The sequence below is a fragment of the Ipomoea triloba genome, chromosome 4 (genome assembly GCF_003576645.1).
Source record: "Ipomoea triloba cultivar NCNSP0323 chromosome 4, ASM357664v1".
Lineage (NCBI taxonomy): Eukaryota > Viridiplantae > Streptophyta > Magnoliopsida > Solanales > Convolvulaceae > Ipomoea > Ipomoea triloba.
In genome coordinates this window covers 8,324,053-8,396,141 of record NC_044919.1, presented here as the reverse complement: position 1 = coordinate 8,396,141, position 72,089 = coordinate 8,324,053, and the positions used below count along the sequence as shown (strand labels likewise).

Genomic DNA, 72,089 nt, shown 5'->3' with positions numbered 1-72,089 from the left:
TTGTTATATTAAATACTTTAAAAAAAAATTAGAACAGTCATCAACTAATAGCCATAGGTTGGGAAAAAGGCAAATTGGATACGCTGATCTAGTCATGCTTTAAAAGGTTTTAGGTGAATTTTATGAAATAAAGTTATAAATGTAACATTAGTTAAAACGTGGCTATCTACGTGAATTGTCTACATTTTTAGTTATACAATCATGTCATCATTTGATTGAGAATATGTTATGTTGATATTGTCAATGTGGTTTGGTTATTATTAAGGAAAGGATCATTGGAACTTTTGAATCGATCTCCATTGTTTGGGCAGAATGAGTAAAAGCAATTTCATTTTTTTTTTTTTGGGTCATTTTCCTTTGAGAGTTTACATCTATTGTTCAGTTGTTTAAGTTATCAATACAATTTTTATATCAAAATAGTTTATTGAGAAGTACAAAATATTTTTCATGAGTTTACACTTCACAGTTATAACTCATAAGAAGAACCCTAATAGTAACTTTTTGGTGGTTTTTAGAACAGTAAATATTAATGAGCTGATTTTTAACAAATGAGAGGGGTAATTTTTTTAGTGTTTTTCTCTTGCAAATGTGAGTTTTTTGTAGGTCCATAGGAGAGAAAGAAAAGCAAAACTACTGCAGAAGACTAGCTTGGGGCTCAAATCTCCCGCCTGACTGAGCGCATTAATCTTTTGCTTTTTTTTTTCTTTTTTTTTTTTTTAAATTTTGCTNTTTTTTTTTTTTTTTTTTTTTTTTTTAAATTTTGCTTTTGCTTTTTTTTTTTTTTTCTCTCTTCCCTCTTCTTTCTCTTTCCTAGTTGTCTGGACAAAAACTACCAAAAATTTCCTACTATTAAGGTTGCTCAAGTTGCAACAAATCATTATTGAGTAAATTATTCAAACCTAATAATTAAATAATACAATCAATTGGGGTTTTGGATGATTAGCCCAAGGCCCCAAACACACCTAACATAACGAGTGGTTTAATGATAAATTATGGGGGTGTTAATGAATCAAGCTAAGAGAAACAATTGTGTAAGACTAAGTACCAACCAATTACCTGAGCAATAATTAGGGTGAAGAAAAACATGTCCGAACTCCGAACCACCTAAAGTGGGTTGGGAGCAAAATAGTACTAGGTATTAAGAACTTTGAAACCAACCCTCTGTCAAATGATGGGGAGGTTCTATCTATACAAGACTAATGAGTATGACCAATTCTAAGTAACCAAATAATAAGTTAATAACATATCAAGTTTGTAAATTTGATATTGGAGGTGTTTAGTAAATAACTGTTAGCTGATCGGATATTTAGATTAGTGGCTTTCAAATAAGTCAAAATTGACAAATAAGCTAACTATATTACCAAACAAAATCATTATTTATAGAGAATGAGTCTTAAAAATAGCAGTAACAACCTCACTACTTCTGTAGTAATAATTGTCTATTTTATTTTATCTTGTAATAAGTTTCTTGATTAGAGTATGAGACCTCGTCAATTGGTCAAGTCTTGAGGCATACCCTAATTTAGACCGACCCATGTCTTTTTCTTTAGCATGTATGCCAATCTTACAAAGTCGTATTAGTAACTCCAACACTATCAAAGACTATCAAGCTTAAATAGTGACTTTTCTTTCTTGTTAACTCTGTAATTATTCAAAATTTAAGTTTATAACTGAACCAGGAGCTCAAATCGACCCATAATCCGTGGTCAAACCCAAAAAGAAAAAAAGTGGGAATGTCTTAAATTAGTTTGAAGTGTGAAGTTTATAATGTAAAGTCAATGATATGACGCTTGAATAATAAATACATAGAAGACCTGAACACATCAAAATATGTATAGAAGTACAAGAAAGATATTTAAAAAAATTTATGTCTGGGCCATTTGTAACTATCTCATTTAATAGATGATTAAAAATGAATGTATTTGAGTACTGATTCAAAAGTTTTACTGATTCAGTGACTACTTCCGGAGCTAGGTAATGCAGTAAACTAATTCAAAGGTTTCACCAACGCGTTAACATTATTGTCTTTGACGTTTTAATACAGACTCAGCTCATTATCCTAGTAACTAGTAATTATCATAATTATTTTTTTTTTTTAGGTGACCGAGAAAAATCCGGAATCACTACTCGCACCTGATAAACTCTGCTTATGACCCTAACTGGCAAAGGACAACGAGGTAAACCAGCCTAGGTTGCCATAGGCCCAAAGCTAACCAGCTCAAACCAAGAAGGACAATAGGTCGCTCCCACTGGGATTCAACCTTAGAACCTTATGATTACCAAGTCAAGTGTCCAACCAACCTAACTAGAATTGCCCTAAATAATTAATATTCTTAGTATGTAAGTAGGATGTCATGAATCACTATTTATTTACCCAGTCAATAATGTTTTTAACTATTCATCAATATATTATATCCTTCCATATGTAGTTGGACACAATATTATGCAAACCAAGAGTTACAGATATGGAACAATATACAATTTAGATTGACAAGGGAAGTTTCACTAGGACACCAACTACAACTAATCAAGACTGCAGAGGAAAAAAAAAAAAGAAAAAAAAAAAAAGCTGCATAGATGCATGTTAAACATGGCACATCACATACTACAGTACAATATGGTACAACAGAGTATTTGAATTACCGAAATTTCAAACGCAAGTTGGCTATCTCATGCTCATCATATCTGGATCATCATCATCGTCAATATCCAAGTCATTTGAACCCCTGACTTTCTTTGTATCCCTCGCTCCTGTTCTTCCCTTTTTTGGTTTCCCCCTGCGTCAAGAATGACACTCACATATAAACTATTTCCAAATGAACTATATAGAAGATTGTCATTCAATATTTAGGATTGAAAGATGCACGTACTGTCCATTTATTGTTATGCCTCCAGCCCTGGACCGACCTTGACCCTGATCTGGTTTTCCATCTATATTGGATAATCGGGCAGCAGAAGAATGACAAAATAAATTGTCAAAAGATCAAGTAATGGAGTGATACTTGACACATCAAAGAACTAATATTGTCAAGTTGGTCTAGATACCATACTCAGGCAATTAGTTGAACTTAGTTCTGCCGCCCAGATATGCTTTACATTAAAGAGAATGACAAAAAAGACTAACCTTCTCGTCCAAGTCCAAGCTCTTCAGCCTGACGTGAGGGAATAAAAAAGTAGCATCAGTGCTCGATAAGTAAGCCTAATAACGTGCTCCAAGTCTTAGAATATCTACAGCACATACTATGACACTAAGTGGCAACTGATGCAGATTATGCAAAAAAGAGATTAACCCCACTACAACAGACTTACATAGCATCAGAGCTGCAAGCAAGAGGAGAGATGTTTATAATGCACATAGAAAGTGATCTTTTCAGCATGAATTTGTGGATTTGAAACTAATGCACTCTTTATTAATACAGAGTACTTGATGAAGTCCAGAATTTCTGAACCACAAAAATACAAATGTAACCAAATCTCATGAAACTTTCCCTAATAGATACTTGATAGTGAATAAAGTATTTCTATAGGGTCAAATGCGCAAAAAAAGTTTCAGGAAGTGTAGAAGCAACCGGAACAAGAGGATAATATTATACACAATGGAATCAAATTGTAGGTGACACTTCTACAAGATGGAAACAAGGGAAGCATGGCTATAGAGTTGTTATAATGCACAAATGGGGTTCACTAAGAAGGTTTGAAGTACTAGACGGAAACAGTGATAAAACATCTTCCTAAAACACAATCCTTTCATCCTTGATATTTGTCAAGAAGAACAAAATTTTCATAGGATCTGTATATTAAATCATAATATAAGTTCAGATTATAAGTCAAAATACTAGAGTCTCAACCTCAGCACCCAATATAATACCCCAAAACAAAAAGATTCTAGCTTTTTCCCACTGCATATGAGTTAAAAGTAAAGTGAAGGAAGACATATATCTTGCATTCTTTCAAGTTTCACCATCTAGCAACCATCTTATTCCTTTCCAAATTGAAGTAGCACATTAAAGACAACCATATAACTCCTATAATATTTGTCAAATTGACCAACAAATTGTACACATATATGTTTTGTTCAATCCACTTACGAGTTTTATGAAAACCAGACCTCACCGTGAACCATGTTTAGGTATTTGTTAAATACCGAAAATGCAATCTACCCATTTGAACAGCCTTAAGAAAGCAGTTATTTGGCAACTGCAGATTTACTACTTTGTTGAGTAAAAAAAAAAGTCGAGTTAAAACTCAAGAACCAAAAGAAAAAAAAAAAAGGGGAAATTTGGCTAATTGACTGTGTACTTTGCTTAAATCTGTTTCTGTATCTATCATTTTGACTTTATTTTAGATTATTGATATTAAAGTATGCTCTGTATAATAATGTATTTAGAAAGATCTGTATATATTATTTAAATTATTAAAAACCAGTTGGTTAAATCATTTATCGGATGGTAGAACCCAGTTGAACAAAAAATTCAATGCTCACATGTTGATTTACTCTTTGGCTCTAATAACATTGCTCCTTGCTACACCTGGGAACACCTATAAGTGACAGAAGTTACAACTGAGCAAGACCCTACTTGGCAGAACTTAAATCCAACTAAGAAAGCATTTCATTATTGTTACTTTTTATTTTTCAAATTTGTCTTGGTTCCATTTCATGACAGACATGACTTCGAAAAGCTTCTAGAACAAGCTTTTTCTAAGGCCATATTTTACTCAGGATATGTAAACCAGTTCCTCAAACATCTCAAGAATGATAAAAGCTGATGCATATAGTATGAGTGCCTACCGCTGGTGAAGTGACTGAGGACAGCGAAAATAATCTATCTTCAAGTTGAAATTTTCTTGATCTCTTGAGGCTGTGAAATGGCATTAGAGCAGTATTTTCATGGAAGCACCAAAATAAACAAAAACTCAAAAATAATTGTATATAACATATAAGAACCAAAAATCAAATTACAAACATCTTTTCAGACAGAAAAATAAAAAGATGTTTAGCTATATCCTCTGTGAAATGAAACATCCTTCACTGCTGATGTTAGAATACTCCAAGGTTTTCAGGGATGTTTATATATTTCAAGTCCAAACATCAAAATTCGCACTTCAGAATGGGGATTTTGGAAGAATGAGAACTAAGAACAATATTAAGAAAATCAATAATTTAAGTAGTTTATCAATACTTGAAATTTAACTTGAGGTAAGCAAGGCTTAGTTCGGTACTGTTTTCTAAGTCTTTGATCTCTCAGTATTTGAGGCCCATCACCTAGAACTGTTGACCATGAAGTCATTAGCTTAAAGAACTTAGCAACAACTTCATCTAATCTCCACTCCACAATAAACAAACTGATGCAGGTAAGCAAACATTACAAGACAAAAACAAATTTCTCCATTCAAAGTTACTTTTAGTTATTCCAGAGATCAACAATATTCATGGAATTTTTGAAATATGCATTCTACAGAAATTCTGAAGGAATCTAATCAAGCATGTTCTATTTTGGGAACAACATTGCCTTTGATGATAATACGATATGAACGTTCCCAGTAATGACAGTTTATAGGTGTATAGGCAGTATAAAAGTAGATTTCAGATTTGTTTTTGGCCCGAAAAAGGTTCTTAATAAGCATGAACTCCAACCTTAACAAATGATTAAAATGCTAGAAAACTAAATAAATGGAAGATTAAGCCAAAGTTCCATACTTTGAACTTTTATTTGATGTAGATAAAAATCCTTCAAAGCCTCTTAATGCATTCCCAAATGTCCCAGTTTCTTGCAAATAAGTTGTCTCTAACTCATATACCTGCAAAAACAAATACTCATAAACTCGGCGTCCTGCTTAAAAGTTTAAACAACAAACCAATCATTTTACTGGGAAAAGAAGACGAAGCTCAACTTATCCATATAAACTGCCAACGTTTGAAATTAAACGGATTTCTGCGTAATTAACAACTAAAATAGATACAACACAAATAGTCAAATAGACTAAAAGTAATATTAGAAAAATTATTAGAAAAATTCCTAAATAAAAAAATTATTAAAAGAGGGACATATCAACCTGTTTTTCAACGTTTCGGAGCTCTTCTTGAAGCTTGTGTCTCTTGTTCAAGATAGAAGAAAGCGCGGCTTTAGGGTTAGAGCCTCTGTGCCCTAATTAAGAAAATCGTAATAGAATGAATTATAGAACAATTTAATTCACAGAAAATTGAAAAATGAGTGAGAGAAATTAGGGCTTTAACGGTTATACCCTGTAACTCCATTTTTCGCGGCTGCATAAACCGAAATTTGAAAAATAGCGCCCGAACGGCAGTGCAGTGGAAGTGAAGACTGAAAAATAAAACGGGTTTTCTTGATTGGATTTGACCCGAAATGGCCTTTGCCCCCCTTTTTAACTCCTTTTCAAAAAAAAAAAACTCCTTGTATTTAAATTTAAACTAGTAATTCACATGTGCAATATCTAATATATAAATATTACAAAATTTAAAATAATGTTAAATAATTCAAAATTAGTGAAATTTACAATCACAAAATACAATTTTAAAAATTTATAGTTCAAAAGTTTGGTAATCATTTCAAATAGTGATTTGAATCTTTATTAAAGGTTTAAGTAGTTATTTCAATTTTTGTCCTCACACCATGTTTTCCTTTTTTCTTTTTCTTTTTTTTTTTTTCTCTCTTTCAGTTTCTTTCTTCTTTTTCTCTCCCTCATTTTTCCTAGGCGGCTTGAAAAAACTTAATAAAATCTCTAACTTATGGAGATGCTCTAAGATCAACACCACCTGGGAATTTTGAAAAAAAATAATTTGTGGGGTCAAGATTGAATTATTAGTAGGGAAAGAAATAAGAGAGATTAGAGAAGGGATGAGGTAGTTGCCGTATATATGTTTTTGTGGAACCTGCCATGAGAAGAAAAAATAAATAAATAAAAAAACTACGCTTGGTGCGTGTTTGGCACACCAGGCATGCCCGGAGGGTGCTTTGGTTGCATTTATGGGTATTAGCAAACAGAACTTCCGGTAAACTATTCATGTTCGTGTTCTAGAAGCTTGTTCGTTTATTTAAGTAAACGGACTTAAATTAATAAATTTTAGATGCCCGTTTAATAAACAAATAGAGTCTAAACATTTGTATACTCATTTGTTAAAAGCTCGTGAACACGTTCGTTAGTTTTCGTTTAATAATGTTCATGAACGTGCTTAGTTAGTGTTTATTTCCACGAAGATGCTTATTTAGTTAATTCAAACTCTATATTCATAAGCTCCCTATCTTTCAGAAGTCTATTGCATACCCTTCCTAACTCCTAAGCCTTAATAATTTTACCAAAAGGCTATTAATGGGGTTGATTTTTTTACTTGTACTCATACTCCAACGTCCTAGAGGGTTAAGAACAAGATCGCCCACAATTGCCATGTCCCTTTACTTGGTAAGTGTTTTTTTTTTTTAAATATTTTTGTTTTATAAGTGCATGTAATAGGATCAAATAAATGAGATATGAAGTTAAACCTATTGCTTAAAAAGTAATGTTTATACCATGGACTAAGATTCACATTGCAAGATATATAAACTCCTTATACATGTTCATTTTTAAAAAGTACAATTAAGTCTAATTTGTGTGCTTTAATGCACCAAAATAACATGTTGATGGACTTAATTACATTTTTCAAAAGTTCAGAGACTTAATTGACTTTTCGAATAAAGTTTAACCATATTTGACTCTCTTTTTTTAGTACTATCGACTTTGTTACAATGTAATATCTGTTCATAACTACTTTCTCCATTGGTGCTTGAATCCACCCTCTTCCATATGGGAGTGCAAACGGGTGCCACTAGACCACAAGGTCTTGGCGGCCATATTTGACTCTTTTTTAATTAACTTAAAATGAACTTGCAATACATTAAAAATGAACATGTATCAAAATATAATGAACTTACTAAAAAAATGAAATACTAGCACACTAAAAGTAAACATATTTCAATATTCACATTGCAAGGTAGGCTCTGAAGTGTACGATATAATTTGCCTTTAAAAATATATGGTCATTAAACTCACGTGATCAACTATAATTAAATATAACTTATCACTATGGAATATTATGAACTTTCAATAAATATTTTGCTCCACCCTACTAAAATGCAAACTAAGAATGAAGGGGTGGATCTACTATGGGAGCAGTCGCCCCCTCACCCACCCCTTATATATAGGTGCCCATATATATATATATAGTGTGTGTGTGTGAGAGAGAGTGTGTGTGTGTATTTAGTTATAATTAAGTAATGTAGAAAAATTTACTAAAAGATGGGTTAGTTTAGATTGTTAAATATGTGCCAATGACCTTGTGTTTGTAATACCTTATAAATCATATAAGAGAGATAAATCACATTAGAAAGATCATGTGCAACAAACTTGACTGAAAAATGTTAATAAGAATCGAATTCATAATAATTACATATAAGAATCATGATTCATTCCGGACAAATCTCGGAGCTTGTTGAGGATACCCTTAAGTCCACCGATCATTATACCATGGGGACCATGAGGTGAACCATCCATTAACATAAATCTCATTTTTAATATATTGAATATTGATTTTCAATACTATACACTGAATGTTTATTTTTTGAAAATTTATTTTTTGATGTAATGAATGTTCATTATTTAGTACATTATCTAAAATTAAACTTTCAATATACTAAAAATAAATATTTATCAATAAACTAAAAATAAATATTTATCAATAATTCATATTAAAATATGAATCATGGTCAGCAATCTATTTTGCCTAAGTCTAGTGGGTTTGTTGTGACTTGTGTGGCACGTACTTTTCTAATAGGCTGAAGATTTGGATCCGTTGCTTTGTACGTTTTGAAATGAAATGAAGATAAGATCAGACTGTTGGGGACTTGAGGGAACATGTCGATCAACAATTATCTGTTTGAATTGTTGCATGCACTTCAAATTATTGCCAAAAAATGATTACAATCAACTATGCAGCAACAACTGAAATAAACAAATATATATATATATATATATATAGTTAACATTTTTACTATTTGACATGGTAAAATTTTATCAAATCTTGTGTGTTATACTGATCAATTGCACGAAAGGATACACCGATCATTGTAACGGCCGAATGTATCATATTAATGCAATTGTAAAGTTGGATGTTAGAGTCTTATAAATGATATGTCATGTTTAAGAGTGTTGAGTTACATTTTTATTCAAGTGTAAATCAAACTTTACTGGTAAGACATCAAATAAACTTGAATTAGTCTTACTATAGTGTGGATATTAGATATTGTAACCTTAAAATGTGTGACTCATAAATAGGATTCCATATGTTGCTATTTTATAGCAAACACTATAATTGATCATTCCTTTTGTGCGAGTGACACTAATAAAAGGCTTTGCTACATTATGTTCAAGTTATTCATTTGTTCTATTTCAATTCCTAGCCCCCCATCATCTTTACATATATGAAAAGTATCTTATGATAATATATGAAATATATGAAAAGTATGTTATGATAATTTGTTTCTATGAGAAAATTAAAAATCAATCTCAATTATTCATTTGCTATATCTAACACTTTTAAAGAAAGAAGAAAAAAATCACAGTAACATTTTGACAATTTTCTAACTCTAAAAATGCATTTTACAACACTCTACCGTGTATTTTGGTCAATTTGAAACTGCAATGTACTTAGGGTTCACCTTTTAAAGTTTAATTATGATTTATTTTTTTGGATTGGGTTAGTATTCCGTTTTTTAAGTTTGTTTTATGTGTTTACTTTTACTGCTCAGAGTATAATATTTACCATAGAGGAAGACCAAATGAAAAATGATAGATGATTTAAAAGAATGTGCGAAATTCTTACTCCCCGGTGATATTTGTAAAATGACTTTTATGTAATGACTTTCAACACGTCCCATTTAATTTTCTTTGTTTTCTTGTGAAAACACGTGGAGTATGACTTATGAAAGTAAAAGTGGGAGTCCTTGTAGAATCACTCATCTCAAATACATGAAGATTAAGCTGTAAATCTTTAAAATCAATTGTCATTAACTACTAGTCAATATACATGTTAACCTTCTTATACACAAGGTTCAATTAACAATTATAACCTTTGGAGCAAAATAAAAAATGTATCATTTAGTAAATATATTTTTCTAAATTTGTGTAGTCAATTAAAGGAATAAAATTTCTAAATGGAGGGAATATTAAACTTATAAAGGAGGCAAGTCTTGCATCTTGAAGATTGGGAATTAAAAAAGGTTGGAGGTCAATTTCAAAGCTTGTTTTGGACGGCTTCTTTAGGCCTAATGGTATGGTCTCTTCTTGGTAAAGCAAAAACAACCCTGCAATTCAATGGCTTTGCACTTTGCTCCGTACAACATACAAAAGAAAATATATAGAATAAAGTATTGGGGATGTTTAGTAAACTGATTATTATCGGGTTAAACACGATCAATTATTACTTACCGTTATCAACAATAAACTTTTTTTAAATTGTCGAACATTTTCATTGTATTTCAAAGAAAAATACCATGGAATGACTTCTCTTATGATTAGCAATTTTAAAAACTCCTTTGGCTCTGTTTGGCATAACTTATTTAGGAGTTTATATCTTATTTTAAGCTACTAAGAAGCTATAAGCTCTGTTTGGTAATGTTCTCAAAATAAGTTAATAGCTTAAAATAAGAGCTTATTTTGAAACGCTACTTGGGATAGCTTTTCAAAATAAGCTAGTAGCTTTTTAACTTTTTTTCCATCTTTATCCTTATTATTTTATATAAATGACACCCTTTACCCCTCTCAATTAAAATCCTTTTGACATTTTCTTTTCATTATGTTTGGTTGTAATTTCAGTTTGATATTTATATTTGAACATTAATTTCTGTATGAACTAATCTTATGAATTCTATTTTTTTTTTACTTTATATATTTTCAAATATATGTTCTTACTTTATATTTTATTTAAATATATTGATTTCATTATTTTATAATTTAATATATAAACAAATCTATTTAAATTTAAAATTATTTAAATTGTATGAAGATGTTCTTTTTAGTCTTTTTGCATTTATCAGCTTATCAAAAAGCTAATTTTACCAAACACTTTTAAGCATAACAGCTCTTCAGATTTCAGCTTCGAACTTATAGCTTTTCAGTTTTCAGCTACTTTTCAGCTTTCAGCTACCTTTTCAACTAGGTTTGCCAAACATATCCTTTGTAGTCGGTCTTACTTAGGCTTTTCACGGAAGTGGGTGAGTGTTTTTAGTCCAGATTTATGTAATTTTTACTTTTCTTTAGTCCTCCCTTGAAGAGTTGAAGGTAAAACTACAAAAAAAAAAAAAAATTACTCTTTTTTTCTTCTTCTAAAATTATATTATACAGAATAATATCTTTTTATATATTTATTGGTTACTCGTAAATTAATCGATTACGCCATACATTAATCTATATTTTAAATTAAAGAGTTTATTATATTATTTTCTAACAAAAAAATCGCTTGAAGTGTCACACTATTTTTTATTTTTATTTTTTGAAAAAGGAAATATATTAATAGAATTGTTCAACACAAAACGGAATAAAGGAAAAACAACTACTTGAACCAGAATGAACTGCTTCAAGTGTCACTAGTTAATTGATTATAGTCGAAAAAAATAAAGATATCATATTTTAGATGTATATAATAGCATGACGTCTTTCCAATTGTTATACCATGGACGAACTGTACCTTCAGTTAACACATTATGTACCTACACTTAACAGTTTTTGTACAGGTAAACAAATAGCTTGATAATTGCTGACACATAATATAATAACTACAAGTACAAAATCTGTCAATTGTAGGTACAGAATGTGTCAAATACAGATACATAATCTGAATGTTACGGAGTATTTTTCGATCGGGATCTACCATTCAATGTAGAATCTAGTCCATGGTATAATTTTGTTATAATCTTTTATAAAAATATTTTGCATAATTGGTAAGTTATCTGTTAATAGTAAGAGTAGTTGATATCAGGTGGAATTCATATTAGTTTTATAATATTTCAAATATTAGGTATTATATATTATATATAAAAGAAAAATTGGAAATGTGATAAAAATATAATTCATTTAAAAGAGAAACGGTGGGCATGGCAACTGGATATGGGAATTTTGCCGTTTCTTTACTTTTTTCTCTCCTGAGTGGCTCCTTTTAATTCAGATTATTCTCCTATTTTCTTTCCTTGTATTTCCTGCGTACTCCCCCAAATCTCTCTTCTGTGGTTCTGATTTCAGATAACAAAAAAATGTCTTCCAGAGGGGTAAATCTTCTTGGGCTATTTTCATTTTATTTGTTTGAAGTTGTTTTTTGTGTTTAGATCTGAAAGAATGCTGCAGATATTTTAGTTGTTTACTCAGATCATTTGTTTTTTTTGTTACCCTGCTCCACCATTATTCAATTTGTGCTTAATTTTAGCATTGAAGTTGGACTGCTAAGAACGTTTGCATCTTCGTGTGCTTGTGACAAGTAAGAGAGTTGAATCTGGTAATTAGTGTAAGAATTGGAGCATTTGACTGTAATCTACTGGTTTTATGCCCTAGTGGTTGGAATCAACTTATATGTGTTTGTATTTTGTAATGATCCTTGTTTGGTTGGTATATTTTCATTTCTTTGCCATTTCTGGACTCTTTTTTTTTCCCCTCATTTTGCAATATGAGGAACTAGCAATGGTATTTTGTTTGAGATTTGTTTTTTTCAATGTGTTGCTGAATGTCTGATATATGGTTTTGAACTGCAGATCGATTAAAATTACAGATTATTATGTTTCTTTCTTTTGTGGTGTTTTGTGGGGGGTGGGGTGGGAAGAATGCAAGTACATCCTCTTTCATATAGCTCTCCATTGCTCAGTACTGTATCTTGATGTTCTGACTTTGTTCCTTATTTTGGTCACTGAACCGGACCGTCTTAAGAGTTAATAATTGGTGTTTTAACCATTTTTGTATCTTGATTTTGTTGGTTTGGTGAAGAATGCAAGTGCAGCTTCTTTCATATTCTCAGCTGCCAAGTACTGGATCGTGATTTTTTGCTGTTGGACCACCCTTACAAGTTAAAAAATGGGTGTTTTAGTACCAAAATCGGAACTGTCATGAGTCTCCGATGTTTTCTCCACTTGAGCTCTGAACTGTCATGAGTCTCCGATGTTTTCTCCACTTGAGCTTCTTTAATGACTTGATTGATACGTAGCGGTTCTTTAGGAGACATCATTTCTTTGATTTTATTTCCATGTCGTGTAGTTCAAATTCATTTTTACCTCTAGTTTGCCTTCTTGAACAACTTGATGGATAGCTTGTAGTTCTATAATGATTTCGTTTCTTTGCATCTATATCCATATCTAGTAGTATAACTTTAAAGTCGGGATTGGTTTGAGTTTTCCTTTGCCCCTTGTCGGGTATGGATGAATCTTCTCTTCTAATCAATAGATGGATAGTTCCAATCCCGTTTATCTTATTGCCATTTCTTCCTTGGGTTGATCGGGTCTTCAATTGTAATGGTAGCAACTGAAACCGTGTTACTATCTAGTGTCATCACTATAGGTTTAAAGAATCATTATTCATCAAAAATAAAGCTTTACTTGGAGTTAATTTGGATCTTGCTAATTCGCTATGCTTATAGGCAAATGCATCCTCCGGGATGGGAGTTGCTGAGCACAGCAAAAGCACGTACATGGAATTGCAAAGAAAGAAGGTGCACCGTTACGTGATCTTTAAGATAGATGAGAAGAAGAAAGAAGTTGTGGTCGAGAAAACCGGAGGTCCAGCTGAAAGCTACGACGATTTTACCGCATCTTTGCCTGAGACTGATTGCCGTTATGCTGTCTATGACTTCGATTTTGTTACTTCCGAGAACTGCCAAAAGAGCAAGATATTTTTCATCGCGTGGTAAGTTATATTATTTATAAAGTCAAATCTATTTGACATTAACTCTCAACGAGCAATCGGTTCTTTAATATAGTGATTCCGCTGACCTGAAAATATGTATGAATCCACTCTGATTAGTTTCTACAATTGCATCGCGTGAAATTTCTGAAAGACAAAGCGTTTCAGGTCCCCCTCGGTGTCGAGGATCCGTTCTAAGATGCTATATGCGACATCCAAGGACAGGTTCAGGAGGGAGCTCCAAGGCATCCACTACGAGATACAAGCCACTGAAGCAACGGAGGTGGATCTCGAGGTGCTCCAGGAGCGTGCTAATTGATCGTATTGTGAAAGGGGTTTTCGATCTACGTTCATGACTTATATGTATGTGGAATAATAATGTGGCATCTGGTAACGCTGAACAGGAGCTCATTGTTATGACAAAAGTATGGTTACAGGCAGGGCTCCTTATTCTCATGATGGTTTCCAGATGACAAGTTGTTTTGACTATCAACTATGTGCCCTTTATAGGCATATATTATGGACACTACTGAATACTGATATGTATATGTTGTCACCTGGCTACCTTATTTTGTGTCAATAATGTTTTTTTTTGTGTATCCACTTGTTTTTGTCTACCTTGTTCTTGGGACGATAAATACATTGGCCTGGCCTGCTTGATAACATAGTTAGCTTCATTCAACCTTCAGGGAAGAATGGAATATGTAAAAATTTGTATGAGGTTTCAAAAAAAAGTATTTTTGTTGAAACTTGGGAAAGTTGGGAGGCTCAAGGTCCTGGAAGGGGCAAATGTTTTGGGGGGCCAAAAAGTATATAGATATATATATATTATAATACTAAAAGCGGAAGTGTCTAATTCTCCTTTTTTTTGGGTTAATTGTTGAGGACATCAAGTGACTTTTTAACGATTTATGCTTCTTGTTTGTTAAATGATTTGCAATTGTGTTCTTCATTTAATTGCTATGGAGACAATTGTTATAGTTTATTGTACGGAATGATGATAAGATATATAATAAATACATTTTTTTTGACAAAAAAATAAATACATTTTAATTCATATTTGCTTATTAAGTTTTGACTTGTCTTAATTATTTTTGAGTTTAAATGATCAAATCCCTTATATTTTAATTGAAGTATAGACTTTGTATGATTGAATGTGTTTTTTATGGTATTTATGATGTAGGCAAACTAATGCTAAAAGCAAAACAAAAGTGTGTAATATTGCATTTTCATCCGACAAGATATCTGCTCTGTATTTTGATCGTAACTTGCAATAAGAAGGTCCAAATGAGCGCAAATTATATTGTGGACCACGGTCCACAATGCATTGTGAACCATGGTCATGGTTGATACTGCAATTGTGTTGAACGGATATTTTACTGTAGTTGTGTTGAAAAAAAACTGCAGTTGTGCAGTATCAGTTCAACACAACTACAGTTCCAGACAGATGAAACGGCATATGTTCTACACAACTGCAGTTCTCTTTCAACACAATTACAGTATTCGTTCAATTCAACTGTAGTTCCAAACAGATGAAACGGCATCGGTTCTGCACAACTGCAGTTCTCTTTCAACACAATTACAGTATTCATTCAATTCAACTGTAGTATCAGTTCAACACAACTGCAGTATCAACCATGACTCATGGTCCACGGTATAACTAGTGCCAAATGATGTAATTTAAGCAATGGAAAGACAACGCAAAAGATCGTAAAGTCAAATTTAGAAGTTGTGATCAAAATCGGCCAAGAAGTTGAAGTTGCGTTGCAGAGTTGTTGGAGTGCACGTTGCAAACATTAGATGCCTCAAAAGTCAAGTTTGACACGCCAAAATGTGCTGAATGGTTATTTTCTTTAGCTGCATTAGCTTGATGGCAAATTATGTTATGGACCCGGAAGGTGGACCCAGATTTATGTTCACAATTTAAGAACTTTACATCTACAATTTTAAATTTTAACATACAAAATTACATTATTCAATATTCACAATCTTTGAACTCTATATTCACAATTTTGTTATATAGATTCAAAAATTGTGTTATACCATTAAATATAGAGTAATGAAATTGTGAATATGAAATTTAAAAATTATGAATATAGAGTTCAAAAATTATGAATATTGTGAATATAAAATTTTAAAATTGTGAACATGGACCTAGTCCACTCGAGGTAGACCCGGATCCATGGCATAACATCCAATTTATCACTAAAAGCATTGAAAATCATGAATCTATAATTTTACAACAACACATGAATTACATTTTGGCCCACATTTTGCTCTAGCTATAAATACATCTCATTCTCCATTCTTCAAAAGTTGGCCCACTTTCCCCTTCCCTTTTGCTATAAAAATTCTCTTCAAAAAATGCAGCCACCAAGGAAGAATTCTTGGTAGATTATAATTAGTTTATGTTTTAATTTGTACGGAGTAATATAAAGAGAGAGATGGAAATTATATATACTTTTTCAAGATTCAGGCGTCTAATTAGATTTTTTGACTTCATATTATCAATTGCAAAATCTCCAGTAGTACATGGATTATCGATCATTATTGTGTTGATCATAATCCATACAGCTATGTAGATCATACTATCAAATAATATACATTTAGTACATAAATAATGTATTTTTAATATATTTAAAATGTACATTGTATTCAGAGAAAATACATTATTTGAGTACAGAAAATACATTTTGTATAATATACATTCAATACACAAATAATGTACTTTAATATACTTTTTATTATGGTTTACACAACATAAACACAGTACACACAATAATTTGGCCATCTACTATTAATTTTTTGACCCCTCTGTCTAAGCTTTTCTTTTAAAGAAATTAAAGTGATGTCATATCAAATAATTTGAAAGATTTACAGAACTTAGTATACGGGCGCTAAAAGGAATAGTCATATAGAAAAGAAAACAGTACGGAGCATTTGGCATATACTCCAAAAATAACAAAGATATCCCAAACCCCAATCAGGAAACTGGTGAAATTCTTTACTCTCTCTCTTTCTCTCTCTGCATCAAATGAGATGTATATGCCCATTGCCCAAAGCAAAGCCCAAATCTTTTTATATTTGGTTTGGTTTTCCTTTTGTGGCAGTTTGGTGGTCCATTGGATAACATTATTTAATATTTTGTTCTTTTATTTATTGTCCTGCTAGTTGTTATTGCCCTGATTTGCCTCCCAGTTGCTCACATGAAGTCTAATTTTTCTGCTCTTTGATGAAAAAGAATCCAGCAAATATGAATGCTCCATGTGGGTTTGTCTTGTAGTTTTTTAGTGGAAATAATAAAATTGTACAAAAGCTTTGATATTTTTTCTCTGTTGTGCTCCCCCCCACCCAGTGCCCCCACCCCGGGGTTTGATTAGGATTCTTGACTGACGTTGGGGATTAGTATTGACTTATTGGATTTGGGATTTTTTTTTTGGGGGGTTTGCTATGATGGGTTTCTTGAAAAAGCTGGAATTTGTGTCATTCTCAGTCTGGTTTTGAGCAAAAAGATATGGGATTTTGATATTTCTTTTCAAGATTCTGGGGTTTGGAAAGGATGTTCAGGTGGGGTTTCCTTTTTAGTTGAAAAATTGGAATTAGAGGATCTCAATTTTGTGCCAAAAGGGGAGGGGTTGGGATGATGGATAACAGTAACTCCAAGACCATTGTGTGGTTTAGGAGGGATTTGAGGATTGAGGACAATCCTGCTTTAGCCACTGCTGCTAGAGATGGGAGTGTATTCCCAGTTTTTATATGGTGCCCTAAAGAAGAAGGGCAATTCTACCCTGGAAGAGTTTCAAGGTGGTGGCTCAAGCAGTCTCTCATTCACTTGGACCAATCTTTGAGGTCTCTTGGAGCTGAATTGGTTCTGATCAAAGCTGATACTACTCTTGATGCCCTCCTGGAATGCATAGCTGCTGTTAAGGCAACAAAAGTTGTCTTTAATCATCTCTATGGTATTTTTTTCCCCTCCATTTCATTCATTTCTTTTCTGTGGATGAAACTCTTGGGTTATACAATTGATGACCTTGATGCTCGCCACCAATTCATTTGGTAACTTGCTACGTGTTTGATCCATAAAAGCTTTCCCTTGTTTTGTTCAAGAAGTAAGGTTATGAACTTGGGAATTTCATGATAGGGTGAAGTTTATGAAAAAGGCAACATCTTGAGAAATTTCATGAATTCAACTAAGTTTTAACAGAAACCCCAGAAATTTAAATTGTGTGTAGTAATGTGTATGTGCAGGATTTGGTGTATTTATCTCCGAATTTGAGGAAGAGTTCAAAGGTTTTGTTTTACCATTTTCTGTATGATGAAAGCATATTTGATTTGATGATTGCAATTCTCTTAGCAAAAATGAGTTAAATTAGTTGCCAAGATTCATGATATTCATTTATTTGTTTCTTAAAAACCTTTTACACGCAATCTAAAATTTTTTCTAGTGGGTTAAATTGGCTCTGATGTGTTGATAAGATCGTTTCATCATTTGCCTATTAATTTTGACAAATATTCATCAAACTGAAGAATTTAACTACTTGGCTGACTAAACCACAAACTCATGGGAATCTCGTGGATGATAATAATCACGTTCCTTTCAACAGTTTGCATCAATTTGAACAGAAGCTTTTCTTAAGTTCACTGCTAAATATTTCAGCATTAGTTACACTGTTTCCTTTTTACATTACATTATTTCTTGAGAGCCTGAAAAGGATGAATAATAGGGACTACAACCTTTTTACACTTAATTTCCTGGTCTTAGGTTTATCTGATATATAGCTTGGCTTTTAAAGTCATCCTAACATTTCGAACATAAGATCTGCAATGAAACACTTTAGATCCATAAATGGCATCAGAGTGCATACGATTCATATTTTATCTTTACTCAACTAAGGGGAACCGTGCTTATTTGGATAATATGTACAGGTACAGTCATCACATTACTGTTAATGGAACTTCTTAATGGTTTTGGCTTTACCACTGGCTAGATAGTTCAATTGGTATAACCTGATCTATGGTTAAGACCTCCTACCCCATCTATCTTAGTGACAAAACCCTAGCTTTGTGGGGGCAACCCCAGCCGAGTTGGTTTGGTTGTTTGCTTGGAAACCACAAGATTTTAAGTTCGACTCCCAATCAGAGCGACCTATTGGCCTTCTTGGTTTGAGCTGGTCAGCTATGAGCAACCTAGGCTAGTTTACCTCGTGGTCCTTTGCCAGTTAGGGTCACAAGGCGGGGTTTTCCCAGTGCAAATTTTTAAGTAGTGGCTGCAGGTTTCCCTCGTTTCTGAAAAGAAAAAAAGACCTTAGCTTTGTCCTTAATATTGATAGTTTCCTTTGTTATAACTTCAAAATTGTTCTGTCAAAAATCAAAATCCTATGTCCCTGCAAAAGAAAGATTGATTTTCAAACTAATCACTCATATCTGTCTTTTCATTTTGTCAGATCCTATTTCTGTTGTGCGTGATCACAGCATCAAACAAAAATTAGGGGAGCTTGGTTATTCTGTACAAAGCTACAACGCAGAGTTGTTGAATGAACCATGGGAAGTTTATGACGATGATGGGAAAGCGTATACAAGATTTGATGCGTATTGGGAGAAGTGCTTGAACCAGAACAAGGAACCGGTTTCACATCTACCTCCATGGCGATTAATAGCAGCTGCTGGTACTTTTAACTGCTTCGCAATCTTTTGCTTATACCTAGCTACTCCTTAGGACTTTTGTTCTTTTTGTTGAAAAATTAGCAGTTTCTATTCATCATCTTTTGTGACCCTGTAATTCATGGACCAAGAGGTCATATGCTCTACAGATAAGAGTAATAACTAAGATAAAGGAAACAAAAACAATGAGAACATTAAAAATACGAGAGATTATTTTTTATTTTGTTTTTAAATATCTTTTCCCTGTGGTTGACAGGCTCAGTTAAGAAGTTCTCGATCGAGGAATTGGGTCTTGAAAATGAAGCAGAAAAGTCTAGTAATGCCTTACTTGGAAGGGGATGGACACCAGGGTGGAGTAATGCCGATAAAGCTCTAACCGAGTTTATAGAACATCATTTGCTTGACTACTCAAAAAGTAGGATCAAAGTCGGGGGCAACTCTACATCTCTTTTGTCCCCTTATCTTCATTTTGGAGAATTAAGCGTGAGAAAAGTTTTTCATTCCGTGCACATGAAGCGTATACTCTGGGCAAGAGAAGGGAACTCAACAGGAGAAGAAAGTGCAAATCTATTCCTTAGAGCTATCGGGCTACGAGATTATTCCCGCTACATCTGTTTTAACTTCCCGTTTACTCATGAACAATCATTATTGACCAACCTGAAATACTTCCCTTGGAATGCTGATCAGGCCCGCTTTAAGGCTTGGAGGCAGGGTCGGACTGGCTATCCTTTAGTTGATGCGGGAATGAGAGAGCTATGGGCTACTGGATGGGTTCATAATAAAATAAGAGTTATTGTTTCAAGTTTCTTTGTGAAATTTCTACTGCTGCCTTGGCAATGGGGTATGAAGTATTTTTGGGATACTCTACTTGATGCAGACTTGGAAAGTGATATTCTCGGATGGCAGTATATATCTGGCAGCTTACCAGATGGGCATGAGCTCGAGCGCCTAGATAGCCCAGAGGTACGTTCATATCTCGTGTTACAACATAATTGTCTTTCTATGATGACGTGATATGCTGATCTGCGTAGTTGCAACATCATTCATTTACAAGAAGCTAATTATTTGATTTTAGCATGGTAAAAAGAGAGGTATAGTGCCCGTTTACTAATCGGAGAAATTCCCAAGTTTTCTTGAAAATAGAAAAGAAAAACATGTTTACTTGCACAATTCTCTATTTTTTTGAGTACTACTGACTCTATTACATTGGTAGAGCTTAATAGGTTATTGGTTTGGATATATTTTTAGGTATGTTATATTCGGATATATATTTGGTTCTGATATCGAAGGTAAAAATCTTACATATATATGAAACAAAGGAGCTTGTCTCATATCATTACATTGACAGATTGACACATCGAAGCCTTTTATACCTCTTTTGAATTAAAAGAACATTAAAATTGTAAATTTGAAACATTTGATTGAAATTGTAAATTCTAGGACTAATATTTGTAATCCTAAAAGTGAAATCTTTACTTAAATTTTGAGGCAGATCCAGGGGTTCAACTTTGATTCAGAGGGTGAATATGTAAGGCATTGGCTGCCCGAGCTTGCAAGAGTTCCAACCGAGTGGATTCATCATCCTTGGGATGCGCCTTCCACCGTGCTCAAGGCTGCTGGCGTGGAGCTAGGTTTGAACTATCCGAAGCCCATAATTGATGTAGATGTGGCGAGGGAACGCCTAACTGAAGCTATATTCATCATGCGAGGAACTGAATCTGCTGCAACCGCGAGGAATTCTAATGGAGCGGGTGAAGTTGTGTTTGACAACTCTGACTGTAACGCGAGTTTGGCGATACCGAAAGCCATTCCAAAGGAAAAGGCTCCTCCTTGCCCTAGCAGCTCGTCTCATGATCAGAAGGTGCCATCTATTCGTAATGGGGCTATGACTAAAAAGAGACCAAAGCCCGAAGAAGAGGAAAGGCCGGTAAAAGATGGCATCCGTTGCCAAAAGAATGAAGGGGTGACCTCAAAGATGGACGATGAGTTGTGCTCTACAGCGGAATCTTCTTCAATGAAGAAGCAGAACACCGCGACTAGCAGTCATTCGTTTTCTGTTCCCGAAGCCATTTCAATTACATCTAGTGTGAAGTCTTTCGAGGATAACGAATCGTATGATATTAAGCTTCAAAGGCTAAAGGATTGTGAAATTGATGAAACTTCAAGCAAAATAGGTGAGACTGCTGCATATATTTTCATAGTTTTCTTCCTTTTAATTTCTGCAGTTTAAAACAGGAAATTTCTGCTCAATTTTTTTTTTTTAATTATAAAATTTTAAATATGGCATGATGCAGACCTCATTGATCAGAAATCTTTGAAAATAATTTTGCATTCTCTAATTTGCAGGAGCTTTTGGAGGTAGAGAGTAGAGACCCTTGACATGAAAACTGAGAACAGATGGTTCAATGCTGGAAAGTTGCAATTTTTTTTTTTTTTTTTTCTGGTTGAGTTATAAATATCCCTAAATATAATGTATTCTACATGTAACATATATTTAGTATTTAATGTACACTGTTTTTCCAGCTGCTGAATGCATCCTACACATATACAGAGTTACTTCAAAAAACAACATTGATATTCTCAAAAAACAAATATAAATAACAAAATTGATATACCTTGTCCACAAAAGGCAATTTTTTTGATCCCATAAAATAGTAGGGGTAAATCACGAGGACTCAACAGCTCATTAAAGGAAAGAGTTAGTGCCTGGTGTAGACAAGGAATCTACCTGCTCTTAAACTGTGAGTGTTAAGACTAGATCTTATATTTTTGTTCATAATCTATTACTCAAAAATTAATTGAGTTGTTCGTGCAGCACAAAACTTATATACCTACTTGAGACAATGAGCCATATAACAAATTTCCACAAAAGTGGGAAAAAATGAATGTGAAAGAAAGAAAGAGAGAACAGATTTACAAAAAAGGATCAATCACCTTTCTGCAATGTAGTTGGTATCTTTTGTTTTCATCTGGAACCAATTGGAAATTCACACAAAAAGTCCTCTTTCTTTTTAACTTTAGAAATTTTGGGCACAAGTGACAAGTCATGGTTACATAATTATGTAGATTTCCTTGTGGATGGATGGAAAATTACAGGGAAAAGCAGATTCCAATCTTTTCTCTGTCACTGTTAAAGAGGAAATTTGATCCCAAAGAAAAAGATTAGGCCATAAAAGGTGGATTTTATTCCGACAACTAGTGGTTTAGCTTGAAGCCAGAAACTCATTTCTCATCGATTTTGATGTGATTTATATTTTAATTGGTTGTTGTTGTCAATATATGCATGGAGTTATACCATGGGGACTCCCATATGCATGTAAGACATGATGACAATTTGGTTCAATTAAACAGAATTAGACGCCAATGACCTTGTGATTTAGTGGTATCTCGTTGCACCCATGTGAAAAGGGGTGAGTTCGAGCCTTAGTAGAGGCGTTTCTCTGATAAAGTAGTTTATGAACAGATTCTACATTCAGTAGCACTCAAAACAGAACTAGACATTATCAGATTTTATTGCAATTCTACTATTTTCATTAAAAAAAAAAAAAAAATCTCATCATATCATATGACAGCATACTTATTATGCTTCATGAGACTTAGTGCTGCTATGGTCACTAAACCCATACAACGTTAATTACTAGGATGTAAACATGTTTTTAAGACTAGTAATAGTAATTAAACCGGCACTGTTCGCACCTGTGCTCTCATCTCACTTCCACTCTCTTCTTCTTCCCCATTCTCTCTCGACATCTCTTCCAGCGATTTCCCTTTAGATTCCGGCACCAACAACGTAAACAACATGCCCAAAAAGTTCACACATCCAAGAACAATGAGAGAGTTTCTAACACCAATCCCAGGAGGATACCCCGCATCAGTCTTCTTAGGATCAGTGGATTGCGCGGCGTACAAAAACCCGAACGCGCCGACAATCGCGCCGGCTTTCCCGGCCGCCGCGGAGATTCCGTGGCAGGTGGATCTCAGCCTGGCCGGGAAAATCTCCGCCGGGACGACGAATGTGGTGGCGTTTGGGCCGAAATTGGCGAAGAAGAAGGTTAGGGAGTACATGATTACGAAGCCGATTCGGTTGTCTTTGTGGGTCCAGTGGGTGTAGGGTATGGCTAAGGCGAACATGAAAACGGTCATGAAGAAGAATCCCATTAATTGAATGGCGAATCTCCCCATTTTGTCGATTAATGCCACGGTGAACCAGTAGCCCGGGACTGTGCTGCAGAGGGCGATTAGCGTCTGGGCTCTGGCGATTCTATAGACCTCCTCGAGCGCGTTCATGGTTTCGGCTTTTGGGATCCATCCAATGGCAGAGAATATGTCTTTCTGGAAGAGATTTTGGCTGTAAAACGCGATGTCGAGTAAGAACCAGGTCGTGGTAGTTCCGAGTAAATGGAGCCCGTGGCGTTGGAGAAATTGTTTGGTAAAAAGACCGAATTGGTTATTTCCTTCAGCTTCTTGACTAATTTTCTCTGGCTCAGATTCTATTGTAACCTGCATAACTTTGGACATGTCCGAGGCCGCCTGTTTCGCGTTCTTGGCGACCAGGGCGGTGTACCGGGCGGTTTCCGGCATCTTCATTCGCCAGTAGTAGGTCAGCGCGGCGGGGAGAGCGCCGAACATGAGGATTATCCGCCAGACGTAGTCGGCCTGCGGGACCGTGGAGCGCGTGGCGTTGAACGCGTAGTCCGGGGCGGGGAACGCGGATTTGAAAGACGCGGAGACTATAATCGCCACCATCCCGCCCGCGAGGATCCCGAACCCCTGCATCGCGAACACGGCGGCGATGAACGCGCCGCGCGTCTTCTTGTTGGCGTACTCCGACATTATAGTGGCGGAGAGCGGGTAGTCGCCGCCGATCCCGAATCCGAGCCAGAACCGGAAAAAACAGAGCGTGGCCATCACGCTCTTCGGCGTGTGGCCGAACGAGAGCCCCGACGCGACTGAACAAATCACCATCATCATCAACGTCATTCCGTACACCTTCTTCCTCCCCAGCTTATCCCCGAGCCACCCGAAGAACAACTGCCCCGCCAGCGTCCCGCAGAACGCGACGCCGTTCACCGCCGCGGAAACGTTCGGCGGCAGAGTCCCCGGCTTCGCCGCGCCGTCGACGTGGTAGTAAATCCGGCCGAGCAGTTTAGTGACCAGAGAAATGCAGAAGAGATCGTATGCGTCGGTGAAGAATCCCATTCCGGCAATGACGATTGCCGTGAAATGGTACCATTGTGTTTTTGCCAAATCAAGTGCGTTAAGCACTTGCAGTTGATCGCCCGCCATTTCTGTTCAACAAAGCTTCCTGCACTGTAACACATAAACAAGATTTAAACAAAAGTAAACAGTAATTGAATGGGGTATTCATTATTCAATCCGCCTTATATAACACGTAGTTTGTATACAATACACATAATTACTTATCTTATAGTACCTTGACACAATGACACATGTTGGATATAGTTTTAATTACACCGTAGCTATTCATCTTATTGTGTTACTATAGGCCGGTTATATTTAAATGACAATCAGTACCACATCAAATTCATCAATGCTGCGAAATTAATCTAGATTCGTTCACATGAACCTCAAAGCTCAATTATTGACTAGGAGAAAGCTTGAGGTTACCTGGCGCACGCTTAGATTGACTGCATTTGATATCATCATGACTATTAAATTTAACAGCTCAAATCGTACTCATGGAGTTTTTAACTTTAATCCGAGAGAGATTATAGGTAATTTTGAAACTTGCTAGGATTACATTGAACTTAATATTCAAAATTGGTGACTCCAAGCTGTGACCTTTGTAGGGCAGGCGCATGACTATGACAGCCAAAACAAAAAAGGGTAAGGTGATATGGGCTTTTAATAGTCCATGGAATTATGTAATAATAGCTTATATTTTTTAATAATGAAGTCAACATTTATACAAAGAATATGACAGCTGTGGCTTTTAGAGTCAGAAAATCAGGCTGAGGTTCAATAAGATTCTGTTACGTCTTTTCTTTTTTTTTGAAAAGCTGGTCGAAAAAAATAAACAAAATGTAATACGTAAAATAGGCAATTATTTGTGTACATAGAATAAAGTGTGACAATAAATCTTATATTTACTTATTTTAATTTTATTTTTGTTATTCACACTTAATTAAACTTTTAAAAATGCAAAATGAAATTATGCTAAGTTATAAATGACCCTTTAGACTCTATGCACAACATTAAATTTTAGAGGAAAAAAAGCAGCTAGTGAGCAGTTAACAGTAACGTGTAAAAGTTTATTTATGGACTATTCCATTATTACATACCAAAAAAGTACTTCATTATTACTGTCCCAAAAAAAGAATGACTATTATCCCATAGACTATTATCACATACGAAAAAAAGAGCTACTCTATTATCTTTTACCAAAAGTCGAACGGTTGTTTAATTGTTTTACCATTTACCAAGAAAATAATGGCTATATTATCACGGTCTAAAAAAAAAAAGGGAAATCTCCATAAACACGGGAAAGGAAAGAGACGTCCAACAGATTAGGTTAGAAGAAAACAAAGGCATGTGAACCACTACAGTATAGTCGCAGCAGCCAAACAGGAAAGTCCGAACGTCTCTACTTGTGGTTTACACAAAGTCCGAGAAAAACAAAACGGCAAGTCACATCATGGGTTTTGTTCATACGATGTAACATGCACTAGGAGTTTTGCATCTGTTCACACAAGTTACCATCAAAAGATCACAATATCAACACAAATAGTTCCTAAAGTGTGCAAAAGATTTGTTTTTAGGATTACAGAAATTCATAGTCACTATCTGAAAATATGTACGGGATAAGTCCTAACTTAGGTTATTTATAAGTGACTGGCTCAAAATTAAATTAAGAGGGTTGAAATTTGAGCTCGTGCCTTATGGTTATAAGTTTATATCATTAGCTATCTTAGTTAGGATTATCCCGTTCTAAAGACCTTTTTGATACAAGAGTAAATAACTAAATATGCAATAATGATCATCAACATGCATGAAGTTGACTCTGATAATAAATTGAAGTATATATATGTTCTGTCACAACTAAAAATCTAAGCTAACAGTAGGATTGCATATTTATGTTTATATATTACTCCGTGTATATATGTTCAACAATATCGTATGCGTATGAGTATGTGGATTGTAGTTTTGTGAGCACTGATCTTATGGGCTACCAATTATTTCCGTACGAGAACACCCAACAAAGCATTCTGGGAAAAGGGAAAACAAGGAGAGGAGATTAAGGTATAGTTTCGTTTCTAACCTTTGAAAGCTGAGTTGGTCGGAGTTTTAGTGTTCCGAGAGCCGACGGGAAGACACCGCAGAAGCTGATGATACCGTTATGCAGAAGATATTAACGTTGAAGTAATGCATTAAATTTGAGAGAGAGAGAGAGAGAGGTGATTGAGTATGAAGAGGTGAGGAGGGAGTGGCTCAGTATTTAAAACAACGATTGAGGAATCTAGCTCAAGAATATTCCTTTTATGTCCTAACTTACCACCGTTCTGATTTCGCCACGTGGTCGCCTTGGCCTGGAATCATGGGTCTCGTCCTAGGTGGCAACATGGGAATCGTCGATACTCGATGCTTTTAGTGTTGTATGCTAGCTGTCGGGTCAACGATCTATTTGGCTAACATGTGTACATGTTAATTAGTATGTATTTTGCAATTTTCCTACGTTTATTTGGAATTCCGACTTCCTTTACTTTGATGGTTTGCTCGTGTTGACCATCAAGTTTAATTTATTGTTATCCCAAATCCCATGGTCATATAATTCGGAAAAATTGAAAAAAAAAATTATTTGATCATGTTTAGAAGTAAAAATATTTATTTGAGAATATTTGTGAAATTATGTACTTGTAGGGATAAATTTTTATTGTCTCATTTTTTCTGAGTACTACTGACTCTGTTATAATGTAGTGTCTGTTCATAGCTACTTTCTCAAAGTACTGAAGTAACAAAGAGTAGTTGCCTCCACCGAGGCTTGAACCCACCCCCATCCCATTATCCATGTGGGAGTGTAAATCGGGACACCGGGTGCCACTAGACCACAAGGTCTTTGAAATTATTGTCTCATTATTATGTGACAAATTATAATTAGTCAAGGCGAGGCATTAAATTTATTCTTATTGAGAAAATCTTATCCTACTACATTAGAGAGGGACCAACCATTTTACCATGCCTTATGGGGCAAGCTAAATTTAATTTAAATGACTTGAAAAAAAAATAGTTTTATCACCGGCAGTTATTTAAAACTATTTTCAAAGGAGCGAGCTTGTGAGATTCAATATATTCATAAAGAACCAATACTTCGTTATAATTCATTTTAAATATGTGGTCATTATCTTTTAAAATGTGCAGTTTTAGGATTGATACGGTAAAGTTATGTTACAAATTGAGCAGGAGAGGGCCGCCTTGTATTGTGTATAGTGGTAATTTTCGTCATTCCCCTTTTGACTTAATCTGTTGCGACAATCAAGTTTGACTTTTCATTTATATTTTTTTTTTGAAGATACTTTTCATTTATATGTTACCTACCACCCTTACCTTGGGCAGCTTCTAAGAACGAGCACTGAATCTGATCACTATTCATTATTGAATCTAGGGATGGCAATAGGCCCTACACTTGCTTTCCTACTCACTCCCCCAGTTAACAGTCACGCCAGTAATAAAATTTCTTTTTCGCATTAGCATTAATGCAATTAATAAAATTTCTTTTTATTTTACACTTACACTTTATTATTTAAAACTTGTCGATATTTTTATTTCATATTTTTATCAGAATATAAGTAATTCATTTATGGCCTATTTGGTAGACTGTAGGTGTAATTCAACTACAAACTAATTCTTTGGCAACAGAAATTACGTTGTTTCGTTGGAGGGAATTGTAATTCTACTCCTTTTATGAAATTGAAATTCATGTCCCCATGAATTCCAATTCAACGTAGAAATGAAAGAAAAAAAGTCAAAAATGATTTTTTTGCCTATTATTATTATTATACAAGGGCATTTTTAGTCTTCCCATTTGATTTGCAATAATTCAATTCTTCCCTAACAAACAATGTAATTTGAATTCCTACTTTAGTCTTAAGGATGAGCTTCCGTTTGGTTCGGGTGATACCCGAATTTTATTTCGGATATCCGAACATTTCGGGTGATATTTTTTACACATGATATCTGAACCAAATTTAATTCAAATATGTTCCGTTTCGTGAAATTTTTTCGGGTTAGTTTGGATATACCCAAATTTTTTATTCTCTAATTCCCTCACCAACAAAATGCCTTGTTAGTGTGAATAGAATTATTATTCCTAGCCCTCATCCACAAACCAAACAACATATAAGAATTAAATAGTTATAAGCATGCTTGAAATTTCATACTCAATAAAGAATTTAAATATTAATTTTATTTAAATAAATAATTTAGATGTTAGGTCTACTATATAACTTTTACATTTATTTTAAATGAAGTGAAATATATTATTGCATGCCATGAATTAGAATGATGTGAAAAACAATGATTCTTATAAAAAAATGTGGGATAATTCTATTTGTCCATCTGGATTGATTAGAGTTGGAAAATAAGAGATAAATGAGAATAAAAATAATGACATTTTTGTAATTATTAGTGTATTACATAATTCATTGATATGTGTAAAACTTGTCCCATGTATTATAGTAATTGCAAAAATCTTATCATCTTTTTCTTAATTTATTTATATTTTTTTTTCAGTTATTGATTAATCCAGATGGATGTATGACATTATTTCTAATTTTTTACAAGAAACATCATCCTCACTTTAACTTGCCTTTATTGCTATTAAGGTTATAAATTTGGGGTGAAAAAAAAGAAAAAGAAAATAAAGAATTGATAAAAAAGAAAAATGAAAATATGAAAGGGTCAGGGGAGAGAATTCAATGAACAACTAACATTGCTACCATCAATGAAGCTGCACATGCCAATTAAAGTAATTATATGCGTTAATCAACATTATTGTCTTGATTATATTAGTTAATAGGCCAGGTGGTGCGCTGGTGCATGCATTGTGGTGTGATTAGAAAAATGTAAAAAAAAAAAAAGAAGAAGAAATTAGAAGAAAAGACGAAAAAAAGTCAATCCTTATCTATAATAATAATAATAATAATAATAATAATAATAATAATAATAATAATAATAATAATAATAATTTTTCAAAAAAAATATAATAATAATAATAATTATTATTATTATTGCTATTATTATTATTATTACAGTGACTCTTCTGTGAAACCTGTCTCACGGACCGGGTCCTGATGAAAATGCAATACTAATCTGGAAAAAAATATTTGTTACTTATAAAAATAATGTAATACTTTTTGAAGAAAAATGTAATATTTTTAAATATGTAAAAATATTACATTTTTATTCAAAAGTATGTATTACATTTTCTCTTATAAGTAACAAATACTTTATTGTTGATTAGTATGATATATTTTCATTTTGACCCTACCCATCTCACGGATCACACAAGTTTTTATCTTATTATTATGTATCCAAATTAGCAAAACATATTGATGTAGTATTTCAATCACATATTGAATGATACCAGCAATAGAATATTAAATTAGGCTAATTGCACTTTTTGTTAAGCATATGTGTCATATTGAATTTTTTCACATTTGGTCATCGATTATTTTTTTTTTTCATATATATATGTATATATATATATATATATATATATATATATATATATATATATATTTGAAAACCAAAACCAAAGAACTTCATTAAAACAAATGTTCAATACACTGTGGTAAAGATGAAAACCAACTAGAATGACCAAGTTGAGAACGAGCTACCCTAGCAAGACTATGAGCAAGCTTATTCACTAATCACAAATTTTTAGTACCATGATTTTTAAAGTTTGTGACATTTTGTCCTCCGACCTAATTTTTAATCACTAGTGACCAAATTTGTTTCTCTATGTGTATTGAATATGAGTGTATAATTGTCAAGTGATTTATCTTGAAACACGAAATTATCATTTTCTATGACGTTTTATAAATAAAAAAAATTTGGTCACCAATGACTGGAAACTAAATCTGAGGATTAACTATGATAAAGTTTTAAAAGTTATGAGATAAGTATTAAAAAATTAATAGTAAGATACTTAAATGTAAAATATTCTAATAATCGAAAGACAAAGGTAAAATAATTAATTCAAAGACTTATTTGATTTTTATTTTCTTTTTTTATTACAAGATATTTATAGTAGTATACACTCTGATTAAGTGAGCGTTATCGACTTGTCGGAGAAGGGCACAAATTCACAAAATATTTATGGCCTGAGCCCTGAGCAACATGCTGGCTTTAATAAAGTCAAAGTCAACGTGTACAAACTGCTTGCTTGTAGACACGACAACCCACCATTCTGTATTTGTTTGTTTCATTGTTTGTTAAGCAACTACAGCTAATCCCTAGGCGATACTAAACGTGTGTGTGCATTTATTTTTTACTCTTTATCTTTTTGAAAAAAGTGTCCATAAAAATATTTTTTTACTCATTTTAAATTTGATTTTTTGTGTTTAATAATACTTATAATGTAGTTTCTAAATATATAACTTTTTTATACTAATACTAAACTTAATATTATGAACATAAGATTAAAAATAACTTCAATTAAGCATCGTTAACCAAACCAGACATATAAAATGAGACAAAGGGAGTATTTAATTATTGGAATTTGATAATTTTATTATAAAAGTTTATGATATTATTCAATGTTGGTGTTTTTTTACACATGGTGTATTTTAATAAGTTTTTAAGAAAGTTGTAAATTTGTATGTATTTATTGTAAGAAGATTTGGGTATTGTATTTAGTACAAAACTTGCGTGTGAGTGTGAATTTCAATTTTCTCATCATCTCAATATATAGAATAAGGAATATTAGGGCATATCCCTAGCATTTGCCCAAGCAATTCGTATTTAGAATAAGGCACCTAAACAAGAATCAATATTGTAAACAAATTCCTTATTGGAAAGGTTTCAAATTCAAATACGGGTTTAATTATATTCGGAATTCAGGTTGAAATAGCGTTTCAAAATTGAATTTAATCTTGGTGACTCATACTTTGAAACCTTTCCAATAAGGAATCTGTTTACAATTTTTATTCTTGTTTAGGTAACCTGTGGCCACCCATACTATGAGATTAAATAGATAATTTTTTTTAAAATGATGTTTAGTTCATTATGCTCTTACAATTTAACACAAAAACTTGCATGTCACTGTTGTATTTGAGATAGATTTCAAATATGTAATATTGTTTAACGAAAATGTAATACCTTTTTACACATCAGCAAGTGTGAGATTTTTATGAAAAAGTATTACTTCTTCCTTTAAAAGTATTAGTGAAAATTTAATACTTTTTGATTTATATAAAAAGAAATAGGATAAGGTTTAAACAAAGTCTTGGGTAAAACACAAATATGGATTAATGCTAGTTGTTGGTTTGAGATAATCAATGAGTCTAAAGCAATGAGAAAAATGAGATGACAATTTGATAAATATTACAAACTTTTAAATGCTAAATTTGCATTGACCCAAATTACAAAGCTTATCTGATAATATGTTAAAGTGCAGTTGTCGTTAGTGCACGTAGTTTTGCATGATACATTTTATTGGAGTCACAGTTACTGAGTACACTTTTACACATAATTGGTTGCACTTTGTAGTTTTGTTCAGTGCACGTTTGCATGTTATCAAAGGAAGACCTATTCTCTTGAGAACCTATCTTTATAGAATAATATTACTACATTTTTTGTTAAAAGTATTATATATTTGAGATTTGGTTAATGTGAGATAGAGTCTTAGAAAATCAATCAACAATTAAAATCTAAGAAGTAGGAATCGAAAAGAATGGCTAAGTGTATGAAGGGATCCAAGACTTCCTCAACAGGGACGCTAGAAACATCGCCACCAGGAGGATCCGCTAATCACCGGGGCTTAGCCCCTCTTACGCACCAAAAAAAAAAAAAGTTACATGTTTCATTCTTATCAACACTCTCTTCATTGAGCCCATTGCACAAAGTTTATCTAATGTGATTTATCTTTCTCATGTTACCTATAGGCTATTACATCGAAGCGAAATTTACCTGATACACAACCTTTTTAATTACGAATTTTTCTCCCATACCCCCAAAAAAATCTAATAGGTATATGTATGCGGGGTGGAAATCTATTCCAATTCACACACTAGTGATAGGATTAATCACTACATACACATGAGAATAAACAGATGTTTCACTTTTCATACTTTAATTTTTACATATCCCTAACCAGACATTGCCACATGTTTCTTCTTTTCACTCTCATGGAAGGATAGATGACTGATATCCACAAGGACCACAACCATCATATCTTTTCACAAAAATGAATAAATTAATCTTTCTTCTCCAACTAATAACCATACACATATTACCTTTTTTTTGTGTGTGTGTGTGTGATCATTTTGTTTATATATCCCACACGTATTCTCACCGCCGGTTTCACTCATTACTCAATAAAAAGTAAAATAATTTTGGTAGACAAAATAAACAAAAGTAAGCGAAATACATTATGCTCAGTTGATATCTCTGTGACTCTTTTTACGGAAAGGTAAAATGATCCAATTCTGGTGGTGGAGTATTGGCTCTTTAGGGAGGGAGAAAGTATATTGAACAGATACTAACTCTTTGGGCGGACTAATCAATGGATGAAGAAAGTATATTAAACATATTTAAAAATTGCAATTCCATTTTCACATAATTACGAAGGGAAGTAAATTCATTCGTTTGGTTGGAGTGAATTGCAATTCCGTGAAATTGAAATTCTCTCATTTTCATAGAATTAGAATCTCATTTCCCACTCCCTTGGTATTTCAATTCAATAGATTTTAAGAAGAAGAAAAATTTGAGACAAAATTACCCCTCTTTTCTTAACCTAAAATTGATGTTTGACCTTTTGGATTATAGTGTGTCTTTTTCTTCTACTCTCAACACAGAACATCAATCAGTAGGTCAACCTCAATCAAATATATTTTCTCAAAACTCGGGCCCTGACCTATTTTATTGCTTTTGTATGCAAATTTAGAGTTTATTTACAGTGTGTTACATAAATTTGAATTTAGTCATTCAGGATTTATAATAATAATAATAATCATAATAAAATATTATGTGCATTTTCTCATGTATACCCGATATTGAAATTGAAATTCCAGTAATTCTATTTCTGCAAATCAAACATTGAAATTTGAATTACTATTTTATTCCCATGTTATTCATCTAATTCTTTTTTCTACTTAATACCCTCCCTCCAACTAAACACCCTGTAAAATGTTAACCCACAAAAGATCGACATCCCGTTCCTGATCATATTGGAATATTGATAAAACTCAATTTTTGAGGATCAGGAAGAATCAACACATTCCTCATGCTTACATGATGAGTGTCATACAGGGTTTCTTCTTTTATGCTCTTTTAAAGTTTTCAAATACTGTTGTATTCATGTACTTCGCATGATTAATATTATAGCAGATCGAATCTGCTTCACTTTTCAATTCCCTGTTGAAATGAATTTGTTTGCCGTCAAATAATGTTAAATCGCCGCACCACTAAACACGCTTGAATGGACAACGTTAGAACCGTAATACGTTGGTCACTAAAACCTACCATCCAAAGTTCATACCAACTAATAATATTTTTGGGTGACAGAAAAACTCTAATGTCGTAACTACTATTTGAGGGTGTATAATTTTAAATTTAAAATAATCTTTGCTGACTTTAAAAACTGGATTTCATGTTCTCGTCTCAATCTTACATTGTGATGTGTGAATTGAAGGGAATCACAAGGCCGGATAGTCAAATTTCTTGAACGTAAAGTGATTTTATTTTCAAGCTAATTGTCATCATGGAGCTAGTGAACCACTTTCATCGTTCAAATTAAATTACATTGCATGATTTTTTAACTCTTTTGATGTTTTTTTAACAATAGAAAACAGATACCATTTGGATTTAAGTAATAGTGAAACCTATTATTTAACACTTCTTAAAAAGTATACAGGGTATTAAACGTGTTTTAAGATGAGTTCAAATACCTTATAAGTAGTGTCAAACAAGTTTTGAACAAATACAAATAATATTTATTCATGTTAAGATAAATATTTTTAATGTATTTTAATTCATATTTAAAAATAACTTAGTAAATAAATATTTTACCCGTTATTATTCATATTCATAACTTTAGTAAAATAAAATACTTTTTTTTTTTAAAATTAAACAAGCAGTCTATTAGGTGACTATAGAGAGCAGTTAACTTCTTATTGCCCTAATGGTGGAGATGAATAGATGATTGATAAATAGAGAGCTAGCTAGATAGCGACAAAGAAGAAAAAACATTAGTTATAGTAATATATGCTTTGAATAATTAAGGTACCAAACTTCAATGTTTGCACATCTTTAATTTTAATTTGTCACAATGCGAATGAAATCATATCAATCAACTCAATAATGAGAACTATTTTAGATTCCCAGCCTATTTTCTTGAAAAAACAAATCCAACTATTGATTAAAATAAAGAAGTAAGAACAATTAGCATGTGTTATGATTAGAATACAGCACATAGTCACATACACATATATAAAAATAAATAGGCAAACTCATATATATATATATATATATATATATATATATATATTTTAATTGAGAGTATTTTGTCTCATTTGTATATTCATTGGTCTTAATATCTTAGGTATTGTTTTTCTCAAACTAGTTGATCCAACATGATATTTGAATGGAGTAGCGCAAATGTTGTTCTTTATTTATTATTTATTAATTTTTTTTTTCTACCAGAAAAATCCATAACCATTATTCGAATGTGTGTAATAGGTAAACTTTACTCCTGTATAATAGTCTACAAACTAAAAAAAGAAAAAGTCAATTGCACTAGAAAGACCATGTGCACTGGGTTCGATCAAAAGAGTTTTGGCAAAAATCAAACTCATAACTTTTTGGTATGTGAATCATGTTCCATCAACTTGGTCACTCCATTCGAGAGATCACAAATGTATTTTTTTGTGACTAGAGAAAACCGCAACCACTACTCAATGGTGTACACTGGATGAACCTCACGCTGTGACCCTAATCAGCAAAAGACCACAAGGATGTAAACCAACATAGGTTGTCCATAGTTGATTGGTTTAAACCAAGAAAATTAATAGACTGCTTCAGTTAGGAGTTGAACTTGTAATCTTTCGGTTACCGAGTTAACCTAACGCAAAGGTATTTTTGGGTCAATGATTGGTTGTTACTTGTTATGATTACAAAGAAGTTAATAATATGTGAATACTAATGAGTAACGAAGATTAACTAATAGACATGCCGATGGCCCTTAAATAATAGCGCCCGATACTTGCTACTTGTTAACTTGACCAAATATCTCATGTCTGCGTTGACCAGGCCAACCACATCAACAACTTTCAACCTCCTAAGTTTTTGTTTTCTTGAACTTTGAGATCTTTTATACTTAGCTTGTTGAATGTATCTCTAATTCTCTATGCTTATCAAGCTCATATCATGCTACAACTTATTGTGCGGTTGAGAATATGGACTCTTATCATATATTATTCTATTATTAAAAGCAAAAAATACAAATGAATTTGCACAAATTCACACTCAACAAACTAGGATTATATTTCAACCTAGAAATAGTAATGATTTCAATTCATTGGAAAGAAGGTCAGCCAATTTGGTACACCTGCAGGGCTGCAACTTGATGTGTGAAAGAGGAAATAGTGGGCAAGTCAAGAATAGTTGCCTATATATTATTGCTATTGTGGGCACATAAAACTATGGACCACTTTATCTAACCCATAATGTAATTTTCCACAGATTATATTCTTTCCTTTTTGAGAATTTGTCTCCATTATGAGTAGTTCCAACATGTTTCCGTCACGCTCTTAATATTATTGACTCTTGTGCTTCAATAGGTTGAGAAAGTAGTTATGAACAGATACTGCATTGTAATAGAGTCAGTAGTATTAAAAAAAAAAACATTATTGTTGATTTCTACATTCACAGCTATGGATTATTTTAAAGCATGGTAAATAGAAGGATTAGTTATAATCATCATATCCCTACATAACATTAACATATTGTCCAATTGACATTATATGATAGATTCTTGTGTACATGATAGATTCTTGTGTACGTGTAATATTAAAAAGTTTTAGGTCAAGTGTTTTTATTTCTTTTTAAAAATAAGTAAAAGACAAACACTACTCAATTGAATTCGGATTAGTTTCAATGTCAATTTTAACTTATTAAAATTAATGGCTTGATCCAAAAAGACCGAGATAGGGTTGAAAAATTGAAATCGATAAAAAAATTAACTCGATAGCTCGAAACTCATAAATCCAGTAGCTTGAATTGGCTAGCTCAAATCTTAATTAGTGGGTGGACTTGATAGCAAGAGTTGCTCAAGGCTACTATTTATTTTACAAGCTAAGTGGTATAGAACAAAAATATACAAGTGGTATGTTCGCTCTTTAGTCTTGTTTGTTTTTTGTTTTTTGTTTTTTTTTTTAATTATTGTTAATTTTAAAAATTTGTAATAAATAATTACTTATGTGAAAAAATGTAATACTAATCATGTATAAATTGATTAATTGATACTTATGTGAAAAAGTGTAATATTTATGAGAAAAAATGTGATATGTTTGATAAAAAAATCTAATACTTTTAAAATGTAATATTAGGTGTTAAAGAGTTACTTATGAAAAAATTACAATACTCATAAAAGAAAACGTAATACTTATGAAAAACTTAATAACTTGATACACGAATGATGATCCATGAGACGGTCTCATAAGAGATTTTTTTTACCTTATTTCGTATGTTCAAAAAAAAAAGTATTATATTAACTAACAATTGACTTTTTTTTTTTTTCTCCCAAGTCTCCTATCTCAGGGAATTATCCATTTTCTTGGAAATTTCTTTTTTGAAAAATGTTCCATTCGTTAAATAGCCCCCTCCCCCACCCTCCTCACCTTTTTTCTTTGTCACATTTTTTTGAAGTGTGAAAACTCTTCTTCTGTTTTCAGTTGAATATCTCTTTCAATTCATTATTTTCTTCAATTCATTTCAAAATTTTATGAAAAGTTAACTTAATTAGTATACTCGTTATCTTATTGAAAATAAGACTCTTGATTCAAAATATCAAATATACAATTTCACAAATTTTATAAAATACTCTCAGTCCCTCCTAATAATTAATAAATCAAACCATATTGATGGAGTCAGGTCTAAAAGATGTATAGAGTTTCAGGAGTTAATAGATTCAAATTTGAAATTAACTCAAATAATCAAATTATTAGTATAAGGGTCTGAAAACAGAAAAAAGGAGAGTTGGAAGACTTTGAGAGCAATTGTTTGATTTTATTGATTGACTTAAAAAGCAAGTCTTTCCTCCGTCGGTCGAAATAGACGGCGCGGTGCCCATTTGGTCCCATACCTACAAACTACAGTTATACAATTGAGGCTGACGACCTGACGTTAAACCTTATGTATCCGTTACGGAATGCCGAATGTATTTTTTACAATATAGTATAAGTTTAATACTTTTTGAAACAAAGCTTTCGTCACCAGAATTTGATTCTTGTGATAATTTATTTAGAAACTGGATGCGTTGATATCCGTTATCGTCATATATTACATTTTGGTGCCATGTTATTCAAATTGATTGGTTAAAGTTTTTCAATTCCTCATCATCTGATTTTCTGTGGGTTTGATCAACTCCCACCTCACCACTAGAAAGAAAGATTAAATGGTAATCGATTGTCGATTGATTGCTTGAACTACCTCAATGGGGTACGAAAAATGTTATTTGACACCTCTAATCTATAATTAAATAAGAAAACTATTATTTTTCTTTCGTAATAATTGATGGGACAAATTGACTCGGGGTATGCGTGGATCAATAAGCTCACATAAAATATAAAGGTTAAAATAGTAAAGGAAAATATTATTGAGTGGATTAATATAATGTAAGAATGATACAAGGAGTTCGTAGGAATAGAACATGATTTGTAATAACTAGACAATGACAATTTATACAAAGAAGATTTCAACCAATATGATTTAGCTAATTTCGCGATGGCCAGAAGACTGGGTGAAACTTGCACGGTGGACCGCTAGGTTAGGCCAAATTCGGCCGCCTCGACCCCAAAGACAAACTCCGAGACAAAGCGATGAATGGGTCGCCACTCTCGAGTCCAACCACCCAGCTTTGGTAGCCTCATCTGGGTCCCTTGTCTTAGGCCCCCGGCCCAAGTCTCTTTCGCTAGACCCAAGTCTCATCAATAATAAAATTCTATAGAGGTTTTACAATATATTTTTTCATATGTAATATATTCTCTAACCAGATATGACTGAAATATTATTAATAGAATGATATATTATAATATATTTTGATATTTTCTCAACTAAAAGATTAAGGTGATAATTGAACTATGCATGCATTAGTTATATATGAGATAAGAGTTAAATAAATCATTGAATTATTTAGAAAAATGAAATTAGATAATAGAACTACAAAAAATTTCGAATTAACTCTTGAACTTTGAGAAATTTGTAATTGAGTTATTTTAACTTGTTATTAATATATTATAAGAAAACATCATGTTACCAATTATTATATTATTACTGCTGCTCGCTGCCCCATAATTGGAGTTGTTTTAATTAGAGAATCTAAATTACACTAATCATTCTATTTAGGAGGCCCAAAAATATGTACACAATTAAACAAAGCAAATTCCTAGTTTAATTTGTCCGGGCCCCTACATTTTCTGAGTTTAAGGACAAAGAATAAAGAACGAATACCTAGAAACTAGAAACTAGAAACGATGCATATTAAAGGTAAATATGCGGCGAAACTGATCAGTTTTATTCCAGCCGTTCTTGAAAATGACTTAAATAGTCACGGTGCAATACAATCCTGTTAAATATTCTTGAAAAAAACTATGTTGCGTGAGGCAACATGGGCATCCAGGAAAGCTAAGCAGTACACTTGATTATTCTCTTACTTGTCCTATGTTTAGAGAAGATTTGGGCGCATATAAATTAAAGTGATGAAGAAAATGAAGTGTAAGAGAGAATACGAGGGAACATTATATTTATATCCACTAGTACGTATACTACCACTAATATATACTAATCATATATTCATATTAAGGTTTTTATCCACTACTAGTACGTATACTACCACTAATATATTATTAATCATATTAAGCTAAACCTAGTTGGAATGCCATTGTCTTCCTAGTTCAATAGTTATATTATGGATTAGGGTACATTTAGAAACATACACTAAATACATATATATTCTTTCCTTAATTTTTTTAATTTAAATTTATTTGTTTCTTTTTCTTTTGTACAAATAAAATTAATGTATAAAAAATATATTATCAAAAGTGTGTAATTGAGATATTTTAAATAACACCATATTAATATTTTTAATAAATATATAGGTAAATAGAGTCATTACTTTTTAGTGTAATGTTATGGTACATTAAACTTTATTTTTATGAACATGAAGAAATCAAATTATTAACCTACTACATAGTGATCGAAAACATATATGTTGTACCTATAATAATTTAGTATGTGTTTATGTACATTAATGTTTATGTTTATGATTATATAGAACAACTATAATGAAATGATACCGGATAAATGTTATTAAATTACATGATGTGTCTATAGTGTATTGTTAATTTACATTAAGCTTTGTTTTTATGAACACGTAGAAACAACATTATGAACCTATCTACTACACAGTAAATGAAAATATATATTATGTACATGTAATTTAGGGTGTGTTTGGAAAGCAGGACAATGACTACTGGAAAATGTTTTTTGGAAAATGAGTCATTTTCCGGAAAATGAGTTTATTTTCGGTGTTTGGATTTACTCTGGAAAACTGTCTGTGTGTGTTTGGTTCATTTTCGGGAAAATGAGTAAAAATGTATAATTATATTTTTCTATTATTTTATTTAAAATATAAAAATATATAAACTAATAATATTTATTAGAAATTAGAAAATTTTTTATTTTTCTTTTACAAAAAAATATCGCACGAAGCCATTTTCCGTGGCCAACATAAAATGTTTTTCCGTTGACCACATTTTTCGGATGTTGCTAAACACCAAAAGCCCGGAAAATGATTTCCGAAAATCATTTTCTGGGTTACCAAACACACCCTTAATGTTTATGTACATTAAGCTTTAAGTTTATCAACATACAAAACAAATATTATAAACATTGACTAAAATTGAGAATGTATTAAAATGTAATAGACCTGTAATACACTAAATATAAATACAATATACTTGTGTAACGCCCCAAAGCATTAGAAGGAAGGAAAAATCGAGCCAACCGAAATCGAAGAAAAAGCCGAGCCAACCGGTATGTCGAGCCAACCGGAATCAACACAGGACGATGTCGTTTTACTCTTTGGACTGATTAGTTGGTATTAGATAATTCCTCTTCTTAGTATAAATAGGAAATAGAAATTGTAATGGGATTTTTATGCTGGGAATTTAGTGAACTGTTATCTCTTTACATCTCAATTCTCTTTCTATCCTATCTACATTTCTTCTTCTCCCTTCTGCAAATTCTACTTTTCTTCTTCCTATCCTTCTTCTGCTTTTCCTTTCTCTGCTTTTGTTACCAGGTTCATTACATGTTAATGGCTCCCATTATTCTTGTGTATATTGATGCTGTGTGCCGGCTTTTGTGGTGAGCAGAAGAAGAATCAGAAGGGCGAGAGCGGCGAGCAGAAGAAGGCCGACGGCGGCAAGAAAGAAGGCGGCGGCGGAGGCGGCGACAATGCTTCGGTGGTTCTCAAGGCCGATTTGCATTGCGAGGGTTGTATTTCCAAAATCGTCAAAACCATTCGAGGCTGTGATGGTAAAAATGTCTCCTCTTTTTTACCTGTGTTTTCCTTTCTTCTTCGTTGTTATGTTAGATTCTATGTTTGCTATTGCTTTTTTTGTCACTTTGAAAGGGAATATTTACGGTTATTTAAATAATACAAATTAAAGCTGAAGATATAAATAATTATAATATTTGAGAGTGTATGTTTATTTGATTATAAAGATTAATGCAAAAGTATCAATAATATATGACTCATTTAATTGCATTTATTTTAAAAAATTTGCTATATAATATGATTTATGTAACCATTTTATGGATTAAAAGTTCTTTTTCAACGTGAGGATCATTTTGTGGCTCTTATTTTTATTATTTACTCATATATATACATTATCTACCTTATTAGCAAACATAGGGATTTGTTTAATACAATATAAATGATTTGACTTTGTAAAATATTTAATAGTATTTATAATGGTTTATAATATTTTCTATATGGAAAAAACATCCTAAAATCATTTATAAAACATAAAATACACATGTGGTATATATACTTATAGAAAATTACCCGTGCGATGCACGAATAAACTTTATATATATATAGGCAGCCCCTTAATGTGCGGTCAGTACGGCCTCACCACTATGTATACAAATATATACCACTCAATGTTAGCGGTAGACGATGATGGACAAGATTGTGTTGCGACTTCCAATGTCGTCTACAAAGAGGTATAAAATAATGTGTAAATATAATCAATGATATTATGTTTTTTTTTTTCAAAATGATAAAGTTGCTATATATCTAGACAAAAAATATATCATCTATACAAATGAATTAGGATAACAATTCATTACTATAACTAAGTTGCCAGCGAGCACATTGGGCCAATTTCTAAAAATTCCTAACAATGATCTATAAAATCTCTAAAGTTACAACACCGCATGCCTACATCTACACATTAGCTATTAATTTGAGCAATTATTTACTCGAATTCAAGCAATGGTAACATCAACAAACATAAATGACCCAACTCATATCTTCACTTGCACTATATAATATTTGATGTTATAATTTAAATAATTGTATATCCATTCAAATATTCTTAATATATTATAACAAACTCATTCCGTGCATCGCACGGGTGTAAACACTAGTACACTAAATATAAATACAATATACTTGATACTCCGTATTTATTTTGCTTAGCCTGAGCCATGGTCCACGGTATAAATAAATTACTCAATACTTTTCGGCAATTTATATCGTGGACCAGGGTCCACATAACATTGTGAACCTTGGATCAAAACAACATCGTTTTGATACTTAAACTTTAATAGATTCTGTAGTTTCTCGTTTCTCATGTTTCAACTCAAATTTTAATTTATTCTAAGTACAGAATCAATGCTCTTAAGGTACAGAATTTCATAACACGAGACACAAAAACTCACAACACAAGACACATACACTTGTTATATATTTACTTATTCTCAAATCTGATTTATGTAGATAATATATGTCCTATAGACGTATAATTTCAAAATACAAGACATAAATTCGTAAAATAAGATTCACAATATGTTGCGTGTTACATAACTACTAATAATAGGTACAAAATTCATACGCTTAAGGTATAGAATTGCATCTGTGGACCCTAGTCCACTGTATAACGATGGATAGGGATGAGCGTCGGTCAATTTTCAGTTAATAACCAAAATAACCGAAAAATATTATGAAACCCTATAACCTACCGAAATAACCGAAACCAACGGTTATCGGTCGGTTTCGGTCGGTTTTGTTTAACCGACAAGTCCAATCCAACAAAGTATGAGACTATGCAAGGACTACCAGTGCACATGCTAAGTAGTAAGTTACTAAGTTTTGTCAAAATCGTAGAAGTGAGAGAAGGAGGTTTGGACATGCAGGGACTCCTTCCTCCTCACGCCCATGGCAATCTTATCAGTGTATGTACTACTACTACAACTCCATAGCTTTGTAAATTATAATTTTTCTTTAATTTTTGTTGTGAAAGTCGTAGAATTGGGGAAGTGGGTTTCAATGTGGTGACTTTTTCTTTGATTATTTGGAGTGAAATTGTAGGGATGGAAGGGGTGGACAAGGAAAAAGTGCAGAGAAAAGTGTATGAAATGAGCAAAAGGTCTATATGAAGGTTTATAACTTTATATGAAACAGAAAATTGAAACACATGCTCCCAGTATTTAAAACTCAATAAAGCTAATATATTTCATTACCAGAAGGTAGACTAATTCTTAAAGGTTTTTCTTTTTGGACTCCTTAATTTTTGTGATTGCATATGCTTTATGGTGTTTACAGCTTGCTTAAAAAAACGATATTAGAGCTGGAAGCATGAGTAATTTGTCAAGGATTTAGATACATGTAGATATGTCACCTCTGCCTAAGTAATTATTTATTTATTGGACTTAATTTGGGTACTAGACCTCATTTTTTATATAAATTAGGCCTCAGTTTTTTGGTTGGTTATCGATTTTTTTTAAAAAAAAAAATAGATAACCGACCGATTAACCAAAATAACCGACTTTTTTTGAACTATATAACCGAAACCGAACCGATAACCGAAATTTTTAGACGGTTCAGTTATCGATGATCGATTTTTCGATCGGTCCGGTTATTTTGCGCGCCCCTAACGATGGATACTTTTCAACATTTCATTCTCCAAAATAAAGATGTCATTAATTAGCCCAAATAAGCGCGTTAGAATTTATGGCGGCAAAAGGCCCAAGTATTTATTGTCATTTTCATACGGGTATGTGGACCCATGGGCTCAAGTAATCAATTCCAAACCTAAGAAATTGAAGAAAACAACAAAAAGTACAAAGCAAAAGATAAAATTCATAACTTTATTTACATCAATATTGACATTTTAAGAAAAATGGGAGCAATTACAGTTGATTGATAGATCAGTCGACTGAGACTGCGAAATTGCGTTCTACGTTTAAAAAAAAAAAATTATATTACACTTTATTAACACTCCATGAAATAAAATTAATTCAATTGAATTTTAGTTAATTAACTTCATTATTCCCCGTTCTAGGCTTCTTCTTTTTTTCGCCTCACTTGCTTTCTTTAATTTTGAATAATACCAATTATGTTACAATAATACCGTCACACAACTTCTTTTTAAAAAAAAAAACATAAAAATAACTTTTTTAATTGATACGGATTTATTAATATGTATATATATTTATTATTAAAGTACAACACAATATTAACATTACATATTCCCAAAGGAACTAGTGAGCTCTAGTATATATATGTATCACAATAAAGAAGATCAGAGATGAAAAGTCAAACCCAAAATATTAAAAATTTAAACGATTTGGATCGATCAGGCTTCTGGGGCAGTCCTATAGGGAGCGCCAGCCTGGAGCTCGGTACCGTCATCGTCATTCTCGCCGGACAATTCTTCAAGCGATTTCCCCTTCGGCTCCGGCACCAAGAACGTGAAAAGCATCCCCAGCGCATTAACGCATCCCAAAACAATCAGCGTTTTCTTGATCCCAATCCCCGCCGGGTAACCCGGGTCCGCGTCTTTTTTGTTCGTCGGCTGCGACGCATATAAGAACCCAAACGCTCCGACGATCGCGCCGGCCTTCCCGGCCGCCGCGGATATCCCGTGGCAGGTCGACCGGAGCCTGGCCGGGAAAATCTCCGCCGGGACCACGAACGTGGTGGCGTTAGGGCCAAAATTGGAGAAGAAAAAGGTGAGAGAGTACATTATAACGAACCCGATTCTATGCGGCTTTTCTCTCCAATGATCGTAGGGGATTGCTAGGGCGAACATGAACACCGTCATGAAGAAGAATCCCATCAATTGGATCCAAAATCTCCCGATCACGTCGATGAAGGCGACGGTGAACCAGTACCCCGGCACGGTGCTACAAAGCGCGATCAACGTTTGCGCCCTCGCCACTCTATAAACCTCGTGCACGGCGTTCATTTCCTTCGCCGGCGGGATCCACCCAATCGCGCTGAAAATATCTTTCTGAAACAGATTATTGCTGTAAAACGCAATGTCTAACAGAAACCACGTGGAGGTGGTCCCCAGTAAGTGGAGCCCGTGACGCTTCGCGAATTCTCTAGAGAACAACCCGAACGAATTCGCCGGTTTTTCCGCCATTTTCTCCAGCTTTTCTTCCTCGGCTTCCAGCTCCACGTTCAGGACCTGCGCCATGTCCTTCGCCGCCTGTCTCGCGTTCTTCGCCACCAGGGCGGTGTAACGGGCGGTTTCCGGCATCTTCATCCGCCAGTAGTACGTCAGCGCCGCCGGCACCGCCCCGAACATTAGGATTATGCGCCAAATGTAGTCGGCCTGCGGCACGGTGGAGGCGGCGCGTGCCGCCACGCTTTGATTGTACGGCGGAGCGCCGTAAGCGTGATCGAAAGCGGAGGAAACAATCAGTGCCACAATGCCGCTAGTCAGAATTCCAAAACCTGTTAATAACATTAATTTAATATTAACAAATAAATAAATAAATAATTGGAATATTACTAAAAACAAAATTTATATATTGAGCAAAACCTTGCATAGCGAAAACCGCAGCTATAAAGGCTCCTCTTGTCTTCTTGTTAGCATATTCCGACATGATTGTGGCAGAGAGTGGATAGTCGCCGCCGATTCCAAAACCCAGCCAAAATCTGAAAAATATTTATAATTAATTACACCTAAACATGTACACAAAATGTTTGTTTTATGGTAGAACTCCAGCAAGTTGATCAGACTGTTAACTCGATAATTACAAGATTTCGAGTTTAATTCTCAATATGAGCTGACCTACTGATTTTCTTGGTTTGAACCAGTAGGCTATAAGCAACCTAAGTTGATATACTATTTTGTGATTTTTTACTATGGAATTTACTTGATGCATGCACTCATATAGTGGCTATCCTAAAAAAGTCTTTTTTAATTACTCCCTGCGTCCGATTTTATGTGTCTGATTTGATTAATGAGGCTTGAATTATTATATAAAATTTATATATTTAGAAACTACACTAAATGAGACAGATAAAATGGGACAGAAAGAGTAATATATTCGGTATAATGTAAAATTATACCTGAAGAAACAAAGGGTTGCCATGACACCCTTAGCGTGGCTGCCAAAAGAAAGTCCGGAAGCAAGAGAGCAAACAATCATGAGGATGAGGGTGACGCCGTAGACTTTTTTCCGGCCCATTTTGTCGCCGAGCCAGCCGAAGAAGAGCTGGCCGGCGAGGGTTCCGACGAGGGCGACGCCGGTGACGGCGGCGGAGATACCCGGAGGGAGGGTGCCTGGCTTTTCTTTGTTGAGGTTAGTGTAGTATATGCGGCCTAGTAGCTTGGTGACAAGGGAAATGCTGAAAAGATCGTAGGCGTCAGTGAAAAACCCCATTCCGGCGATAATGATGGCCGTGAAATGGTAAAGTTGAGTCTTGGCGACATCAAGTGCATTTAGCACTTGCAGCTGTTCTCTAGCCATCTTCTCTTCCCTGCTCTTTCTTCTAATTACACTCTGCTCATAATTATATATATAAACAGTCAACTTGTCAAGTAATATATATAAATAATAAAGGAAAATTTGCTTCTTTTCTTTATTTCTTTTCTCTCTAAGTTATTATTGAAGTTGCATTTTTTCTCCATTAACTAACAAAATATTAAGAACAAAATTTACAATTTTAATATAACTCAGGAGCGAAAAGTAAACAAGGAAGAACAAAAAGTGTAATGACAATGATAATTCAGGAACGAAAAGTGAGCATGACCAATACTCAGGGACTAATTATATAATTACCATATAATTTATGGATGAAAAGTGTACTTTTTCCAATAATAAATGTGCAGGCCGGTAACAATGAGTTTTAGATTTTTAATTGTTATCAAATATCAAGCGAACTAATAAAATAAAAAATAAAAATAAAAAAAGCAATCAATCCATACACATAAGAGGTATGTTGAACATAATATATAGAATAATAAATGTGCACTCCTATTAGGTTAAACTTTTAGCCGAAACAAAAAAAAAAAAAAAGTATTTTTCAATCACAATTAGGTAATGAATAGTTAGTCCTCATAGGTATTTCAATTGGTTCTCGAGTGACATAATGCATACAAAGAAGATAAAGATCTTAACAGTCATAGTATGTGAAATTTCATCCTCTTATGGCCTAACCTATTGTTGACATTAGTTACTGGTTAATGAGATTAGTCTTATTTGCACACTACATAATTAAATTCGTCTAAACATGTTTGCAAAAAGAAAAAAAAAATTGGTCTAAACATTTTTTAAATAATTTTTTTTGATATTGTTATTGACTACATGTCATGCATGCATGCATCACACACACTAAGATGTTAATAACCATGCTTTCTTTAACTATTTTATTAACCTCACCTACTCCTCAAGCTAAAAGACCAATTAGTAAGTATTCCGTATCATATGATTAAAAAGTATTCATTCTTTATTTATAGAATGCATGCAATTCTTGAATATAATATGTTTTAATAACCTAATCCTCAAACCAAACTTGTATTAAGTCATCATTTTTTGACTCTAACTACAAAATAGAAGTCACCTAATTAATTAACTAGCCAGCCTAGTCTATATCTCATCAATATTTCCACAGTTGGAATATTACTATCAAGATTTATGCCTTCTATTTTCACTTTAATTTTTTTTTTTAATTTCCTTCTTGATGGAGAGCACTGTGAGGGAAAATTAATTTGAACTAAGAGTAAGGATTAGACCATTAATTCCATTTTAAGAAAATATCTCTGAAAAGGTACATACCATAAATAAAAAGGACAATAGTACTTTTCTAAATAAAACGATAAAAACAAAAGATATATTTTTTCTTTTTATAATCACAAATTAGGGCAAATTATATCATGGATCAGATCTACCTAGCATTGTAGACCTTGATATCAAAATAACCTTCAGATTGTGTATCTGTAGTTGACACATTCTATATCTGTAGTTGACAATTCATGCCTTGTAACTATTATATTATGTATTAGTAATTATCAAGTTATTTGTTTACATGTACAAAAACTGTTAACTGTAAATATAGGGTGTGTTAACTAAAAATACAGAATTTTTGTATCAAAACTCACCATGCAATAAGATCGTGGTCCATGATATATCAATTGACAGATAAGACATGGTCTCTTCTAAAATTATACGGAGTAGAATTTTCAAATCATCTATAAGACGAGGACAATATTTTTAATGACATTAATTGAAAGGGCCCATGCTATAGTGATATTGAATAAAAAAAATCTAGCTTCCAATACAAGTAGGAATATTGGTACCACGCACCATTAATAATTTTCTGACAGCTAAAACATTATATTATTGGTGTAAATTTTTACTATTTTACATTTAACATTCATATAAATGCAATTAAAGAAAAAAGAAAATAAAAGAAAACCTTAGAACAATTTCTTCATAAACCTCAGAGCTAAGAGTTTCAGAAAGAACATACAGCACAAAACCAGGGAGGGCAGGGATTATAATTAAGCTATTCAAGAAAGAGAATCATATTCTGTTCACTCAGTCACTCATTTGGGGATTTAATTTTCATCGTATTGCTCTAAGATCAGGTGACTCTACAGAAGGTTTGTCTGTGTGACTAAGCAAGGTGAAATTAAAGACTCCACAAGAGAGAGAGAGAGAGAAGAGAGAGATACCTTGTTCTACTTAAGACATGTAGAGCAGAAGCACAGTCTGATCTGCAGAAGTGATAAATCTGCAGGTTGAAGATGGAGGGAGAATGGATAGTGATATTTAAGGCCGTATAAAAGGGTTCACAATTCACAAGGATCGAAAGAATAGTGGGGCATATTGCGGTATATACCCGTTAACCGGGTCAACTCTGTCGCAATCTTTTGCTTCTTCCTTGTGAACTCTTCTGCAGCATCGTCTTAAATTCCTACTATATTAAATTCCAAAACACACTTATTAGCTTGCTTAACTTATTATTCTATACAGCTATATAGGATACTATTATTTTGGGTTGATCTTACCAATGAGCTGTTGACCAATTTCATTAATCTAAGCTAGACTTCACAATTGTAGGATTTATCATAGGGATGCTAGCGAACAGAGCTTTCGACAAATTACTAGCGTTCGTGTTAAGTAAGGGTTCATTTATTAAAGTAAACAAGCATTAACAAACAAAATTTAGATCTCGATTAATAAACATATTATCAAAACAAGTCAATGTTTTATTGAGGTCAATAACAAGGCACTGTTTGGTTTTGTGTGGATGATACTCCTTGCAAGTTGATATGGATGATTGAGTTATAACTTATAATGTGTGAAATCAGGAGCGCAAACCAATCATTTGAAGCACTATTGATATCTTGACTCATATCCTGGCGGGACTACAAGTCTCCAACTGGCCCTATGGTATCGAGCTATCCGAGTAATTTTACCTGAATTTTCAAATTTTATTCTCATTTTTTACTTTCTATAACATAACATGTCTTAATTGTTTAATTTAGTATGAATTCTTAAATTCTATTTTCATTTTTTACTCCCTATAACATGACATGTTTTGATTGCTTAATTTATTACGGATCATGATATTTATCCATTCTTCTTTTTTTTTTTTTCCTTCAAATAAATTTGAACACAAATAGGAGTGAAAGTTTGAAGTACGTAAAAATTTGAGAGTCCATGAAGTTTTTATCATCTGCACCATTACAAGTTTACTACTTGTAAATTCTTATTCGTATTTTTTTTTAATAAGACGTTGCAATTCTAACACATCAAAATTACAACACTTTCAATTCTTGTGTCAAAACTACAACACAATTGCAAGCCACTTTTGGATTATTATTGTTATTATTATTATTGATAAAAATAATTTTTTATGAGGTAATATGAAAGTGAGACTAGTTTTGAAAGATGCGACAGAATTGTATGGATGAAGAATTAATTGTGATTAATTACAAATTTAATGATATGAAATTTTGAAGTGAGAAAATTTTCATGCATAGATGTAGATAGCCTAATACATATATTATATTTAAAAAATAATTTTATTTTATCTTATTAAAATTAGTCCTTATATTATTTTCTATCAAACATGGCATTATTTGAAAGTTTTTAGAAATTTTCACGAGTAGATAATTGACCTAAAAAAATGTAATAATAGGCTTCGATGGCTAAAGTAAGAGAAAAATACAGTAATAATTTTGTAATTATTTAAGTAATTAAGTAATAATTGAACACAAAAAATATGGATATAATACACAATAACATGAGTAAATATTTGTATTTGTATATTTTAAAAGGTACTTAAAACTATTAAAATCATTGCATTAAAATATTAAAAAAAAATTATATTTATATTGCATGGAGTTAAAAATGATAAAAACAATGACTAGAACTATTGGAGAGTAGATACTGCATATTTGCATTGGATGCCCTCCCTTATCTACCACTTATTGGATTAGAGAGGGATATTTATATCTTAGAGTTTTGGGTCGTAATCGTTGAATATTCTTTAACAAAATTGATTGACAAATATAAGAATTGCTAGGATAACTCCATATTGATGGTAAAATATAATAATTCATAAACATGCTTGCTAACTTAATTGATTAATTTTTTTGGCTCCCTTTATTTTTTATATCAGTCACTTTTAGCAAATGATCATATCAGTAATAGAGATGAACAGTTTTTTTTAGATCTTTAAACTAAGATGGTTAGAGCATCCATATGAGATGTTATTTGGTGATTTTTAGAATAGTAAAAGATGAGGTGGAAGAAACTGAAAGGAAAGAGAGAAGGGGAAAGGTTCATCAACAAAAATAATTTTTTGAAACAGTAAATTATCTGACAATTCGAGAGAGAAGGAGAAAGGCGCATTACGGATTCTCTGTTTGGTTGTCCTTAATCGCAACCTTTTCATTTTCTTTTTATATTTCTCTCTTTTTCTATTTTTTTTATCTCTTTCTCTTCTCATATTCTCTTTCATAATCTCACTTACAAAAACTCCTCAATTTTTTATTTTATTTTATTTTAATAAAAAAAAAAACCCACTATTAGTGATGCTTGAAATGCCATTTGGAGATCCTCATAGTGTCCAGCCTTGCAAGTATGGTTAGTTCATACCCATCCCAGTTCAAACCTGCACCTACCTTCAACTATAAAGTGTGTCCAGGAATCTCACAACATCTTTAAACTAATGTTTTACCTGTCCATCATTTGCTAAGAGATTGGGACATGATAACAACATTGTCAAATTAATAATAGAAGCAAATGTGAATGCTAATCAATGATATCATCTGATGATACATTAATGATATGGTGCTTCCTTAAAATCAGTGTGCTAATTATATGAAAAGATAAGGTTAGAAGAATCTGCACGGGAACTTAGGGGGCGTTTAGTTCGGATTATATAGGATAACTAGGGTTATATTGGGTTGGTTATCTAACATTCCCATGTTTGGTTAGAGTTATATAACATTCCCTTGGAATCAAACATTGCCTCCACATCACACTTTTCCTTGTTTTTGAGGGAATGTGATTCCCTTGCTCATCTTAGGTAATGTTAGATAACCTTGCCATTTTACATTCTTTGCCTTTAACATACATCAAGGTGAAAGCTTGATTTTTTAACTTTATTTTATTTATTTTATTTTATGAAAGAGGACTAGATATGGGAAAACATAAATTTGGAAAGAAATAACATTATATTGTAGCAGTTTGGCACATGTTCATTTTTGCAAGGTGATTTGTAATATGAGAGTATTAAGGTAAAATAATCATTATAACATTATTTTCAAAAAAAAAAAAAAAACCATTATAACACAAACAATAAAATTCAACCGAAGATGCATGTTTATATTATATAACCTAGCTAATTTTTACCAAACACAGGAATCTAACATTCCCAGCAATCTAACATGCCCTAAGGTAATCTAACATTCCGTGAACCAAACGACCCCTTAGTTGATTTTCATTTAGTAGATTGTGAATAATGATACATAATATAATTGAGACCTGATAGTCACGGTATGGGAGTTACACATAATATAATGGGCTCTTTGTAAGCACATGACATTATTCGTTTTTTCACCTAAGAGACTTCTAAATTACTGTGATTTATATTTTTGTAGAGTGGGAGCCCTTGAAGCGAGGTAAGTTCCTTTTTGGGAAGAAAGATAAGATTAGAAGAATGGGTGACGCAGATTACGTAATTATGGCAAGTATTATACATGTACAAGCTAAGCAAACACTCTGGCGGGAAGACATTTTAATTTTTAAATTTGAAGTCAGAAGTCACTAAAGTGCCTATTTTAACTGGAATATCCGAATATGCTAAGAAGACATTCTAGTACACCGTGTTATATATTAGGATTAGTATAAATTTATATTATTTAATTTTATAATTGATTGAATAATTTTAAATGTTGATTTTTTTTTAAATAAGTAAAGGTCAATTAATGCAGGTTTAAGTGATAAAGCATAAAGTAGTTTTTTTTGTTCTTATTTTTGTTTTTTGTTTTTTTGTTTTTTTTTTTGAAAACAAGAGAGAACTTCATTAACTTAAATCTGAAACCAAAGCATTACAAATGATAGGTGGAGGGTCATCAAACCACTCCAAGCAATCAGGCAAAGAACTAGACTGCCTATCAAGGACATGAGCCGTCTGGTTCGCTGATCTTTTAGTAAAGGAAATAAACACATTACAAAAATCATGCAAAAGATGTTTAATATCATTAATGATGAGATGAAAGTAAGACTCCCTACCTCCTGATTTAAGACCTTGAAAGTAGTTGTTTAGAATAATGTATTCTTTTTTTCTTCTCAAAAGGTTGAATCCACAACCTCAAGGGCTCCCCATACTCCGACTCGACAGAGCATCTTAAAGGATGTAAATCACGGTAACTCAGCTGAACACAGAGTCTAGACTTTTGCTTACTGCGCACAAAGAGCCCCTTACTTTGAGATGTTGCTTCCACACTACTGCGGGTGAGACTCAATCCCTGATTTTTCTTTCCAAACTTCACTCATGTGACCAACTGAACTGCTCATGTCGATAAATAATGTATTTTTTTTAGTTAAGGTTGGTAGAGAACATAAACATATGAGATAATATTATATATTGATGAACAACTTTTAGATGAAATGTTTGAATTTGAAGAGATGTTAATTAAAAATACCTAATCTTGTCAAGGCTACTCTATTTTAGTTCTTAGAGAAATTTTCAAATATATTACCAATTTTTCTAATTTCGCCCTATATCCATCAATTCATTCGCATACTAGCAATGTGGTTAATTGCAAACTGGCATGTCCATTTTCACATTATTTATTTTTTATTAAAAAAAATAAATCTAGATGTATTGTAAGGATGGAAAAATTTATAATCCTTACAAATTCAACACCATCCTTCTTGTGGGCTCAGTTTTTTTTTAAAAAAATAAAGTTAAATGTTATTTTTAGTATCACTACAAGAAAATAGCAAAATACTAACAGATTTAGTAACGAATTAAGTAGTTACAAGTTAACTACTTACAGATTTGAGTATTTTATCAACGAAATTCTTGATGAATTAAATACCTTTTAATTTTAGTAATTTACCAATAGGTTTTTACCATTTGATTCTTTTTTGTATTGTATTGTATTATTATTACCTTATATTTTGAGAGTGAACTGAAATTACTGGAATGTAAAAAAAAAAAAAAAAAAAAAAAAGTGATAAATTACAAATAATGTCAAAATTAAAATATGTTAAAATTATTAATAAAAATAAAAATATTTATTTTATATTACATATATTTAAAAGTGAGAAAGTATTTTGAAAATGCAAATAGTTTTTCAAATCTTTAATTCCAACATTGCAAAGTTGATCAATTACCAAAGTATGCAATCATTTACATTGTAACGGAGTCAATAGCACTAAATAAAAGAAAAAAGTATGCAGTAATCTTCAGCACCAATAGCCCATACTATACGTTACGTTTTATGGCGTTTTGAATTGACCGGAGATTGGTGCTTGACCGATTGGGGGTTGCACCGATGCAGTGTTAAATACGTACCACCAAAGCTGCACCATTGTGTATGCATTGATATATTGGTACACTGTATTGAGGGGCAAATACTCTCTTAGTCCTATTTCATTTTCTCTCTCTATATATATACATATATATCACAGATAAACTCTATGCTTAGAAACAGATTGTGATATTTTTTAATAATAAATATATAGAAGTTTGGATGAATAAGAGATATTAGTTTATCTCAACTTATATATTTTATACAAAACGTATTTATGTCGAATCAATACCTGCTTTGATCCTGTCTCTTTGATCCTGTCTATTTAGTCGCAAGTAAAAATACATGCACATTTTTTTCAAAACAATAAATGTTTAGCCATTTAGGTGTGTATATGTATTTTTTTTTTAGTACTACTGACTCTGTCTGTTCTTTCTCAACCTACTACCTACGCACAAATTAAAGAGTCAACATGTTACTTTCTCAACCTAGTCAACCTATCAACCTACTACCTACGCACAAATTAAAGAGTCAACATGTTACGTTCTCAACCTAGTCAACCTACTGAAGCACAAAGAGTCAACTCCACTGAGGCTCGAATCCACTCCCATCATCCATGTGAATGTAAACCGGGACACTGGGTGCCACTAGACCACAAGGTCTTTGGCGTGTGCATATGTATTTAGTTTAAAATAATGTGGGTTTTCACCTAAATGATGTGATTCTTTTTTCAAAATAATCTTGATTTTTCTGAAAATGGTTTGGAGAAAAACATCTGCATTAAAAAAAAATGTCGACACATCTTTTATTTAAAATTTTGCCTTTTTTAACATGTTTTTTTCATAAACGATATTTTTTTTTATTTTCAAAACAGTGTTGTTATGTTTTATTTTTGCCCCATATATATATATATATATAGAGGATCATAAAAGAACAAGTCCAGAGAGAAAATTAAGAACCAATCTCAACATTACATAAGATAAAGTTGGACGAATCAGATGAGATTTAAGAAAAATATAATGGCATTTGCATAATTATACTAATTTTACTATGCAAACTTGAACACTAAAATATGCATTTCTCAGAAATTTTCAAATTTTGCACATTTAGTTATTACAAAGATCACATTTAGTATTAACATATTGCACATTTAGTATTAAAATGTAAAAATGCAAAAGTGCATTACACTTTAGGGTTTGGATTTTAGAGTTTATTACTGAGTATTTTTAATTATTTTTTTTAGTTTTTTTTTTTATTTAGGGGTTCACTTTTTGCTGTCAAGGTCTAGCATTTACAGTTTAGATTTAAAATTTTATTTTTTTTCATTGATTTTTTAAAATTTATCAAAGTTTACATATTTAGTTGTTACATAGTGCATATTTAAGTGTTTGAGTTTGCAAAGTGAAGTTGATGATGATTACAAAAATGCTCCCGCATTTTAAAAAAAAATTATTTGATCTGGCATCTAATTTTTACAGATTTAAGATTGAGATCAGTTAGTTTTTTTCTAGTGGTGTGTTCGCATGTGATCATAAGCATGCATATATATATATATATACCTGAGTGGCAAGACCAAGACGCTCGTGGCCGTGAGGTCCTGAGTTCGAAACCGTCTGCCACCCGGGTTTGAGCCGGTCAGCTATGGGCAACCTAGGCTGGTTAACCTCCTTGTGGTCCTTTGCCGGCTAGGATCACAGGGCGAGGGTTTACTCACATACTCAGAAGAGGAGTGGGGTTTGCCTCGATAAACCCAATATATATATATGGTCATAGCCCGTAAGGGCAGCCTGAGTGGCAAGACCAAGACGCTCGCGGCCGTGAGGTCCTGAGTTCGAAACCGTCTGCCACCCGGGTTTGAGCCGGTCAGCTATGGGCAACCTAGGCTGGTTAACCTCCTTGTGGTCCTTTGCCGGCTAGGATCACAGGGCGAGGGTTTACTCACATACTCGGAAGAGGAGTGGGGTTTGCCTCGATAAACCCAATATATATATGGTCATAATCGGGTCTGATCGCGCCTTAACATGCGGTCGGTGCGGCCGCGCCACTATGTATACAAATATTCACCACTTAGTGTTAGAAAATGTACCACACAAATATGCATCATTAGGTAATTAAAGTTTCAAATTTGACTTGTTATGCATAAGGTAATTAAAGTTTCAAATTTGACTTGTTATGAGAATTGTCTATTACGAAGTAATATTTTTGGTTTGAGCTGATGAATTATATAGACAACAAATCAAAGTAAGAGAAAATCGTACAATTATAAAATTTATAGATAATTATTTGGACGCATTTTTATCCCTAGCTCCCTGCCTCCCTGATTCGATTACCGTGACAAGAGGGATAACATTTGTGATTGCGGGACCGCACAATTAAAAATTTCCAGATGGCCTTAAATTTATGATGTACACATCTGTCTTTGCATTAATGGAGTCAAGTCAAGTTGTAGCCATTTGGAAAATGCATGTGAAAATGGTCCCATAAGTGGAGAAAAATCTTTACAAATATTGGAACCTATCTTTTGTCGTTTTCTTAAGTCTCTCACACTAAATACAGACTTTATTGTTGTTATATAATTATATTTTGTAAAAATTGGTGTGAGACCGTCTCACCGTGAGTCCGTGAGACATGTCGGGTCGGGTCTGAATAATATGAAAATGTGATATTTATGCGTACAAATGTCATACTTATATGCTCAAATGTAATATTAACCAGGAATAAAACTTTTGTTACTTATAAGGTTCTGGTTATGATTTGTGTAACCTTGGAGCCGTGAACCGGAACGAACCGCGGTCACCCCTAGGCAGGTCATCGATGGGCTCGGCGCACGCTGCCGCAAGGGAGGGGAGGAGCAGTGGATTGTGGAGGGGCTGTGGTGATTTGGTCTAGTGAGCACTGCTCCGGCTGAAGGCACAGGGGAGGGGCAGCGTGAGGCGTTGATTTTTGGGGTTTACTTAAAAATTTTGGGTTGACTTAAAAAGAAGATCTACATAAGCTAATTACTTGTGCCATGCCATTATAGTAACCAGGTAACCTGTGAAAAATGCTAGATGAAAAAAATTAATGGTTTGTGTATCGAAATGTACGTTATGAAAGTTCAAGGTGGAGCATTAATAACCCAATATAGTTCATGGTGCGGAATGATACTTTAGTCTAATAATAATGAACACTTTTTTATTGCTTTCCCAACTCATTTCAATTGTTTATTCATATATAGTTATCAATTGCCAATGACCTTGTGGTCTAGTGGCACTCGGTTGTACCCCATGTGGAAGGGGTAGGTTCGAGTCTCAGTGAAGGCGGTATTGTTTCTTTGTGCTTCAGTAAGTTGAGAGGAAACGTGAAAAAAAAATAAAAAATTGTTAGCGTATAAAAAAGTAAATGAATTGTACAAAAAACTAACAAAATATTTGTGATCATAATAATCACTAATACAATCAACATTTATGGTTCAAAATCTCATAAACTAACTATTCAAACATAATTAATTTTCACGGTAATAAATATACGAAACCAGTTAACTACAGCTTGATGAAATCTAAAGATACGACAACCATATATCCAGGTTCTCAGAAACAAAGACAACGATTCTCCCTTCCCAATGCCTCATCGATCAGCTTAATTAATGATTTCCTTGTAGCTAGGTTGTTTCTTGACAGTACATCAAACTTATTCTTTAGGATATTTCTATGTAGGTGTGAATATGGATTATATTAGTACGTGAAGTCACGAAATTTAAAGAAAAAATAAAAGATTTTAGGATATTCAAGTAAACTAGCTAGCATACAAACATAACAAGACAATCTTTTCCTAAGATATGGTTTTGTTATAATCTTTAGTAGTACTCATGGGGGATGAAATTGTTTTTCGCCTTCTTTTCCATTTAGTTATAAAAAAGAAGTATGGCAATGGAAAATGTTATTGTTAGTTGGTTTTGATATTCTCGATTTTTTGAGATAAAGATTATGATTTATAACCTCAATTTTTGTTTTTTTTTTGTTTTGTTTTTTTTTTGTTGGGTTTGCAATAAATTCGTTTTAAAAATAACTAAACATACCTTGTTTTCAAAAAAAAAAAAAAAAAAAAAAAACCAAAACATACCTTGTTCTCTTTAAATAAGAGAAAATTGTAATTTATGTCTCTCACAAATATGTTAATTATTAATATCACTCTTGAATTATTAGTGTTGTAAATATTTCCTCTCAACGTGACATATATTGCCCTTTTCCTCAATTATTAGTGATGTAAATGTGGTTATCCTCCGTTTTCCTTGTTCGAAGACTATATTTTTTTCCTTCATTTTTCGTTCTTCGTTTGTTCTCACTTCTTATTCCGCCGAAAATAATGTTTCTTTTTCTTCCTATTAGGAGATCAAGGTGCAATATATGTCACGTTTAAAAATTCAGGGACAACATTCACACCACTAATAATTTAGAGGTAATAATAATAATTGACATATTTGTGAAACGTATAAATTACAATTGCCCTTTAAATATTTTTTCCTTGGCAATCGAATAAAATTCAACAACCGTAACCTTTCTTGGTTAGAAGTTTTGATCTCTGGAATATATAATGATACATCAACACATCCATCTGAGCTGACGTAAGAGTTGCCAAATGGAATTGAGTCTGTAATTACGTACTTCCATTTCAATGGTATAAAAATAGACATTTTCAATGTATGTCGGATGATTATTCTATATAGCTGCGTGGACCCTAAATAAAAAGTGTATTTATGTATATAAAGTATATTATTTAAAAATATATTTTTTAAGTGATGAAAATATGTTATTTTGTATACTATCAAATAATGTACATTCAGTACATAAATAATATATTTTTAATATATTAAAAATGTATATTGTATTCACGAAAAGTACATTATTTAAGTATTTGTTGTACATTATTTTATATACTATCAAATAATGTATACTCAGTACACAAATAATGTACTTTTAGTATATTAAAGATGTAATTTGACATGTTTCTCTATCAATATATAACAATGCTATGCCGTTGTTAGTTTGCTGAACGCAGTTGCCCTGAAACTTCCATGACAAAGAAATGATCGAACAAATTAATTTATTGCCACCCTTGCAAGTAACTAAGGATTCATTGACTTTTAATAATATCCACCCAAACCCATTAAAAAAAAAAAGGTTTCATTGATATTGATCTCAAGACATACTAGATTCTTAGACAACTTAAGAACTGTCGAAGGGATATTGGATATACCATGCAAGTTCATGTCATGGGTAAAAAAAAGGCATTTTCAAAATTTCTCTATCAATATATAATAATAATTGGTTGCTGCAGAAATGAACCAAGCTCACCTGTAATTTCCATGACAAAGAAATGAAGGAATTGATGGAATGTATAGGGAAGAAGACAAACAAATTACGCGTTTTTTCAAAGCGTGTTGAACATAATTGTATGTAACGATCAATGGTCTCATCGAATACTGCAGTCTGAAAGTAGACAAGGTAAGGTGCAGGGAAATAGGGAATAAATGAATAATAAAATAAGGGGAAATCGCACATTTAGTCCCCCAATTAGTACCACTTCTGCAATGTTGTCCTTATCTTTCAATTTGAACACTTTTAATCCCTAAGTTATTGACCCGTTAGTCAATTTAGTCCTTCCGTGACTTAACCTCTCTAAACTTCGTTTAGACCATGGACAAAAGTGGAATTTCACATAGCCTTGATTATATTTACCCAATTTCTTCCCCTTCCTCTGCCCGTATGCCATTTCCACCACCGCTTCTTCAACCCAACCACCTCATCTACAGAAATCTTGCCCCTGCTAGCATCAGCAACACGTTGTTGGGCAGAAGCCTCTCCCTATCGCTCTTCAAACTCGGCCCAACTTAAAAAACATCATATCGGTCGAATTGAATCTCAAGTACGTCAAATATAATTTGCCAGAGGATCAATCAGAATTAAAATTGTACGCAATAAGCAGCCGTGAAGAGAGAGCCTATTCAGTGACTGTTTCTGATGATCCTTTGATGGATTCTCTCTTCTTTTCACCTCGGCCCTATCTTTGATAGAAGGGGAAGCTTTCCCACAAATGCAACCCATTCTAAACTCACTAAGAATCGAATCAAAACCCTCAAATCAACACAACCCCACAAGACTATGCTTCTCAATTACTCCTATTTTTAGAATCTCCATTGAAACAAAACATCAAACAATCACAACTCATGCCAGAACACCAAAATCCCAATTAAAGAACACGGCAATTCAATATTTTCATATCATAAAACTCCAAAAAAAAACACAAAAACAATCAAAATTCACAATGAACAGTAAATATGTAGAAGCTCAATTCACAAGCTGTGGTCCATGCAAGAACCAAAACCAAAAAGGATTCCACCTTTCCACAAAATTCAACCCAAATAAACAATCTCATAAACCCAAAACCTCAATCAACCTCCTCGAATCTCCCAAACTGTTTCTTCCGCTCCTGCGAAACTCCAGCTGTTTTCTGGGATCCGGACTTGTTTAATGAGGAACTTTTGGCCTAAAGTGGGAGTGCCCTTAGCCTAGAGAGGCAAAAGCTTATTGCCGAAGGCCATGTCGTAAGAGAGAAGAACCCAATAGATGAGAACAACGGCAAAGGCGTAGAGAGCCATGAAAGTCGAGTTCACCGTACCGCCCTTCTCTTCTTCACTATGCTCTCTTAGAGCGGAAATGCCGCTAATCTCACGGCTTCTTTAGCGGTCCTTCCCATTAGGGTTGAAGAAGCGGTGGTGGAAATGGCAAACGGGTAGAGGAAAGGGAAGAAATTGGGTAAATATAATCAAGGCTATGTGAAATTCCACTTTTGTCCATAGTCTAAACGGAGTTTAGAGAGGTTAAGTCACGGAAGGACTAAATTGACTAACGGGTCAATAACTGAGGGATCAAAAGTGTTCAAATTGAAAGATAAGGACAACATTGCAGAAGTGGTACTAATTGGGGGACCAAAAGTGCGATTTCCCCATAAAATAATAAAGGGAAAACGTTGATTTTTTTTCTTTTAAATTATAGAAACAATAATATGGAGTAATTGTTTGTTTTTTTTAATAACCCAGGTTTTTTAGAAGGGTAGAACTATGTATTAGATCTCACCCATCTCAAACTCATCATACTGATGGGGGACAAGTTTTAAGTAAGATTTCTCATCCACTAGATCAGTACTCTTGGGGAGAAAATTAACATTTTTTGTTTTTCAATTATATTGACATCTTTTTTTGTCTCTCAACTATTTGCGACGGTATAAAAGCTACCGGAATGATTATAGAAAGAAGTAATGTATTATTGCTAACAGTCTCTAAGTACAAGATTTAGAATGTGTCTTCCTAGTATTCTAAAAAAAAAAAAAAAAGAACGTGTCTTCCTAGTTGTTACACGAGCTCAACTTTTATAATATACAATGGTAACGGTACGATTACAATAATGGGCACAACGGCCTCCTAATAAGGGCAACGACTCTTCTCATTAAGTGTCGTGACTCCTTAGTAATTGTTGTGTACTCTCCTCTATTAACTCCTGCTTTTTTATGACTTTAGTAAGTGCATTGGACTCTGACTTAAGTACACCATTTCATCCCTGCTTGACTATGATTGTTACTGCGTTAATTGCTTTGACTCTTTCATGTTACTATTCTGTTTCTTTTTTATATGACCAAATGATATTAGAATTCAATTTTTTTAAAAAAAAGAATGAGAAATTTCGCTATTGCTCTTTGGATAAAGCTCTCTCAGCTCAAAGTAAGAAGGCCAATAAGTAACGCTCGCAAAAACCGAACTTAGAATTTTATAGTTACCAAGCTAACTACCTGACAACTTTGGCTGAGGTTATCCCCATTAATATTCATATTTATTAGCTGGAATGTAATATAATTCGTCACCAACTCACATACTTATTAGTTAATAGTAAACTCAAAATTAGAGCTAACTCCAACCAAATTTGTTAGATGATTAATTTATAACCATAAGATTCTAAGTTTAACGTTTAGTGGGAGGAGTCTATTGGTCTGAGCTAGACAGTTGCCAATTTGGGTGTTTCCACGAGTGGTACGGTACATGGAGATTGAATATCTGGACGTTGCAAAATGAAGAAGACAGATTTCAACTCTTCACCTTAATCGCATTCGTTATTTGGAAATTGGGGAGGTATATAAATGTTGCGCACTTTTGTTTTGATGTTTGGTATATAGGTCATTTTTTATTTTTAGACTTTATTGCCCTAATTTAACATGTTGAAATGTGTAATTGCACTTTTAAAAGTTTAAGGACGTAATTGACTTTTCAAGTAAAGTTTAAGAGTTTTTTGCTAAATTTAAATAGAGGGGGAATTTCTAGGAAAACATATTCATCATAAGAATTGCGAATGTATATCATATAACATCTATAAGTGTAATAGCTAATATGTAAATATGCCCTCAAAACTAAAATTTCATAAGCACTACAAGTCTACAAGTACAACACTGATATATAACAATCAGTGCTGAAAATCAACAAATATTCGACCACCTGAAGGTGGTCAGAAATGACTTTAATTAGGTCAAAAATGCCTATTCCGACCACTTTTCTGATCAAATTAGGTATTAAGAAAAATCCTCTTCGCTATTTCCGACCACCGGAGAATGTGGTCGAAAATAGTGACCACATTTCTAAGGCCGTCGGAAAAAACGCCCAGCAGAATGGTCTAGCGAGTCCGAAATTTCCGACCACCATGTAGTCGGAAAACTAGACACAGTCAATAAAAAAAATTTCATTTCACTACAAAGAGAATCCCTCTGTAGTGAAATAAATAAATAAATATATATATATATTGTTGTAAGTTGGTAAGATATTTGTTGAAAAACATATACACATTTCAAATGTTTGAAGATAATTCATTCACGAATATACAATTGAAAATTTAAAACAAGTTAAAATCTGAAATTCTGAAATTTAACTTCTAATTCAATCTCCTGAGCGACATATAATACCACACATAAATACGAATTGTGATTTGTGAAGAGGAATGACAAAGCAAATCTAACTAAGCAAACCACTAAAGGCAGGTGCTTGAAAATGGAACCCTGGGTTTTCAATTGTCAAGATGTTTGAAGAAGATAATTCAATGCAAGAAAGTGCATGAAAATGGAAGTCTAGGTTATACTTTCCACTCACCTGCTTCCTAGCAATCATTTACAAATAGAGGATCTGGACCCTGCAGATCTTGTTGAAAGAGCAAGAAGGCTGAAAGCTTCACGCCTAAGCAAGAAAAGCATTACCATAATCATTAATCCATATAAATTGGTTTGTTTACATGGCCAGCATTAGCCTACAAGTTAAAATTGCAATAGCAACCTGTGGGTTTACATGAACTTACTTCCTGTCTTGAAAAGCTATCAACAAACTCCCCAAATGAACATACTTCTTGTATTAAGAAAGCTTAATCCCCAATTTTGATCTAACATTGATAAGCTACAAAAGCATATGCTTTATATAAATTGTTATATAGTTTGTTGATTTTGTCAGCTATATTCCAAGAACAAAGAAGTAACATGTGCAAGAAAGCCAAGAATACCATAAAACTAAGCAAGAAAAGCATTACCATAATCACAATCCATATAATTTGGTTAATTTACATGGCCAACAATAGCCAAAAAGTTAAAATTGCAATAGCAACCTGTGCAAGTTTGCCCATTAAAGTCAAGAATCACTCACCAGTTTATCAATGGCTTTGACCTGTATTTCATGGAAATAAATCTGCAATTTGCGAATGCTATTAATATCATCTTGTCTTGTAAAATTAAATGAACCAAAATCCATAAAGGTACAAATGGCAACAGTCATTTCCACATCCAGAAATTTTGACTAATTACCTAGAATTAAGCTTGAAATTGGGAGCCAAAGGTAACAGTCATGGCTACACCATGACACACAATTAGGAGACAATCTGCCACCACATTATCATTTTTGTTTAGGCATTGCAATGACACATTGGTGGCCACTTTGAGCAAACTGGTTTATACATAACCATTGCAGTTCTTCATGAGTTATTATGATTGCTAAATCAAAATCCAGTTTGGATTGGACAATGCATGAATATTAGTGTAGTAGCACTCCAAGGTTGTAACATTAAAAGGAAAAAAAATGAGACAGTTCACCTTCATTATGCTGTACACCATGTTGGATAGCAAATTTTGGATTGATTTGGTGGATTTCATATCCCTTAGATAAATATGTTGTGTATGTGTTCAAATGTAGAAGCCCAATTCACAAAGTATAAGGATAAATTCATATATTTAAAAAAAAAAATCGTTTAGAAGCAGATTGTACATACCTCTACTTTGTCCCATGCTCCTTTTCTGACACCAGTTTTCAAGTTTGAAAAAAGAACAGAGCTAACTGTTGATGCATGCCCATTTGAGTAATCTGTAAATTCAAAAGTTGAGAACACCTATTTTGTTAAACCAATTAGAGAACGAAGAGATTGAATAAAAGAATGACCAGACCTTTCATGAAATGCCTTGCTTCTTCTTAAAAAGCTGGAAAAAAACATACTTGATTCTTGCTTATCGCCAAAGATTAAAATGACAAGACGATGTTACTCGTCGCTCGTCGACCAGATGTCAAATTAGAAAAGCTTGCCTTTCACTGGTACTTCAACAGACATTCTAGAATTCCTAGTAATTTTATAGCTTGCCCTCTTAATGTATACTTAGTGCCAATGGACAGAATACTATTGCCTATAAGACAACAACTATACTTTCCTTTGAAGACCAATAAAAGTCCAATATAGTAACAAATCATTTTGCAGAAAACAAAAGCTCGATGGCATTCATTGGGGTACACAGCATCCTGCCTAACAAGAAAGGAGAAAAGCTTACAATTTGTAGCATCACCAACATTCATTCCCAGGAAGAGAGCGGTATCTTGCACACTTACTGTTGAATAAGCAGAAACTAGCAGATCAAACATCCTTTTAGTGTAAAGGTCTGCAAAATATGGAAATACATTTATGACGACCAGGGAAGTACAAATCTGAAACAGACTGCCAATCGAACGAGTATGAAGTCAAAGATAAAGTAAATAAAAAAGCAAGCTCACAACTATGAAAGGGGAGCCTGGCTGATATTATGGACACGGGATGAAAAGCTAACAGATTGCATATGAACATGTAGTGAAATGAAAAAATAAAATAAAATAAAATTTTCACAAGTTGGTAAGGTATCTGCTGAAAAACATAAACACATTTTATTCGCTTGAAGATAATTGATCACTATACAATTGAAAATTTAAACAAGATGAAAAATTGTATCTCAATGATAATACAAGCCGCTGCAGATTATGGTTCTTCTGGAAACCTTTGTTGTAGATTTCACACACTGCCTAAATTTTACATTTTTACAAAATTTTGGTGTGCATTTAGTAACTGTTTTTACCTTGAGTAATGTCTGCAAGCAGCTGCTCCCATAACAAGCTTCTTGATACGATGCTCAGAGATGAAGTCCACTATGCCCTTCTCAATATTGTCCTTCTCAACACAAAGCACTTTCACCTGTGCCTTAAAGAACCATACATACAAGTTTCACTTTGTGGATTTTGAATTTCCATTTTCGAGTTTACATTTACCATAACGGCTCCACATCCAAAGCTTCCCTTCACTTTCACCTGGCAACCACCAGTCAGCAGGAAAATGTCCAACTTGGATTGTGAGTTGCTTATTATGGTGTGCATAGTAAGAAATATGAGCTTCAGATGGTTCACCACAAGTTTTGCACAGGAGCTTCTGCACCAAAAAGCAGTTTCTATGAGCAATCACACAGAAGAAATGTTAAATCAGGGTAAAAAAACAACTCATAGTATGTATGTAGTCTTTTTAGCCGTACATCCAAAAAACAGTAAACAGTAAAAGATTTTTGCACCAGCTACCAAAGGCAGTGAAAAGCTAAAACGTTTATGTATAACAAAACTAAAGCTAAATGGAAGTAAGAGTTTTAGCAAACATAGAAAGTTGAGTTCAAAACCTGATTTAGCAAATTATCCTGCTATTTGGTTACTATCTGAGTTGCCGATTTCTTAGCAAGCATGCTATGTGCATTCTAAAGTGTTTTAATTTGAAGGTTAATCTGAAACTGCAACCATTGAAGAGCCACCTGTCAGTTCTGGTTGTGAAAGTCAAAGGACTGAAGAAACTCAGGTTTGTAATAATGTGATTTTCTACCCTGATTGCTTCTTGCAACTTACCAGGACTGATTAACTAATTAGTAATTATTGTCAGATTCAAGTCCAATCTCACTATCTCAGCAAATACCAGAAGTGCCTTCAAGCAGTTTGGCAGGCAGCTCTCAGGGAATTGCAACTGAAAGTAAGGATGCCCTACCCCCCTCCCATATATTTGTCTAGTTTTGTTGGCTATGTAGATGAAGGAAGCTTTCAATAGTTTGTTATTATAAGTTGGATTAAAATTTCCTCTAATCCATAACCCATTCAACCAAAACATGAAAATGCAAGAAGGAAAAAATCAACCCTCACTCTGTTCATACATAATCCATTCAAAGGCGTCATAAATAAAGCAAGCAAATTAGATATTCACCCAATCTTTTCCACTGATCATCTTATACAAAAATTAATTTCCTATCTAACATAGCTTACAGAAATAAGACCAAAATTCAATTCCCACTCTTTTGAGGCAGTATACACAAAGACAATGATTTTTCAACAGAGAAATTTCGCTCTAATCCTAATCGCATACAGTCCAAACCCCTAAAACGATTCATATATATATATATATATATATATATATATATATATATATATATATATATTAACATGTATACACTAATCGAATTTCAGGAATTAATCAAAAACAAAGCTGGGGCTTTTTAGATGAATTCAACAAATTAGAAGTCTACATGGGGAAACAGAGAGAGGGTTAACATACATAGGTGTTGAGCTGACGTATGAAGCAATGGAGTCGGCGGAGTCGTCTTCCTGTTTGTTTGTAGCAGCGGCGATGGAGCTGTATGTGTGTCTGTTCGTCTTTGTCCGAGAGAATATGCGTGAATGCGTGATCGTCTGTGTTTTACATTAAAAATAAATAAATAAATAAAAATAAAAATAAATAAAAAGATGCCGACATGCGACATCTAACGGCGCCGTCTAAAGGGAGGGACGGCGTCGTTTTGGACCATGGTCAATAACAAAAGAGAGAGAGAGGAGAAGGAAAACCCTATCCGCTAGCAACGCAAACGTCCATCAAATCGGCGAAGGCGAGAGAGAGGAGAAGAAAATCGAAGTATCGACGATGCCCTTGTTGCCACTAATGAGTGAGTTACAAATTTAGGTTTGTTGTGTGTTTTGAATTTTGAGGATTAAGATGATTTCCTTGTTTGTTGATTTAGATCGGTAGTATTTTCATTGTTTTTTTTTCTTTACACTTTTTTGTTAATAAAGATCTGTGTGTTTTGGGGATGAAGATGAACACTTTGCTGTGCAAAGTCTCAAATATGGAAAAAAATCAGGGGTAATCAGGGAGAAGATATGGATTGAAGACTATGAAATAAACTGGAGTAGAAACACTGATGACTGATCTTGGCAGTGTTTTAGCGTAATTAAAAAGAAGCATAATGATAGAATAGTCCAGCCAGCTCAATGGAAAACAAAATACCCAGATCCAAGCTCAGATTTTGTTTTCCTCAAATATGAGGAATTAATTTTTCAATGGAAAATAATTTTCATGAATCAAACATCAAAAAAACAAGTTTTTCCTCAATTTTTAGAAAAAAACTTTCCTCCTTTTCCATCCAACTAAACACCCCCAAAGTCTAGTAGACACAGAATTGTGTAAATAGTGGTGAACATATTATAAGCAAACAGAACCAAAACAACATTCCAAACAATATCTCATCAAGTCCTAAATAGAATTAAAAGACATTAGGATTTCTAATTCCTAACTTCCTACTGCTACTGATTACTGTCCCTACTATTACTCCAATTAGAATTAAAAGAAGCAATTGACACAATTCCTAATTCCTATTCATGCTTACTGCTTACAGCCTTACATTCAAAAAGACAAAAACACAAGTCTCAATAATCATTATAATTATAATTATATATACAATAAACATAAACTAGTATATATGCACATAGAAAAATTAGAAATGCACAAAAAGAATTCAGGGGCTTTGCAGTTCTCCAACACAGTTGTTTCCCAAGCTACACAACATCACTGAATTTGTTCTCCACAGCCCACAGCCCCTGCCTTCTGGCCTGAGTTCCGGCTTTGCAGTTCTTATTTACCGTTGTGAACGGCCAACCTCCTATGACATGTTGGTTTGTCAATCGACATCAAAGTCCAGAAGAGAAATGCAAAACTTGACCTCTGTTTTTATTTTCTAAATACAGTGTATGTAACTATATAAGAGGGCCTAATGACCCATGATATATATTATATCATGGACCGCAGCAGCCCACCTCTGTTTCTAATATACATAACTATATAGCTATATAAGAGGGGGCCAAATGGCCCATTATATATTTATATCTCATATGTGCCTCCTCTTAGAGATGGGCCCTGGGCAGGGGGGCACAACCTGCCCTTCCCCAATGCCGGGCCTGTAATGTTTTTTATTTTCTTTTCGAGTTCTTTCCTGATATATTAATTAAGAGTGTAACTTTGAATGCAATATTTTTATACCTGTAATACATAAATATTTTAAAGACAACTATCACAAGAGTTAAATCTAAAATTTTGATTAGTAAAATAGTTGTTGGACTAACTTGGCTAGAGTTTACAAATGTGTGCACTCTAAAAAACACTTTAAACTTGACATGCATGGGAATATATATACTAGCTGCATTTTCATAATTGTCAAACCAATTTGACTGCATGAGAAATTGACTGCTGAATATTAGACTAAAGTTTCTCAACATCTCATTCTATGCTTTGTGTTATAATTGCAGGTTTTCAGAGTGTGGCGGAGGCTATCTACAAGATAATGCTTCCCGCAAGATGTATCCTCTCCAGTAAGAAAATGTACCTCCTAACCGTCATGATCCTAGCTTTGCTATTCTATGTGTATATCACATGTCATGCAAGGGAAAACGACCCATCTACTTTTGAGACACATATTAGGCGATTATTGATCAGCACTGAATTAAGGAAAAGTCCATCTGCTCCTAGGAATCTACCTTAAATATATTATGTGCATCATTATTGCAAAGTGCAATCCTTGCACCATGGACCAAGATTCACAGTGTATTGTTGATCTATGCTGGGGGAAAAGGTTTGGAATATAGCTTTGGTGTCTGTATGTAGTATAGGTCTGGAATATAGCTTTGGTGTTTGATGACCATGTCATATTGCATAGACTTGCAAAATACTTTTACTCTATGGTTTCTGTTTGCTTTCTAATATGTTTTTCAGTATTTGCACAATTCTGTATTTAGTATAGGTTTGGAATATAGCTTTGGTGTTTGGTGACCATGTCATATTGTCATAGACTTACAAAATACTTTCTCTATGGTTTCTGTTTGCTTTCTAGTATGCTTTCAGTATTTGCACAATTCTGTATGTTGTATAGGTTTGGAATATAGCTTTGGTGTTTGGTGACCATGTCATATTGTCATAGACTTACAAAATACTTTTACTCTATGGTTTCTGTTTGCTTTCTAGTATGTTCTTCACTATTTGCACAATTCTGTATGTTGGTATAGGTTTGGAATATAGCTTTGATGTTTGGTGACCATGTCATATTGTCATAGACTTACAAATACTTTCTCTATGGTTTCTGTTTGCTTTCTAGTATGTTCTTCACTATTTGCACAATTCTGTATGTTGTATAGGTTTGGAATATAGCTTTGGTGTTTGGTGACCATGTCATATTGTCATAGACTTACAAATACTTTCTCTATGGTCTCTGTTTGCTTTCTAGTATGTTTTTCACTATTTGCACAATTCTGTATGGTGTTATACTACTTTTTTTTTTTTTTTGAAATAAGTTATAGTGCGTATTTGATGATGAGTTACTTCACTTTTCAATTAATTTATACACATTTAAATTTCATTATTTTCATCTGCTTTAATTATTAGATATAAAATAGCAAGTATTCTACTATTCATGTTAATCAAATAAGTTTACAACTTAGGAAGCTAAGTGAAAAAAGAATCTACATACCTCTGGCATAGTTGATTTTTGAATTCATAGGTTGCCTGTGGAACAATAGATGGAATTAGATGAAGAATTCGTTTACCAGTTTACTCTTGTGCAACAAAATGTAGTCTTTTCTGTAACATGAACAAGCTGTAATGAATATATTATGTTATAGAACAATATTACGGTGTATTAAAAAAAACAGAGTAATGAGAATTACGTATTAAAACTTTAAGATAATTATTAAAATTGAGTGAAGTATATATATATGTATGAGCTGTAGAGCATCTCCAAGGAAGAAACTAAAACATTATGTTGGTGTAAAAATTTGGTGTAACCTTCTTCCAAATAAGAAAATCAAGTTGGTATAACACTTCATTTACACCATTTTGGTGTATATAACACTTCATTTACACCATTTAAAGATCTAATCTCTCAAATGGACAATATACACAATCTTCTTGAGCCTGGAAACTTCAGTGCTAGAGTACTTAGTAGATTGAAATTTTTAAAATTAAAAGAGGATTTCACCCCTAGAAAGCAGGACCTGCAACTTTTCGAACGATAAAGTATTGTAGACATGTTAGAGTTTACTGATCGGATGCTACCCAACGAAAGTCTTTCTTATCAAAATTAAAACTATTTTGGCTCATGATAACATGCAAAAGGTCCTCACTTTGAGTTGTCCTTACACAAAAGGCATGCAATAAATCATGCATCCTAAACCTCTTAATTTTTCTTCGACAAGAGCTTAACTTGTTTAAAATTATTAAGTTTCTATCCATAAATTCTTGTAAGTACCTATTAGCCACTGCATCAAAGCTTTCATTCTCAAATGGCTTTACGAGTCATTTGGCAAACCATAACCTTGCAAGATGATTAGCATTGATCTCATAATCTTCTAGAAAAACTCCTAAATATAAAAAAACAAGCTTTCAAGTTGTGGGGCAAGTGATTTTAACTCAGTGAGAGTATTCTCGAACATTCTGAAGAATTTAGAGGATTAGCAGTATTCTTCTACTCATGTAGTGTGTTGAGTTTTGAAAATAGGCCTGCAACCACATTAATTGCTAAAGGTAGTCCTCTGCATTTTCCAATGATCGGTATCCCAATTGTCTCAAATCCAGTATCATGAGATTTACATGGATTTTCATAAAAATAGTTTCCAACTCTCACTTTGTTCTAACAATTGCATTTGATGAGAAAAGTCATCTTTGGTGCAGGTATTATTAGCCACCTCTTTAAGGCGAGTAGTCAACAATACTCCAGTACCATTTATGTCATCGAAAAAGCAAGGTTTGATAGCATCTCATGCCTCTCCACTCCACACGTCATCCATCACAACTAGATACCTCAAACCCTTTAAACCTTGGTAGAGTC

The 72,089-nt window shown here is 33.2% G+C and overlaps 5 protein-coding genes and 2 long non-coding RNA genes across 15 annotated transcripts in view; 3 read left to right on the top strand and 4 right to left on the bottom strand.

The window, feature by feature from the left end:
• Positions 1-2,385: 2,385 nt before the first annotated feature.
• LOC116015589 (chromatin modification-related protein MEAF6-like) lies at positions 2,386-6,364 on the bottom strand. The gene is made up of 7 exons (XM_031255695.1): positions 6,244-6,364; positions 6,055-6,146; positions 5,699-5,799; positions 4,790-4,859; positions 3,125-3,152; positions 2,871-2,931; positions 2,386-2,777 (listed from the first exon to the last, which is right to left on the bottom strand). The coding sequence occupies exons 1-7, from the start codon at positions 6,269-6,271 to the stop codon at positions 2,666-2,668; spliced, it is 492 nt and encodes a 163-aa protein (XP_031111555.1). The 5' UTR covers positions 6,272-6,364; the 3' UTR covers positions 2,386-2,665.
• Positions 6,365-12,142: 5,778 nt separating this feature from the next.
• Positions 12,143-14,678, top strand: LOC116017761 (actin-depolymerizing factor-like). Its single transcript, XM_031258391.1, has 3 exons — positions 12,143-12,314; positions 13,667-13,932; positions 14,098-14,678. The coding sequence occupies exons 1-3, from the start codon at positions 12,300-12,302 to the stop codon at positions 14,246-14,248; spliced, it is 432 nt and encodes a 143-aa protein (XP_031114251.1). The 5' UTR covers positions 12,143-12,299; the 3' UTR covers positions 14,249-14,678.
• Positions 14,679-16,927: 2,249 nt separating this feature from the next.
• Positions 16,928-22,132, top strand: LOC116016711 (cryptochrome-1). The gene is made up of 5 exons (XM_031257086.1): positions 16,928-17,888; positions 19,374-19,595; positions 19,847-20,553; positions 21,083-21,764; positions 21,937-22,132. The coding sequence occupies exons 1-5, from the start codon at positions 17,570-17,572 to the stop codon at positions 21,957-21,959; spliced, it is 1,953 nt and encodes a 650-aa protein (XP_031112946.1). The 5' UTR covers positions 16,928-17,569; the 3' UTR covers positions 21,960-22,132.
• A 934-nt stretch (positions 22,133-23,066) lies between these two features.
• LOC116016712 (inorganic phosphate transporter 1-4-like) lies at positions 23,067-27,006 on the bottom strand. The gene is made up of 2 exons (XM_031257087.1): positions 26,870-27,006; positions 23,067-24,900 (listed from the first exon to the last, which is right to left on the bottom strand). The coding sequence occupies exon 2, from the start codon at positions 24,874-24,876 to the stop codon at positions 23,266-23,268; it is 1,611 nt and encodes a 536-aa protein (XP_031112947.1). The 5' UTR covers positions 24,877-24,900; positions 26,870-27,006; the 3' UTR covers positions 23,067-23,265.
• Positions 27,007-44,729: 17,723 nt separating this feature from the next.
• Positions 44,730-49,404, bottom strand: LOC116016426 (probable inorganic phosphate transporter 1-3). The gene is made up of 4 exons (XM_031256680.1): positions 49,248-49,404; positions 46,640-47,073; positions 46,107-46,222; positions 44,730-46,018 (listed from the first exon to the last, which is right to left on the bottom strand). Exons 2-4 carry the CDS (start codon positions 47,038-47,040, stop codon positions 44,913-44,915), a joined length of 1,623 nt encoding a protein of 540 aa, XP_031112540.1. The 5' UTR covers positions 47,041-47,073; positions 49,248-49,404; the 3' UTR covers positions 44,730-44,912.
• A 13,987-nt stretch (positions 49,405-63,391) lies between these two features.
• LOC116016325 overlaps positions 63,392-72,089 on the bottom strand; it is a 15,112-nt gene continuing 6,414 nt past the window's right edge. The window contains exons 4-9 of one of the 9 annotated variants that reach the window (XR_004097729.1): positions 70,734-70,768; positions 67,499-67,632; positions 65,997-66,343; positions 64,895-65,549; positions 64,276-64,317; positions 63,392-64,032 (exon numbers count right to left, since the gene is read on the bottom strand). This is a non-coding gene — a long non-coding RNA (uncharacterized LOC116016325). Of the gene's footprint in view, positions 65,550-65,996; positions 66,344-67,498; positions 67,633-70,733; positions 70,769-72,089 lie in introns of all 9 variants that reach the window. The other 8 variants (XR_004097726.1, XR_004097723.1, XR_004097727.1 and 5 more) reach the window with 8 other exon arrangements.
• LOC116016326 lies at positions 67,779-70,171 on the top strand. The gene is made up of 2 exons (XR_004097730.1): positions 67,779-67,883; positions 69,520-70,171. It is a non-coding gene; the product is annotated as an uncharacterized LOC116016326 (long non-coding RNA).

Excerpts from the sequence above, each read along its gene's own strand:
- LOC116016712 (XM_031257087.1), bottom strand. The coding sequence starts at position 24,876 with ATGGCGGGCGATCAACTGCAAGTGCTTAACGCACTTGATTTGGCAAAA.
- LOC116017761 (XM_031258391.1), top strand. Across the intron at positions 13,933-14,097 it reads AAGATATTTTTCATCGCGTG|GTCCCCCTCGGTGTCGAGGA; the intron begins GTAAGTTATATT and ends AAAGCGTTTCAG.
- LOC116016711 (XM_031257086.1), top strand. The coding sequence starts at position 17,570 with ATGATGGATAACAGTAACTCCAAGACCATTGTGTGGTTTAGGAGGGAT. Across the intron at positions 17,889-19,373 it reads TGTCTTTAATCATCTCTATG|ATCCTATTTCTGTTGTGCGT; the intron begins GTATTTTTTTCC and ends TCATTTTGTCAG. Across the intron at positions 19,596-19,846 it reads GCGATTAATAGCAGCTGCTG|GCTCAGTTAAGAAGTTCTCG; the intron begins GTACTTTTAACT and ends TGTGGTTGACAG.
- LOC116015589 (XM_031255695.1), bottom strand. The coding sequence starts at position 6,271 with ATGCAGCCGCGAAAAATGGAGTTACAGG. Across the intron at positions 6,147-6,243 it reads GCGAAAAATGGAGTTACAGG|GGCACAGAGGCTCTAACCCT; the intron begins GTATAACCGTTA and ends TTTCTTAATTAG. Across the intron at positions 3,153-4,789 it reads CCTCAGTCACTTCACCAGCG|GCTGAAGAGCTTGGACTTGG; the intron begins GTAGGCACTCAT and ends CCCTCACGTCAG.
- LOC116016426 (XM_031256680.1), bottom strand. The coding sequence starts at position 47,040 with ATGGCTAGAGAACAGCTGCAAGTGCTAAATGCACTTGATGTCGCCAAG. Across the intron at positions 46,223-46,639 it reads GCAACCCTTTGTTTCTTCAG|ATTTTGGCTGGGTTTTGGAA; the intron begins GTATAATTTTAC and ends AATATTTTTCAG. Across the intron at positions 46,019-46,106 it reads TGCGGTTTTCGCTATGCAAG|GTTTTGGAATTCTGACTAGC; the intron begins GTTTTGCTCAAT and ends TGTTATTAACAG.